The 72,089-nt window shown below is 45.4% G+C and overlaps 1 protein-coding gene across 2 annotated transcripts; it reads right to left on the bottom strand.

The window, feature by feature from the left end:
• Positions 1-38,269: 38,269 nt before the first annotated feature.
• Positions 38,270-68,987, bottom strand: LOC135543296 (sentrin-specific protease 7-like). Of its 2 annotated transcripts, none has more exons than XM_064970451.1 (22): positions 68,800-68,987; positions 68,419-68,526; positions 67,016-67,104; positions 66,101-66,331; positions 65,608-65,708; positions 62,767-62,939; positions 61,473-62,184; positions 57,163-57,284; positions 56,132-56,278; positions 54,559-54,592; positions 53,070-53,294; positions 52,291-52,529; positions 45,449-45,525; positions 44,726-44,842; positions 44,263-44,382; positions 43,885-43,977; positions 41,714-41,886; positions 40,967-41,019; positions 40,826-40,869; positions 40,669-40,737; positions 40,409-40,559; positions 38,270-40,223 (listed from the first exon to the last, which is right to left on the bottom strand). In XM_064970451.1, the coding sequence occupies exons 2-22, from the start codon at positions 68,524-68,526 to the stop codon at positions 40,080-40,082; spliced, it is 3,222 nt and encodes a 1,073-aa protein (XP_064826523.1). In that variant the 5' UTR covers positions 68,800-68,987; the 3' UTR covers positions 38,270-40,079. The 2 variants fall into 2 exon arrangements, with proteins under 2 accessions (XP_064826523.1, XP_064826524.1); XM_064970452.1 differs by having other exon boundaries at positions 68,805-68,987.
• Between the last annotated feature and the right edge of the window lie 3,102 nt (positions 68,988-72,089).

Genomic DNA, 72,089 nt, shown 5'->3' with positions numbered 1-72,089 from the left:
ACACACAAACACACACACACACACACACACATATACTGTTGATCCTGCAACTCGGGGCTTCTAAATACAATCAGCACTGTTTTGATACTTCTCAATAAACATGTCCTGATTGGTTAATCAAAAACAACATGGCTGCCAAGGAAGTCTGAGACGCTAATCATGCTCTCATAGTTCTTTCTCTCGGACAGATTCTCGGTCAAGCACCCCGTTAACAATGCACAAAGCTTCACTTAACCAAAACATTTTAGGACAACCATCTACATTTATTGTCTGTCTACACACCAGTATAGTATTTCTTAACCCAATTAAGTACTTCTACATAGAGTACCAGTGAACATTTTGGACAAACCTACTCATTCAAGGGTTTTTCTTTATTTGTACTATTTTCTACATGTAGTAACCAAAACAGTTTTAAATAAGTCAAAATATATTTTATATTTGAGGTTCTTCAAAGTAGCCACCCTTTGAATTGATGATAGCTTTTCACACCATGAAGCATAGAGGATGAGGTGTGATGGTGCTTTGCTGGTGACACTGTCAGTGATTTATTTAGAATTCAAGGCACACTTAACCAGCATGACTACCACAGCATTCTGCAGTGATACGCCATCCCATCTGGTTTGCACTTAGTGGGACTGACCAAGAAGGAGAGTGATGGAGTGCAGCATCAGATGACCTGGCCTCCACAATAACCGGCCTCAAACCCAATTGAGATGGTTTGGGATGAGTTGGACCGCAGAGTGAAGGAAAAGCAGTCAACAAGTGCTCAGCATATGTGGTGAACTCCTTCAAGGCTGTTGGAAAAGCATTCCAGGTGAAGCTGGTTGAGACCATGCCAAGAGTGTGCAAAGCTGTCATCAAGGCAAAGGGTGGCTATTTGAAGAATCTCAATATAAAACATATTTTGATTTGTTTAACATTTTTGATTACTACATGATTCCATATGTGTTATTTCATAGTGTTCATGTCTTCACTACTATTTTTCAATGTAGAAAATAGTAAAAATAAAGAAAAACTCTTAAATAAGTAGGTGTGTCCAAACTTTTGAATGCTACTGCAGTTATTAGGCAAGAGAAGCCAAAATATTATCAGATAACATTACTCTACAAGCAACACTGCAGTGATATCTTAAATAACCATTACACATCGTAATCCATCTGTAAATACAAGAGGTCAGGTAAATAATCAGATTTACTCCTTCTCCCTCTGGGTTTATGAGTCTGCTGCTTACCGTAGAGGATCCTCTGAATCCTCCTTGTCATAACCGTCCCTCAGAGTCCTGGCCAGGAAGAAGATTGCCCCAGAGGCCACCAATAGGAAGCCAGCCACCGACGCTATGGCGATGCCCACCACCAGAGGTTCTGACACATACTCCTCACAGTGTTCCCCGCGGTACCACCAATTCTCTCCTACACGACATCTAGAACCACAAAGAACAGCATTAGAACCATATGCATCTCAAACACACACATACACATACACACACATAACCCTATAGTGAATTCATCATGTCAGTGTCCTTAACTAAACTCCCACCCACCTGCAGATGGCTCCCTTGCCGGGGATGACATCACACTTCCCATCGTTGAGACAGAAATCATCCTGCAGGTCACAGATACTCTGGCACGGCAGTCCGTCCACGCTGAAGTAACCCGCGTCACACACACACTCCGCCTCCCCGGACCAGCGGTTCACCGTGCACATCGAATACTCATTACACGCTTGGAACTTGCAGGGGTTTGCCTGGTTGCCTGGCAACGACAAAGAAAACATAAACAAACGTGTTTTGTGTGACCTCAGTTCTACCATCTGAGAACCTGGTGACTCAGGGTGGTGGTTTGACTGTGCTGGTGATGGAGGTTAAAGCCCACTAATTCTAAAATAACACATAAATACACCACAGAAAATATATGTTAGAATGTTTCAGACTTTAGTCGTAAATTGGCTGATGATGACGTGCCCAGAGCACTTTAGTTGTCACTATCGGAACATTCTAGAAAAGAGCGAAGTATTCTAACCCTAACTCTGGCTCCAACCTTAACTCTCTAACTCCAACCTTAACCCTTAACAAATACCTTTGTCTTTTTCTAATTCGACGCCCTGTGGAGACCTTACATGATGTGACATGATTAAGCATCAGTGTTACAGTAGATGATTATGATTGGCTCAGACAGATTACAACACAGATTATACTGTAACGACCCAGCCGTGCTTATAGAATAACACCATGGTGACTCATCCTCATTATGACACATACTGTACAGTACTGCTGCTGGTCACATTGTACATCTGCCCAGGCGAGGGTTGCAAAATTCCCAGGTTTTCCAGAAGACCTGGTTGGAGGATTTTGGATTTCCTACTTAATCCCTCCTGATTCCTGGAATCCTCCAACCGGGATTTTGGTAAATCCAGGGAATTTATTGAAAGTTCCTGGAATTTTGCAACCCTAGCCCAAACAGAAGTGTCAACCACATGAGATCACCATCCCCGGGGCCACAGTATCAAAGCCATTGACACATTGAGATCATTATGTTATTTTCGTGGGCTCTTTGAGTTACAAAGTGTTGAGAAAACAACTTGATTCATAACGAGAGAGTCATCTCACTTCAATGACTCAATACAGCAATCTCCTGCTGATGTGTTAATGTGAGAAGTTTGGGTTCGGTCAGCATGCCATTGCTTCTGTTGTCGACTTTCACATCTTTCAAGATCCAATAATGAAACCTCAGCTACAGAAGATCAGCCACCAAACGGACATTACTGTCAGGAAATGCTTCACAACAATGAGTCCTTGTTGACATGATTTCATACATTTCCTACTCTCACTGCAGAATAACATCACTCAAGACTCAAGTATCACTTGTTTGTAGCTGAGGTTTACCTGATTCCACATCCAGTGAGTATTTGTCTATGGAGAGGTTCATGGTTTGGAAGGCTGAGTTAGCGAAGTCCTCTAGGATAAGGTAGACAGTGTTGGTGACCCCCCGAGAGACGGGCTTCCCGAACTTCATCCTGCTGTTCACCACGATGCTGCCGTTACGGAAATTCAGGATCTCCAGGTTCTGGAAGTTGCTGAGGTTGGACTGCAGGTAAGGGATGAGCTACAGACGAGAAAGAGACATTGTTACTTTATGCTTCCCAAAACACCAAGATATACTGTATCCCACAGGTACTGTATGACATGTGACAAATCCAATAACAATGGAAACAGTTCATTAGAAAGTTCTACTACAGAATCCATTATATGCAACATATTACAACATTCACAGCAATGAAAACTGTAAAATGGACTTGAGTAGGCCGTCTCTACGCATACTGAACATTAATTTATGGCCCCCATACCCCAATGTTATTGCAGATAATCCCATATATCCTTTACCAGTTCGAGGAACCTCTGCTCCAGGGCTTTGTACTCTGTGGAACTCTTGTTGAAGAGATCCTCAGAGAACATCATGTTGGTCACCCTCAGGCTGAAGAACACCATCAGATCCTTGCCAGGGCTCTTCGCCATGGCGATGCTGCCCACGTCTGATACGTGGGAGATGCTGGAGTACCCGCTGCTGTCCCCGTCCATGTGACTCGTTCCGTCATACACGTCGAAGGTGAGGTCCATTTCCGACATGGGGGAGTCTGGTGCGGGGTCTCCAACCGCTTGGATTGAAGTGCCGACTTCTAGTTCGTATGTGTTGTGAGCTGGGGAAGGGGGTGCTAGCGCCATGCTAACATCTCCTTCTTCACTGCTAACATCTGACTCTTCTGCTGCCTCAAGCAGGTTTTCTGTGGGTCTGAATGTGGGCTGGAAGAATGGAGGTAGGGTTGTTGGGGCAATTTCAGGTGTCTCAGGGATTTCAATGTCACCATGTGGTGCTATTTCTGTGGTGGCTGGATGGTGTGTGGCTTCCTCCTCTTCTGGTACAGAGTCAGATATACGAGAGAAGGGAGATTCCTTCTCGGGGGATAAGATGCTATGAGACTCTATGACTTCTGGGGCTGCTGTACCTGCAGCCACAACAAAGATTTGATCTTCAGCTAGGTCCTCCTCTGAGATGTCAAGGGCTGGGAGTACTGTGGCCAAGGGCCCTGCGACCTCCGCCCCCTGTTCCTCCAAGATCTCCACCTCTCCATCTTCATCCTCAGGATCGGGCACCAAGAGTAAAGGTCTGTCGGTGAAGGCTTCGATCTCTGCTGGTTCGGAGGTGATCATATCGAAGATGGACTCCTTGACTGTGAACAGCTCCATGTCTATGAAGGTAGGTGACTCAGTGACTGTGGGGAGTTCAACCTCTATTGGACTGGTTGGCTCCGAAAGCTCCTCAACAGAACCATGGGTCTCAGCTGCTGGCCCTTCCAACACCAGGGCCTCAGTGGTGTAAAACTGAGGATAGGGATAATCAGTGACTGGTGCTATGATGGTGAATGGTTCGCTTGGATAATAATTGTCATAAATCCCAGAGGCCTCCAGCATCTGTATGGAGAGCTCCACGGTCAGGGTCTCTGCGGTCCAGAACACAGGGGCTTCAGCTGTGGTCGTGTAGTCAGGTCGGGTACTAATGTCTTGGGTCACAGGCAGTCTGTCCAAGAAAGGCCATTGTGGCTCTTCTTCAACTGGGGCAGATTCTGGATGGGACTCAAAAGGACCCATATCCTCTGGAGATTCAGTCAGGACAGATTCGGTGATCTCTTCCCCCTTCTCCTCCTCCTTCTTCTCTTCCTCCTTCAGTTCCACTTCTGGATCTGGTAAATGCACCTCCCACACCACAGAATCCTCCTCCTCCTCTATGTAGTCTGTCTCCTCAGTTGTCACGGGAAACCGTGGGACGACGTCAGCCCCTTGGTCATCCCCAGAGAAGCCGGAGCCAGAGCCAGCATCCAAATCTGGGTCTACTCTGGGAGGTGCCGGGACCGGGGCCTCTGTGGTCTGTGGTTGTGAAGGGGAGGAGGTAGGGGAGCCTCCAGCACCGACCACACCATCCCCATCGGGAGTATCAGAGTCTTGCTGAGTGTTGCTGAGAAGAAATCCCTCTTCTTCAATATTTCCATTATCTAGAAAAACAGGAAAACACATGCTTTGTTACTGGAACATGGGAATCTCCCTTCTCTTCAGTGAAGGGAAACAGATTGAAAACAGAATAGAGGACAATCCATGATATTATTAACAATGGATAAATGGTTTCAAAACTCTATTAAATCAGATTTGAATGTGTTTTTTTGTGTTGTCTGTTACTGTGTGGTTGACAGTATAAAAGGTGATGTGAATGTGGTCTCGTGATTTAGGAAGTAGAAACAGGACTGCTTACTCTCTGCAGGGACAGCAGTGGTGCTGGGTGGCAAGGTGGTTTCATCCAGAACGAACACATCATTTTCACTGGCCACAACGCTCCCGGAGCCTTTCAAAGGGTCCACAGGAAACAGGAAATCATCCTTCTTCAGGAAGATGTCGCTGACATCCAAGTCTTGGCCAGGAGCATCTGGTGGTTTCTCAGCAGCCAGAACATTGTCCTGACACACCAGGAAGAAAAGACAAAGGTTGATAACATTCTACTAACGTTAGAGAAATGTACGTCTAGTAACTCACACTTAAATGAACGTCCGTGTGTATTGTTGTCTACCTTTAGTCCAAATGGGAGGCTGGCAGACATAGAAAATGTCAACAATATACCTAGATTAGGCTGGCTAGAGGAAAGATAATCCTAAATCTATACGGGAATTGCCCAGATGATACACCTGGGCTGGTCATGCCCCAAGGATGGACACATGCAACTACAGTACATAGAACTACATAGACTTACACCACCCATGCATACATAAATGCAAAAATACCTACATTTTCCCATGCACAGATCAAAAAGCACATGCATAGGATGAGAGATATGATCACGTAAACATTCAACAGTCCTTATAGAAGTCAAAGTGGAGAAAAAAAAATTATCCTCAACATCTTCAATGAATTACAGTGGAAATTCATCCTTCGGACTAACTTCAGTGAAAGAAGTTGCACTGGCACGTAGAAGATACATTTGGACACAAAAGCCGGCCCTCTGTGCCTCCCTAGCTGCAGCTGCAGATTAGTTGTGTTTTTCTCTCTCACAAGGTTGAGTTGTAGCAGAGTGTTTCTCTCTCACAAGGTTGAGTTGTAGCAGAGTGTTTCTCTCTCACAAGGTTGAGTTGTAGCAGAGTGTTTCAAGGTTGAGTTGTAGCATGTTTCTCTCTCAGTGTTTCTCTCTCTCACAAGGTTGAGTTGTAGCAGAGTGTTTCTCTCTCACAAGGTTGAGTTGTAGCAGAGTGTTTCTCTCTCACAAGGTTGAGTTGTAGCAGAGTGTTTCTCTCTCACAAGGTTGAGTTGTGGCAGAGTGTTTCTCTCTCACAAGGTTGAGTTGTAACAGATACAGATGTAGCCCTTGATATGTGTGCTTCACAAAGTAAATATTCAGAAACACAAAATACCTCACGATAAACTAAATCTGAGTGAAATTCACATATACATCGCTAGCAACAGATGCCCTATATGAATGAATGCAACAACACAGGCCTTTTAACCTCAACATATGTTCTGTATTAGTATGTCCTGCTCAAGGGACAGACACACACACACACACACACACACACACACACACACACACACACACACACACACACACACACACACACACACACACACACACACACACACACACACACACACACACACACACACACACACACACACACACACACACACTTCATCTTCCACAATGAAAATGGGCTTCCTGCAAACAGCCATGTGACTCAGAGAGGCCATCAAACCAGGTTGTGTTCACACAAATGAGCAGAGCGTCATTGTCTTTCACCACAGGATAAACAAAAAGTTGTGTTATGCCCTAAGGACAACAATAAAGTTCTGTTTGGTCAAAGTGGACCCATTTAATAACGAATGGACTTCAGATGTGCTTATCTTTAACTATCAGTAACTGCCTTGTGCCTGTGTTAGACCCTAGGAAGCTTGCCATTACCTGAGAGAATGAGAGAGAACACATGGTAGTCAAGACAAATTGGACAACGCCATTCAGCCTAAACAAGATTGTAAATCAGTTTAATAAAGGGATGAGAAAAAATAGGAAAAAATTGAGGGAGTAAATTCTGAGATTATTAAGTTTGTTCCCAGTCAAATGTGTCTTTGTAATTACAGTGCCGTCTATGAGAAAAGCGAATCATTCTGCGTAATAAATTCATGTCATATTTCCACTCGAACCAGATTTCTTTCTATATTTCTTAGTGATTGAACACAACTGTTTGCTTAATATGGCATGCTGACTTGCGTCTTGAGAATAGTTTGGTGGAAAATGGACTTGACTATTTTTACAGACTTTTACTGAACTGAGACAGCTGGGTATGAATTCCATTTTCCAAAGCAACTTTAGCAACAAATGACTTTCATTGCATTCATTTTAGTGTAGCCGACACACCAACACACATTGAACTAGCAATGTCATCAACGACATATTCAGGTGACTATATTGCTAAAAGGATGCAATACACAATGTTCCTCAGGACAATGTGGAGCAGTGAACTGACACTCACTCACCATCATGTCATTGGACTCTTCTGGTTTGGTGGTGGGTCTCCCTCCCAGAAACAAGTTATCAACTGGAAAATAAAACAGTCGTACACAAATCAACTGGAGAACCCTTTTACCTTTTCACACAAATTCCAGGACTAAACCCTTATTTAGCAGTGGTCGCCAACCCTGTTCCTGGAGGACTGCTCTCTGAGCAAGCTTTTGTTTCAGCACTAACACACGTAATTGTACTAGATCAACTAATCCTCAATACTATTATTAGTCTGGTTTGGTGTGTAAGTTCTGGGCTGGAATAAAAGCCTTCTCATAATGTACCTCTCTAGGACCAGAGTTCATGACCACCTGTTGTACAGTTTAGCCGGTCTGTAGACCTACCTGGCTCTAGCTGCAGTGAGTCAGGGTCTACATCCAGAGTGGTGTTGCTCATGAAGTTCTCCTTGTGCAGGGCTTCAGTGATGTAGTTTCGGAAGTCTGTTATGGTGTAAACCACAGTGGGGCGTTCAATGGCATCACGGTAAGACTTCTCCACCACGTTGGACTGGAGGTTGATGTAGTCCATGGTCTCCTTACTGATGCCTGCCCCGTCCACTTCCAGAGTCACTGCGTAGTGGACTACCACAGACAACATACCCCTAGAGGAGCAAAATTCATTTGATAGAGAGACATATTGAGGAACAGAGAGACACATTGAGGAACAGAGAGACACATTGAGGAACAGTGAGACACATTGAGGAACAGAGAGACGCATTGAGGAACAGTGAGACACATTGAGGAACAGAGAGCGACATTGAGGAACAGAGAGACACATTGAGGAACAGAGAGACACATTGAGGAACAGAGACAAATTTAGGAACAGAGAGACACATTGAGGAACAGAGACAAATTTAGGAACAGAGAGACACATTGAGGAACAGAGAGACACATTGAGGAACAGAGAAACACAATAAGGAACAGAGAGACACAATAAGGAACAGAGAGATACATTGAGGAACAGAGAGAGAGAGACACATTGAGGATCAGAAAAAAATATTGAGGAACAGAGAGACACAATAAGGAACAGAGAGATACATTGAGGAACAGAGAGACACATTGAGGAACAGAGAGAGAGAGAGACACATTGAGGTTCAGAAAAAAATATTGAGGAACAGAGAGACAATAAGGAACATAGAGAGACACATTGAGGAACAGAGAGCGACACATTGAGGAACAGAGAGACACATTGAAGAACAGAGAGACACAATAAGGAACAGAGAGACACAATAAGGAACAGAGAAACACATTGAGGAACAGAGAGGACACATTGAGGAACAGAGAGACACATGAAGAACAGAGAGACACAATAAGGAACATCTTGAGATAAGGTTGCATGGCTCAAATGTCTCAAGTATAAATTATTGTTACACTTTACTTAGAGCCCACAGGTTATAATGCAGTCATAATGCTCTCATAGGGATCACAAGTGATTCCCAGTTTGTAGATGCCACATAATAAGACATCATTTCATGTTGGACGTAATAAAACATTATAAGAGCTAAACAAATACTTAAAACAAGTCATAAAAATTAGGGAAAGTGCTGTGAAAACATAATTAGTGATTGTGTGAGTTTACCCACAAGGGTTGGTTAAACCGGTCCTAGCTTAAAGAGGTCCTAGCTTAAAGAGGTCCTAGCTTAAAGCGGTCCTAGCTTAAAGAGTTCCTAGCTTAAAGAGTTCCTAGCTTAAAGAGGTCCTAGCTTAAAGTGGTCCTAGCTTAAAGAGTTCCTGGCTTAAAGAGGTCCTGGCTTAAAGAGGTCCTAGCTTAGAGCGGTCCTAGCTTAAAGAGTTCCTAGCTTAAAGAGGTCCTAGCTTAAAGAGTTCCTAGCTTAAAGAGTTCCTAGCTTAAAGAGTTCCTAGCTTAAAGAGTTCCTAGCTTAAAGAGTTCCTAGCTTAAAGAGGTCCTAGCTTAAAGAGTTCCTAGCTTAAAGAGTTCCTAGCTTAAAGAGTTCCTAGCTTAAAGAGGTCCTAGCTTAAAGAGGTCCTAGCTTAAAGCGGTCCTAGCTTAAAGAGTTCCTGACTTAAAGAGGTCCTGGCTTAAAGAGGTCCTAGCTTAGAGCGGTCCTAGCTTAAAGAGTTCCTAGCTTAAAGAGGTCCTAGCTTAAAGAGTTCCTAGCTTAAAGAGTTCCTAGCTTAAAGAGTTCCTAGCTTAAAGAGTTCCTAGCTTAAAGAGTTCCTAGCTTAAAGAGTTCCTAGCTTAAAGAGGTCCTAGCTTAAAGAGTTCCTAGCTTAAAGAGTTCCTAGCTTAAAGAGTTCCTAGCTTAAAGAGGTCCTAGCTTAAAGAGGTCCTAGCTTAATTATTACAGAGGTCCTAGCTTAAAGAGGTCCTAGTTTAGGCACAGTGCAGTCAAAAACGTGATTTTCCTGTGTTTTATGGATATTTCCACACATTGAGGTTGGAATTTTACTGTGGAATTGTGAAAATTATGATAATTATGCCCTTTAAGTATAAGAGCTGTTTAAAAAGACTGCCTGAAATTTCTGCCTGTTTTGGTGGTATGGAGCTTATGCCTTTCCATGGTTACATCACCATGCGGTCAGTTATTTAATAGAACAATTAGAAAGAGAGTTTCAAACCTCTCTGCCAATACCAGCTAGTTTTCCCCTCCTCACTCAGACCACTCCCAGACAGTCTGAGGGAAATTCTCGCTTGAGAAAGTGTTAATTGCTGAGAAGATATTTCTGTTTCTTTTTGACTATTTTAACTGAAATCGATCACAGTAAGATACTTAATTGTTACCCAGAAATGATTTGATATTGAGATAAAAATGGCTGCATTGGAACTTTAAAGTGGTCCTAGCTTGGAGAAGCTATATCCTAATCTAGATACTGAGTTCTGAGGCATAATATTTCCCCTTCATGTGGGAGAACCTGGTCAGTTTATGACCATCTTCCCTTTCTCCCCCCAGACAGCTCAATTCTCCTTCAGCTCTAATTCCCTGGCAGCTCCGTTTAAAGGTTGCATGCTAACAGGGCTTTATATGACCTGCAGAACAAACTGTGAAGAGCCGAAGGTGGTTTAAAGGCCTCACTGTGCTCGCAACGTTTAGTTTTCCACGATGCCAGTTCATAGGGGAAACCAGTGAGGGGCTAAACCCGCGGGGCAATCTGGCCTGGAGCCTCCGTACTGGTTGACAGTCAGGAGGAAAGTGATCTTGTCATAAAGCTCTGCCTTTAATCTCATCATCATGACTGGCAGGGGGCCTGCGGGGTGAGCGATGGGGCTTACCCCACTTTGGGGGTGATTGACCATTGCAAGACCATTAACTGTAAACTGGAGCATTGCAGAACTCGTGTAATATAAAGACGCCAACTAACAGAAAACACATAGAAGTTCAATGTGACATGTAGCCAAAAGGAATCACATGTTTTAGCTTCGGTTTTTGTGCTTTTCGTGTCTGCAATGCTGCCGGTGCACTGAGCTATAATGATTGACAGGCATTGGAAGTATGCTTGTAATGCTGGTAAACATAGTGTGGAACAACTGATCTGAAGACTGTGGCAAGTAAGCAGAAAACATCTAACCATGCAGTAGGTACGGTAAAGACTTGGTTCTTTGGCTCAGCCAGACACAGATGCACATGCATATCCCATTAGTAGAGATACATGTGAGATAGACTCAGTGGGATTTGGGTTAGCTCAACTGTGCAGTCATAATGGTTGAACTGGGAGTGATAGCATTGCAATGAGATGGATTTATCACGCTCCAGTGCACTTTCACACAGGTATCTAGCCTGTTATTACAGCACTCTCCAGGACGTCATCAACTGTAATGAGTGTGTCAGTGGTCGTTGTCATGGATTTAGGAGCCATAAATCCTGACATGTGAATGCATTTTAACAGTAACCAGGTTTCCAGCCATCCTTTTAATGCGAGTAAAGTACATGTTGGATAAAAAATGTCACGACAGGCCTGATGGGAACAGCAAATCTGTCAGTAAATCTGTCGAAAAAACAAATCCGCTAGACAAGGTGGGAGTTAATTATGCGAGATATGGCGGTGGAAACGCCTCTATGTGCATACATTGATAAATATTGAGGGTCTTATTCTGGTGACATGATGATCGATGCTTGGCTGGCTGCCGTTTGACAAATCAAAATGATTATCCATAACAATCTCATCGTTAAAGTAGCCTGCTGTATATGCTATCTGTTGGCTAGAGTGCACGTGCCAAAGTCATAGTGGGCACATTCACTATATAATGCAACATTTGTGGTGAAAAAAAACATCATTAGAGTTGTGAGGGAAACCCATTTAATTTGGATTTATTATTCAGTACATGGGAATTTAAATGCAAAAGTGATTTCCATGTGCACTACATCATCACACACACCGTTTTATCCGCAACAAGCATGTGGTTTTTATGCAGATTTTAGAATATTCACATGAACATCTGTAGCCAACTGGATGTAAACCTTGTGAGACAGTTATTTGGGTCAGAAGAAAGAAAACATGCTTACCTTTGGAGGTCCTTCTGAGGCCTGGACACATTTGGAAAAGACAAAGAAATATTAGAACTTGATATTGAAATAGCATATTGCCTGTTCAATTAAATATGATGCTTTATAGGTAGTAGATCAATGGATTTATAGCTGTTAATGACGCTTACCTGAATTCAACTACAAAGACCTTCTTGAACCCTGGTAACCTTTCAAATGCATCTTCAATCTAGATGAGAACGATGAAAAGAAAACACACTTAGTTAATTAGCAGGTCAAGTTGGAGTTTTTGTCAGGAGAATGAAAAAGACCCACCCTGTTCGCCAGACAGGCCTGCGTCTACACCAGTACTGTGAATCCTTTACGCCACCAGTTAGCGATATCATTCTCAGTCCAGGACCACATAGTATGATCAGTTACTGCAGTATAGACAAACATCAAGTCAGTCCCCTCTCCAAGTCTGTGTAGTGGCTGTCTGTGTGCTAAAGCTGTCCTCTGGGATCTGTGTCACCTCCCTTCTTTCCCCTCTTGGCCAGCAGCAGTAAGGCTCTGTCCTGTTGTTTACTTATTCATTCTCTCTGTATGTCTGCATCTCAAATGACACCCTATTCCCTATTTAGTGCACTAATTTTGACCCGAACCCCATGGGGCTCTGATCAGGCCCTGGTCAAAAGCACTGCACTATATTGGGAAATAGGCGGCCATTTGGGACACGTCTATAACTAATGGCCTCTGCTCTGACATAAAAGGACAAAATGTGAGGTGGCAACATCCAGCGATGGGACTACACCGTCCGTCACTGTGGGTTCCCAGCAGAGGACATGTTTCCAGAGCTGTCACACTGACTGGTGGACCTCTGATTTTTCCAGGCAGGTTTCTTCCTGTTCTTTAGTGAATACAGTATATAGCTGGCAAGCCCGGACAACCAGTACAACATTCGAAAGCTGTTTACAGTAAATAGATACAGTAGAATATATATAGATATCGTTCAACCTCTTCCGAACTTTCTGTTTCTACTCTGTACACGCAAGAGTTAATCATGTAAAATACACTGTGCAAAACATTAGGAACACCTGCTTTCCATGACAGATGGATCCCTTATTGATGTCACCTGTTAAATCCACTTCAGACAGTGTAGATGAAGGGGAGACGATGGGTTAAAGAAGGATTTTTAAGCCCGGAGACAATTGAGACATGGATTGGGTATTTGTGCCATTCAGAAGGTGAATTGGCAAGACAAATGATTTGAGTGCCTTTGAACTGGGTATGATAGCAGGTGCCAGGCACACCGGTTAGAGTGTTTCAAACTGCAACGCAACAGTGTATCTAGAATGGTCCACCACCCAAAGGACATACAGCCAACTTGACACAACAGGAAAGTATTGGAGTCAACATGGGCCAGCATCCCTGTGGAACGCTTTCGACACCTTGTAGAGTCCATGCCCTGACGAATTGAGGCTGTTCTGAGGGCAAACGGGGTGCAACTCAATATTAGGAAGGTGTTCCTAATGTTCTGTACACTCAGTGTACATCCTGTATGTGAAAACAAAAACAAAAGCAGGTGTCAAAAAGGATGGGAGCAAACAATTGTTTTTACCAAGAGCCTGCATGGGGACAGCAGTATACCAACTCTACTGTACCTTATGGGTGAAATGTTTGGCCACGCGCTGGTAGTAGAAGCTAGAGGGGTCTCTCAGGGCGTCGTTGTAGTTCTCTCCCTTCAGCTGGATGCTGAGTTCTACCACCTGCTCCTTCATGGGTGTGGACGGCCTCGTCATGATGTCCTCGATCTCATTGGCCAGCTAAACACAGGACACAAAAACAGATCACATCATTACAATATCACTTCACTCTCATTCATTTCGGTAGACAGTGTCTTTAGTCTATAGCTGATGCACCTCTCTTATTGTGTGTTTAAGAAGGCTTCTAATCCTTTATGAAGGAACAATTTGATTATTGATTCTGTATTTCATTGATTGCAATAATAATAACCTCATCATTGCTTACCGTGTTTTCCACCTCTGTTATGATATCTTGGATCCCCAGGAAGTCATCATTTGTTTCTTCTGGTTCTTCTGTGACCCTATAACGACCACCATTATTGTTCTCCTCTGCATCCCTATAACGATCGCCATTATTGTTCTCCTCTGTGTCCGTCAAAATTCCAGTTTCAGTGGTGACCTCATGAGTAATCTCCACAGCAGCCTCCTGTGTCGCTTCTGGAGTGGACTCACCTGCAGCCTCTGTGGTTATCTCTGCTGCAGCTTCTGAAGGTTCTAGAATGATCTCTTCGGAAGCCTCTTCTGTAGTTTCTGTCATTATCTTTTTGGAAGCCTCTTCTGTAGCTTCTGGAATGATCTCATCTACTGCCTCAGTTGGGACCCCTTCTGAAACCTCTGGAGTTTCCTCCTCTGATGGTTCTAGAATTTCCTCCTCTGAAGTTTCTGGAATTTCTTCGTCTGAAGGTTCTGGTGTCATCTCTTCTGGAGTAACTGAATCTATTTCTTCTACAGTTTCTGTTGAGTCTTCTTCAGCAGCTGCCAGCGTTATCTCTACAGTCTCTGGGGGAATTTCTTCTACAGCCTCTGGAGTGTCTTCCACTGCAGTCTCCATAGGGACCTCTTCTGCTTCCTCAGGAAATTCTTCAGTAGACTCTGGAGTTACATCTATCTCCACCTCGGGATTGTCCTCTACTGCAGTTTCTTCTGTAATCTCCTCAGCCTCTGGAGGTTCCTCCACTACATATTCTGGAGTTACCTCTACTTCAACCTCAGCAGTGACCTCCAAAGTGGCTTCAGAGGTGACCTCCACCGTAACTTCCTTCATCTCTTCTTCAGTCTCAGGAGTGACTTCAGCCTTAATTGTTGCTTCTTCAGTGATCCCTGTTACATCCTCTTGAACGGCATTTCCGGAAGTTTCTGGAGTGACTTCTTCCTCAGGACCAATCTCTATTACCACTTCATTAGTAGTAGTGGCCAAAGTAACCTCTAGTACAGTCTCTGGAGTGATCTCCTCAGTAGCCTCGAGAATCAAATGCATTGTGTCGTCTGAGATAACTTCCTCTAAAATCTCAGGGGTCTCCTCTTCAGTGTCTTCTGGGGCAACATTTACGGTAGCCTCTGAGGTGACCTCCACAGGGGGCTCATGAACGTCTCCATCTGAATCCTCTGAGGTGACCTCCACAGGGGGCTCATGAACGTCTCCATCTGAATCCTCTGAGGTGACCTCCACAGGGGGCTCCTGAACGTCTCCATCTGAATCCTCTGAGGTGACCTCCACAGGGGGCTCATGAACGTCTCCATCTGAATCCTCTGAGGTGACCTCCACAGGGAGCTCCTGAACGTCTCCATCTGAATCCTCTGAGGTGAACTCCACAGGGGGCTCATGAACGTCTCCATCTGAATCCTCTGAGGTGACCTCCACAGGGAGCTCCTGAACGTCTCCATCTGAATCCTCTGAGGTGAACTCCACAGGGGGCTCATGAACGTCTCCATCTGAATCCTCTGAGGTGACCTCCACAGGGAGCTCCTGAACGTCTCCATCTGAATCCTCTGAGGTGACCTCCACAGGGGGCTCATGAACGTCTCCATCTGAATCCTCTGAGGTGACCTCCACAGGGAGCTCATGAACGTCTCCATCTGAACCCTCTGAAGGGATCTCCATGGCAGCTTCAGGCTCTGAAGTGTCCTCTGGAGAAGCTTTTGGAATCAACTCTGCTGCAGCTTCCTCATCTGTAGTCTCAGAAGTGTCCTCTGGAGAAATGTCTGGAGTTAATTCTGCTGCATCCTCTGGAATATCCTCATCTGTAGTATCTTCTGACGTTGCTTTGGTAGCAATGTCTGAAGTGGTCTCCAAAGTGATGTTTTCTTCTACCGCAGCCTCTGTGATCTCCTCATCTGTGGTATCTGAAGTGACCTCTATGGCAGCCTCTTTAATCTCCTCATCTATGGTGTCTGAAGTGATTTCTGTGGCACCCTCTGTGATCTCCTTGTCTATGGTATCTGAAGTGATTTCTGTAGTACCCTCTGTGATCTCCTTGTCTATGGTGTCTGAAGTGATTTCTGTGTCACCCTCTGTGATCTCCTTGTCTATGGTATCTGAAGTGATTTCTGTGGCACCCTCTGTGATCTCCTTGTCTATGGTATCTGAAGTGATTTCTGTAGTACCCTCTGTGATCTCCTTGTCTATGGTGTCTGAAGTGATTTCTGTGTCACCCTCTGTGATCTCCTTGTCTATGGTATCTGAATTGATTTCTGTGGCACCCTCTGTGATCTCCTTGTCTATGGTGTCTGAAGTGATTTCTGTAGTACCCTCTGTGATCTCCTTATCTATGGTATCTGAAGTGATTTCTGTGGCAGCCTCCGAAGGCGCTTCAGAAGTGGTTTCAGAAATGTCCTCCAAAAAAGTTTCTGGAATAAATGTTATTTCAGGTTTTGGGATATCCTTGTCTGTGGACCCAACAGGCATATCGATGGCAGGGACCTCTGCAGGGATCTCAACAGCAGCCTCTGATGGGACCTCTGCAGGGATCTCAATGGCAGCCTCTGATGGGACCTCTATAGGGATCACAATGGCAGCTTCTGGTGGGACCTCTGCAGCGGCCTCTTCTGCCTCCTCCACTGTATTGTGTGTGGTATCTGAGATTACTTCCTCATACATTTTCCCAATTACCTCATTAATGGGCTTGTGGATGACAGTGACAATAGATTCAGGTGTGATCTCCACAGTGTCATCTGAGGTAGCATCGGATGTTTCCTCAACAGCAGCCACATTAACCTCCTGGACAGCCTCATCGCTAGTCTCAGCAATGACTTCAACTGCTGTTTCGGGGATGACGTCAAAGGCAGCTTCGGTAGTGGCGTCCTCTCCTATCTCCTGTATTGTCTCGTCGGTCTCTGAGGTGACGTCGATGTCAGCATCTTCAGTCACAGAGTCAGTAGTTTCTGGCGGGACAATCTCTGTGACCTCCTCAACTGGCTCTGCAGTAATTACAGGAATGACGTCAACATCTCCTCGCAAGGTTGGGAAGGTGTCTGTCTGTACGACAATGACTTCATTGTCTACAGAAGAAAACAAGAAGGGACCCAGAAACAAAGAATATATAAGTATGAATAAAAAGAGAGTTTATTATACGTGACACAGAATACAATTACAGTGGGGCAAAAAAGTATTTAGTCAGCCATCAATTGTGCAAGTTCTCCCACTTAAAAAGATGAGAGGCCTGTAATTTTCATCTTAGGTACACTTCAACTATGGCAGACAAAATGAGGAGAAAGAATCCAGAAAATCACATTGTAGGATTTTTAATTAATTTGTTTGCAAATTATGGTGGAAAATAAGTATTTGGTCACCTACAAACAAGAAAGCATTCTGGCTCTCACAGACCTGTAACTTCTTCTTTAAGAGGCTGCGCTGTCCTCCACTCGTTACCTGTATTAATGGCACCTGTTTGAACTTGTTATCAGTATAAAAGACACCTGTCCACAACCTCAAACAGTCACACTCCAAACTCCACTATGGCCAAGACCAAAGAGCTGTCAAAGGATACCAGAAACAAAATTGTAGACCTGCACCAGGCTGGGAAGACTGAATATGCAATAGGTAAGCAGCTTGGTTTGAAGAAATCAACTGTGGGAGCAATTATTAGGAAATGGAAGACATACAAGACCACTGATAATCTCCCTCGATCTGGGGCTCCACGCAAGATCTCACCCCGTGGGGTCAAAATGATCACAAGAACGGTGAGCAAAAATCCCAGAACCACACGGGGGGACCTAGTGAATGACCTGCAGAGAGCTGTGACCAAAGTAACAAAGCCTACCATCAGTAACACACTACGCCACCAGGGAATCAAATCCTGCAGTGCCAGACGTGTCCCCCTGCTTAAGCCAGTACATGTCCAGGCCCGTCTGAAGTTTGCTAGAGAGCATTTGGATGATCCAGAAGAAGATTGGGAGAATGTCATATGGTCAGATGAAACCAAAATATAACTTTTTGGTAAAAACTGCAAAAAACTGTTTGGAGGACAAAGAATGCTGAGTTGCATCCAAAGAACACCATACCTACTGTGAAGCATTGGGGTGGAAACATCATGCTTTGGGGCTGTTTTTCTGCAAAGGGATCAGGACGACTGATCCGTGTAAAGGAAAGAATGAATGGGGCCATGTATCGTGAGATTTTGAGTGAAAACCTCCCTCCATCAGCAAGGGCATTGAAGTTGAAATGTGGCTGGGTCTTTCAGCATGACAATGATCCCGAACACACCACCCGGGCAACGAAGGAGTGGCTTCGTAAGAAGCATTTCAAGGTCCTGGAGTGGCTTAGCCAGTCTCCAGATCTCAACCCCATAGAAAATCTTTGGAGGGAGTTGAAAGTCCGTGTTGCCCAGCAACAGCCCCAAAACATCACTGCTCTAGAGGAGATCTGCATGGAGGAATGGGCCAAAATAACAGCAACCGTGTGTAACGGCGTTCTTTTGTTGTTGAAGGAAAGTCGGACCGAAATGCAGCGTGTAAGTTACTCATGTTTATTTAAAGAAGACAAAACGAACGAACTAACACGAATAACTAAATGAATACAAAAAAACAACAAACAGAATGAAACCAAATACAGCCTGACTGGTGCAACCTACACAGAGACAGGGACAATCACCCACGAAATGCAAAGCGAAATCAGGCTACCTAAATATGGTTCCCAATCAGCGACAACGAGAAGCACCTGACTCCGATTGAGAACCGCCTCAGGCAGCCAACCTAATTAACACACACACACACACCTAATCAACTACAAACCCAAACACTACAAACCCCAAAACGAAAATACAATACATAATGACCCCATGTCACACCCTGGTCTGACTAACTAATAAACTAAAACACACAATACTAAGACCAAGGCGTGACAGAACCCCCCCCTAAGGTGCGGACTCCCGAACGCACCTCAAAACCATAGGGAGGGTCGGGGTGGGCGTCTGTCCATGGTGGCGGTTCCGGCTCCGGACGTGGACCCCACTTCAAAAATGTCAATGTTTCTCCCCTTCGCGTCCATAGATAATCCACCCTAACCGCCGACCATGGCCGAATAGTCCTCACCCAGAACCCTACATAATAGAAAAGCAGCTCGTGACTGAGGGGCAGCTCGGGACTGAGGCAGCTCGGGACTGAGGGACAGCTCGGGACTGAGGGACAGCTCGGGACAGAGGGGAAGCTCGGGACAGAGGGGCAGCTCAGCACTGAGATGCAGCCCAGCACTGAGAAAAAGCCCAGTACTGAGAAAAAGCCCAGCCAGGAAGTAGAATCCGGCAGATCCAGGCTGACTGGCGGATCCTGGCTGACTGGCGGATCCTGGCTGACTGGCGGATCCTGGCTGACTGGCGGATCCTGGCTGACTGGCGGATCCTGGCCGACTGGCGGATCCTGGCCGACTGGCGGATCCTGGCCGACTGGCGGATCCTGGCTGACTAGCAGATCTGGCAGATCCTGGCTGACTGGCGGATCCTGGCTGACAGGCAGATCTGGCAGATCCTGGCTGACTGGCAGATCCTGGCTGACTGGCGGATCCTGGCCGACTGGCGGATCCTGGCTGACTAGCAGATCTGGAAGAGTCTGGTTGACTGGCAGATCTGGAAGAATCTGGTTGACTGGCAGATCTGGAAGAGTCTGGTTGACTGGCAGATCTGGAAGAGTCTGGTTGACTGGCAGATCTGGAAGAGTCTGGTTGACTGGCAGATCTAGAAGAGTCTGGCTGACTGGAATGGTCTGGCTGACTGGCAGATCTGGAAGAGTCTGGCTGACTGGCAGATCTTGCTGCTTCATGCTGACTGACGGCTCTGGCTGCTCCATGCAGATTGACAGCTCTGGCGGCTTCTTGCAGATTGGCAGCTCCATGCAGACTGGCAACTCCATGCAGACTAGCAGCTCAGGCTGCTGTATACAGACAGGAGGCTCCGGCAGCGCTGTAGAGGAGGAAGGCTCTAGAACCGCTGAACAGACGGGAGACTCCGACAGCGCAGGAGAGGGAGAAAGCGCTGGCTGCGCTGAACAGGCGAGGCGCACTGTAGGCCTGATGCGTGGTGCTGGCACTGGTGGTATTGGGCCGAGGACACGCACAGGAAGCCTAGTGCGGGGAGCTGCTACTGGAGGGCTGGGGTGTGGAGGTGGTTCTAGATAAAGGACAGGCACGGGAAGCCTGGTGTGAGGAGCTACTACCGGAGGACTGGTGTGTGAAGGTGGCACAGGATGGACTGGACCGTGAAGGTGTACTGGAGAGCCTGAATGCAGGACTCGCACAGGACGTGCAAGGCTAGGTAGGTACTCAGGAGGCTTAGTGCGTGAGGCTGGCACACTTTCCACCAGCCGACTAACACGCACCTCAGGACTAGTATGGAGTGCTGACCCAGGTGCCATCAAATCCCCGACACGCTCCGTCGGCCGAATATTATATCTAAAGCACCAAACTAGCAACTCCCTCATTAAACTTTCCTCCAATTTTCCCATTAACTCCTTCACAGTCTCTGCTTCGCTCACCTCCAACACTGGTTCAGACCTCCTCCTTGGCTCTTCACAATAAACAGGGAGAGTTGACTCAGGTCTGTCTCCTGACTCAGCCACTCCCCCTGATAGCCCCCCCCCCAAAAAATTTTGGGGCTGTTTTTCGGGCTTCCATCCACATCGCCGTGCTGCCTCCTCATATTTGCGCCTCTCCGCTTTAGCCGCTTCTAATTCCTCCTTGGGGAGGCGATAATCACCAGGCTGAGCCCAGGGTCCTTTTCCGTCCAGTTCCTCCTCCCATGTCCAATTCTCCAAATGGTGTAGCCTCTCCCACTGAAGCTGCTTCTGTTGTTTCTCGTGTAGCTCCTGTTTGCGCTGCTCCTGCCTGTAGACACGCTGCTCCTGTTTACTCTTCGCCTGCTGCGCTTTAGGTCGGCTACACTCTTCTGGTTTAGCCCAGGGTCCTCTTCCGTCCAGGATTTCCTCCCATGTCCAGAAATCCTTAAAACGAGGCTCCTCTTTGCGCGGCTCCTCTATGCGCTGCACCTGCCTGTTGACACGCTGCTCGGTCCGTGTTTGGTGGGTGATTCTGTAACGGCGTTCTTTTGTTGTTGAAGGAGAGTCGGACCGAAATGCAGCGTGTAAGTTACTCATGTTTATTTAAAGAAGACAAAACGAACGAACTAACACGAATAACTAAATAAATACAACAAAAAAACAACAAACAGAACGAAACCAAATACAGCCTGACTGGTGCAACCTACACAGAGACAGGGACAATCACCCACGAAATGCAAAGCGAAATCAGGCTACCTAAATACGGTTCCCAATCAGCGACAACGAGAAGCACCTGACTCCGATTGAGAACCGCCTCAGGGAGCCAACCTAATTAACACACACACACACCCCTAATCAACTACAAACCCAAACATTACAAACCCCAAAACGAAAATACAATACATAATGACCCCATGTCACACCCTGGTCTGACTAACTAATAAACTAAAACACACAATACTAAGACCAAGGCGTGACACCGTGTGTGAAAACCTTGTGAAGACTTACAGAAAACGTTTGACCTCTGTCATTGCCAACAAAGGGTATATAACAAAGTATTGAGATAAACTTTTGTTATTGACCAAATACTTATTTTTCACCATCATTTTCAAATAAATTCATTAAAAATCCTACAATGTGATTTTCTGGATTTTTTTTCTCATTTTGTCTGTCATAGTTGAAATGTACCTATGATGAAAATTACAGGCCTCTCTCATCTTTTTAAGTGGGAGAACTTGACCAATTGGTGGCTGACTAAATACTTTTTTGCCCCACTGTATATAAGAAAACATTCTACATGACATCAATGAATTGCTACTGAACATGTCTGGCACTGAACTTGAAAAGCAGTGAGTTCAGACAAGTGGTTCAGACAATCTCTTAGGAAAGTCTAGCGGTCCCTCTATCCACTGTCCATTGACAACGTGGTGTGTCATTAGGAAGGATTAAAGGCCTATTCCGGGAGCAACGCGTGTCTTGATCAGGCTACAGTAGTCCTATGCAGCACCCACAATAACCTAAAGACAGTACTACACTACAGACAGGGGCTAATAGTCTAGCTATACTGTCACTGATCAACAGATGGCATAAAAGAAAGATGCATTTTGCCCAGACACTGAATTGAGGTTAAGAGGTCAACCTTTTTGGGTGGTGGCCAATTCTGGTGGAGTTGCCGCGGTTGGACTGTGTGAAAGAGAAACAATCAATCAGTAACTTCAACATGTTGGACTGTGTGAAAGAGAGACAATCAATCAGTAACTTCAACATGTTGGACTGTGTGAAAGAGAAACAATCAATCAGTAACTTCAACATGTTGGACTGTGTGAAAGAGAGACAATCAATCAGTAACTTTGACATGTTGGACTGTGTGAAAGAGAGACAATTAATCAGTAATTTCAACATGTTGGACTGTGTGAAAGAGAAACAATCAATCAGTAACTTCAACATGTTGGACTGTGTGAAAGATAGACAATCAATCAGTAACTTCAACATGTTGGACTGTGTGAAAGAGAGACAATCAATCAGTAACTTCAACATGTTGGAAAAGAGAGACAATTAATCAGTAACTTTGAGACTGTGTGACAATTAATCAGTAATCAACATGTTGGACTGTGTGAAAGAGAGACAATCAATCAGTAACTTCAACATGTTGGACTGTGTGAAAGAGAGACAATCAATCAGTAACTTTGACATGTTGGACTGTGTGAAAGAGAGACAATTAATCAGTAATTTCAACATGTTGGACTGTGTGAAAGAGAAACAATCAATCAGTAACTTCAACATGTTGGACTGTGTGAAAGATAGACAATCAATCAGTAACTTTAACATGGTGGACTGTGTGAAAGAGAGACAATCAATCAGTAACTTCAACATGTTGGACTGTGTGAAAGAGAGACAATCAATCAGTAACTTCAACATGTTGGACTGTGTGAAAGAGAGACAATCAATCAGTAACTTTAACCTGTTGGACTGTGTGAAAGAGAGACAATCAATCAAACTTTAACATGTTGGACTGTGTGAAAGAGACAATCAATCAGTAACAATCAATCAGTAACTTCAACATGTTGGACTGTGTGAAAGAGAGACAATCAATCAGTAACTTCAACATGTTGGACTGTGTGAAAGAGAGACAATCAATCAGTAACTTCAACATGTTGGACTGTGTGAAAGAGAGACAATCAATCAGTAACTTCAACATGTTGGACTGTGTGAAAGAGAGACAATCAATCAGTAACTTTAACCTGTTGGACTGTGTGAAAGAGAGACAATCAATCAGTAACTTCAACATGTTGGACTGTGTGAAAGAACAATCAATCAGTAACAAACATGTTGGACTGTGTGAAAGAGAGACAATCAATCAGTAACTTTAACCTGTTGGACTGTGTGAAAGAGAACAATCAATCAGTAACTTCAACATGTTGGACTGTGAAAGAGAGACAATCAATCAGTAACTTTAACCTGAAAGACAATCAATCAGTAACTTCAACATGTTGGACTGTTGGACTAACTTTAACCTGTTGGACTGTGTGAAAGATAGACAATCAACCAGTAACTTCAACATGTTGGACTGTGTGAAAGGGAGACAATCAATCAGTAACTTCCACATGTTGGACTGTGTGAAAGAGAGACAATCAATCAGTAACTTCCACATATTGGACTGTGTGAAAGAGAGACAATCAATCAGTAACTTCCACATGTGATACAAAAGATTCTAGGTTGTAAAGCTCCCACTTTACAAGAAGGACCCCTCATACCTGTGTAATAAAATGGCAGTTACGCAGGAATGTACAGCGTCATTACAATAATTACATAGTACTTCAAACTGGTATACCTGTTCAAATGGCTTTCATGCTATTGTGATGTCATTTGCAAATCTTAAACATTTTGTAAATCAAAACCAGGTATTACATGTTGTTACACTGTAGCCCTGTATGTAACTACCAGGTATTACACTGTAGCCCTGTATGTAACTACCAGGTATTACATGTTGTTATACTGTAGCCCTGTATGTAACTACCAGGTATTACACTGTAGCCCTGTATGTAACTACCAGGTATTACATGTTGTTATACTGTAGCCCTGTATGTAACTACCAGGTATTACACTGTAGCCCTGTATGTAACTACCAGGATTACACTGTAGCCCTGTATGTAACTACCAGGTATTACACTGTAGCCCTGTATGTAACTACCAGGTATTACATGTTGTTATACTGTAGCCCTGTATGTAACTACCAGGTATTACACTGTAGCCCTGTATGTAACTACCAGGTATTACATGTTGTTATACTGTAGCCCTGTATGTAACTACCAGGTATTACACTGTAGCCCTGTATGTAACTACCAGGTATTACACTGTAGCCCTGTATGTAACTACCAGGTATTACACTGTAGCCCTGTATGTAACTACCAGGTATTACACTGTACCCCTGTATGGAACTACCAGGTATTACATGTTGTTACACTGTACCCCTGTATGTAACTATCAGGTATTACAAAAGTAGACCTGCTATAATACTTTGCTGTTACTGTCTACATGCGTGTAGCTTACAGGCACAGCAAGCTGTCTACAGCAGTGGCTATGATCATACAACAATGTAGTAGTTGTATGAATCTGGTTGAAGCGAGGGGGGAAAGGTTGAGCAGGCTGCAGAGCTGTGTGGTGCACGGAGCCTGCCGTGATGTCACATTTACATCTTACATCTTCTTCATTTAGCAGACTCATATCCAGAGCGACTTATATACATTTTCATACTTTTTTCATACTAGTCCCCGTGGGAATCAAACCCACAACCCTGGTGTTGCAAGCGCCATGCTCTACCAACTGATCTACATGGGACTACATCACTGTTATGGATAGCATACAACACAGCAGTGTTTCTATAGAGCTGTGTGGGCACCAAGACAGCAGGCTTTAGTGTTGGGAACAGACCTACCTGCACACTTTGGACCCTGAGCTTGTGGGCTCGCTGACGTGGATGGGACGTGGATGGGACATGGATGGGACGTGGATGGGACGGGGATGGGACGGGGATGGGACGTGGATGGAACGGGGATGGGACGTGGATGGGACGGGGATGGGACGTGGATGGGTCGTGGATGGGACGGGGATGGGACGTGGATGGGTCGTGGATGGGACGTGGATGGGACGTGGATGGGACGGGGATGGGACGGGGATGGGACGTGGATGGGTCGTGGATGGGACGGGGATGGGACGGGGATGGGACGTGGATGGGACGGGATGGGACGGGGATGGGACGTGGATGGGACGGGGATGGGACGGGGATGGGACGGGGATGGGGCGTGGATGGGGACGGGGATGGGACGGGGATGGGACGGGGATGGGTCGTGGATGGGACGGGGATGGGACGGGGATGGGACGTGGATTGGACGGGGATGGGACGGGGATGGGACGTGGATGGGACGTGGATGGGACGGGGATGGGACGTTGATGGGACGGGGATGGGACGTGGATGGGACGTGGATGGGACGTGGATGGGACAGGGATGGGACGGGGATGGGACGTGGATGGGACGTGGATGGGACGTAGATGGGTCGTGGATGGGACGGGGATGTGACGGGGATGGGACGGGGATGGGACGGGGATGAGGAGAACATGGAAGTGGTGTAAATACAATGTGGTTGATGAGGAGTTGAGGTTGAGTAATGTGAGTGACGTTCAGCGGGGTGCAACATTCTGTACGTCTGCTCTAAGTGACCCGAACGTTCTGTATTGTTGCCACCTGCTGAGCGTAACCCAGGCATGTACAGTGCCTTGCAAAAGTATTCGGCCCCCTTGAACTTTGCGACCTTTTGCCACATTTCAGGCTTCAAAACATAAAGATATAAAACTGTATTTTTTGTGAAGAATCAACAACAAGTGGGACACAATCATGAAGTGGAACGACATTTATTGGATATTTCAAACTTTTTTAACAAATCAAAAACTGAAAAATTGGGCGTGCAAAATTATTCAGCCCTCTTAAGTTAATACTTTGTAGCGCCACCTTTTGCTGCGATTACAGCTGTAAGTCGCTTGGGGTATGTCTCTATCAGTTTTGCACATCGAGAGACTGAAATTTTTTCCCATTCCTCTTTGCAAAACAGCTCGAGCTCAGTGAGGTTGGATGGAGAGCATTTGTGAACAACAGTTTTCAGTTCTTTCCACAGATTCTCGATTGGATTCAGGTCTGGACTTTGACTTGGCCATTCTAACACCTGGATATGTTTATTTTTGAACCATTCCATTGTAGATTTTGCTTTATGTTTTGGATCATTGTCTTGTTGGAAGACAAATCTCCGTCCCAGTCTCAGGTCTTTTGCAAACTCCATCAGGTTTTCTTCCAGAATGGTCCTGTATTTGGCTCGATCCATCTTCCCATCAATTTTAACCATCTTCCCTGTCCCTGCTGAAGAAAAGCAGGCCCAAACCATGATGCTGCCACCACCATGTTTGACAGTGGGTATGGTGTGTTCAGGGTGATGAGCTGTGTTGCTTTTATGCCAAACATAACGTTTTGCATTGTTGCCAAAAAGTTCAATTTTGGTTTCATCTGACCAGAGCACCTTCTTCCACGTTTGGTGTGTCTCCCAGGTGGCTTGTGGCAAACTTTAAACAACACTTTTTATGGATATCTTTAAGAAATGGCTTTCTTCTTGCCACTCTTCCATAAAGGCCAGATTTGTGCAATATACGACTGATTGTTGTCCTATGGACAGAGTCTCCCACCTCAGCTGTAGATCTCTGCAGTTCATCCAGAGTGATCATGGGCCTCTTGGCTGCATCTCTGATCAGTCTTCTCCTTGTATGAGCTGAAAGTAAAGGGGCTGAATAATTTTGCACGCCCAATTTTTCAGTTTTTGTTTTGTTAAAAAAGTTTGAAATATCCAATAAATGTCGTTCCACTTCATGATTGTGTCCCAGTTGTTGTTGATTCTTCACAAAAAAATACAGTTTTATATCTTTATGTTTGAAGCCTGAAATGTGGCAAAAGGTCGCAAAGTTCAAGGGGGCCAAATACTTTCGCAAGGCACTGTACTTATTTTGCGTTGTGACAGAATGCAAGTGCTGGTATCTCACAGAGACATTGGAACGTTTGGAACTCACCTATTCGGAGCAGCAGTCATCACCACTCTCTGAAATAAAAACAGAATCCATTGATAATTAAAGCTTCTCAATCGCATACCAATAAACTTCACACACTTGTACACACACACACGCATACTCACACACATCAATATCCGTAACGTTATACACATCAAATTGTACAAAATTCTCACTCACAGCCCTAACAAGAGAGACGTGCTCGTCTGATCGGCTGAAGTTGCTGCCAATCTCCATCACGCTGACAGTTCCATCCTGACATAAATTAACCCAGGCCTGGTACTCATCTCTCTCAGGTAGACGGTCCCAGAAGATCTTGAACGCCTCCCACACCGTCTCCTGACACACTGGGCAGCACACAGACACAGGACTGGGTCAGAGACTAGCTTTCACACCTGTAATTTTGTGTGTACTTCCTGATTGGACAGAATTGAAATGGAATTGACCCCAACTCTGATTGACACAGAGACATGTGACACAGAGGTCACACTCTGTGACACAGATGGATGTATAGGAAGACCCGCTTAACGTATATGAATATTCAATCTAGATTTAAATAACACTGTGTAGTACACGGACATGGAAACCAAAACAAACATTGCCATTTAGCTGACATTTAGCCAGCGATCCTGACAGGAAAAATCTCTCCACTGGACAGCTATGAAAAATGAAGGCAATCAGGGAAATGTGAGGTCAATTTGTGATCCATACACACATATACTCCCACATTCCAGACAGCATCACCATTTCCCCACCACTGCTGACATTGAAATTACTTCTCAGCTCAAGACATGTGGTTTTCACAATGTACCAGTACCTCTGCTTTGGAACAAAAAAAGCAGGCAAAAAACGTTAACCCCCTTTCTTTTTCTCTCAATCTGCAGCCACATCTGTAGGCTACATTTCAGGTTTGGAGGCTGAGGACAACCAGAAAGGCCTTGGTAGAGGAGCTAGCGGGAGCAGGCCTGAGGGCTCTCATATTTTCCTGGCAGCATGGCTCATCTGATCAATGTCTAGAGGACTACTATTTCGGTAGCGAGGCAGGGTTCAGACCGAGGACTGGGGCTTTCTCTCTAAGCTTCCCCAGGTGGAGCACCACGTGTTCGTATTGAACTGACAGAAGGGCACCCTGGTGCAAGGCTGTCTGGTGCCAGGCTCTCTGCCTGGCCTCACCTGAAATCTGGCCCTTACCCGTATCAATCAGTCTGTACCAAAATGAGGTTGGACGTTTGACTTTGACCTTAAACGTGGAGCGTTTCTCAGCCTCCATGACTGACTACCATAACTATAGCCCTTGAATCATGATGGATTAGTTACTGTCGTTGATTGACTTCTAGTCATTTCCCTTGAGTTCCAACAAGGTTCTGAACCATTGTTCCAAACAAACGACTGATAGAGAATGGTAACACCGGGCTGTATTTCAACGGCTGAAGCCATGCACGTGGATGACCATAGGGCTTTAATAAAGAGGCTGGAAAAGTACTGCTTACTGCATGGTTCATGTTGGAGGTGATTAAAGAGCACACATTTACATGACAAACATCTATTTATCTTCCCCACCTGTCCATTCCCAATTAAATATAAGATCATCACAGAAAGTTGTACTCATTTTGATGGTATATAATGTTTTTGTTAGCCTTCTGTCACATACACTCTTAGAAAAAAAGGCACTATCTAGAATCTAAAAGGGTTCTTCGGCTGTCCCCATAGGAGAACCTTTTGAGGAACCCTTGTTGGTTGCAGGTAGACCCCTTTTGTTTCCAGGTAGAACCCTTTTGGCTTCCACGTAAAACCCTTTCCACAAAGGGTTCTACATGGAACCCAAAAGGGTTTTACCTGGAACCAAAAGGGTTATTCTATGGGGACAGCTGAAGAACCCTTTTGAAAAGCTTTTGCATAAGAGTGCATGCACCACAGGAATTCAATGAATCTGGCTGAACAACAAAGATTGTAGATTTGTAAGTCGCTCTGGATAAGAGCGTCTGCTAAATGACTTAAATGTTAAATGTTAATAGACTCCAGGTCATAATGAATCCCCAGGGCCCATGAGATACAGTAGTGAAAAAGCCTACCTCGCTGGTGAAAGTACTTCAGATGGTTTTCTATCGCCTGGTCTACAGTCTCTTGAGAGCAAAGCTTCACTCCACTGGGGAAAAGAATATTCCGCTTTCTTCTAGAAATAGCACCCTTTCCTTTGTATGTCTTGTGGGTCAAGGCCTCCAGACCTTCATCTGACTCCAGTTGTCTTGAAATCCCAGAGGGGTCTTGAGATATCAAGTGTTTCACTACCAAACCTCTATCCATAGCAACCCCATGTGAAGCATCTGTAAAAGTACATGAGACAGTTATACATGTGACCAGAAGTCAAACAGTCGTCATTAAATCCTCTACTGTACCTACCTGTGTCAAAGTATCCTGTCAGAAGGATGGCCGACACAACCCAAAAAACACAGTTCCTCGTTAGCCTCGGCATTTCTCAAAGAGCCAAGATCCAAGATGCAGCCCCAGTCTAGAGTAAATCTTCTCAATCCTTCTCAGTTCATCAACATTAGGGTTTTGTGTGCTGTCCATCCACTTGATAGCATTGTGTAAAAATAGGGCTATTCCTCTGGTTATTCCTCGTGGGCTAGGCTGTCCCCCCAGTGTAACGGGATGTGGTTACAGTGCTGAAGACAGCTCCCCAGCCTTACTCAGGTAAGCAGATGGGACTTTGGCAAGAGATTTCTTTCTGCTTCCTAATCCTATTTGATAAGCTTTAGTGGTGCCTCAGCAAGACTCTAACTCTAACTCCAAGACTCTAACCGTGCATGGTTGTTTAACTTGTGAATAATCTGTGTAGGCCAATGTTGGGAATAGGGATAGTGATGGTCATTTTATTTTTTATATAATTGCATATTTTCACAGATGCAAAACATGCAAAAACAACTTATCCTACTTGGACACACTTTATATCCTATAAGTTGCTAATTTAAGTGATATGATTGGCTTGGTCTGCTTATTAAATGATTTAAACATTATTTCATTACTTACTCATTCCTTTTATATTTACAGTACTGCAGAGATTCACAATGTGAAATGTGATTCTCACGGTGACACTATCAACAGATGTGAAATGCATTCAAAATCCCACAAATTGATTGTGGCCTTCATTTAAGCTAGAGAGAGCATGTGAATGTGTCCTTTGTCTCTGTCTTTCAGGGCAATCTTGAAACCTCTCTGCCCAATGCCATTACACACAGCAGTAAGTATAAGTAGGTCAGTATAAATTCATGTGAGTACAGATGTAGGATCTTAATTTGATCACTCTTTTGTCGCTGAGAATTTTCCCGCACAGCAGGAAATGCAAACTTGTAGTGTATTCAAGTTTTAAAAAGGCTTCTAAAGTTTGTAATTTCCACTTTAAAATGTATCAAACCCTACAAGAAATGTCCATTCATAATAATCCACATAATTAAAATGTCCTGTTTCTCCAGGATTATTTTCCTGCTGTAGCAAACTGGCTCAAATTAAGATATTACAGCTGTATGTGTAGGTGAGTCAGTAGAGGTCAGTGTTTGTGGAACCTGCTGTACCACAACACAGACATGCAATCTTTCCGGGAGGCTGATTTGGTGGTGAGTAATGAACATTGCTGCCAATAAGCTCACCTGACCTGTAGCAGGACAGTGCAGCTCAAGGGGGTAGACCAGGTGACTAGATGCTACTTATCCTTTCTGACAGGAAAGGTGCTTATTCCCTTCAGGACAGAGGAAATCAGAACAGAACAGCAAACGGAATTGTCCGTCTGTCTATTGTATTCACAACGTCTAACATTGTTGTGGCAGACAATTGACATCTGTAAATAGGACATTAAATAAGGGCAAGTGTTTGGTATAGAGCATTGGATTCATTCCAGTATCAATCAAATTTATTTATAAAGTCCTTCTTACATCAGCTGATGTCACAAAGTGCTGCACAGAAACCCAGCCTAAAACCACAAACAGCAAGCAATGCAGGTGTAGACGCACAGTGGCTAAGAAAAACTCCCTAGAAAGGCCAGAACCTAGGAAGAAACCTAGAGAGGAACCAGGCTATGAGGGGTGGCTAGTCCTCTTCTGGCTGGGCTGGGTGGAGATTATAACAGAACATGAGTTATAGATCCATCATTCTCATTGAAAGAAAGTCTAAGAAGTGGTAGATCTGTTTTGTTCATGCTATTTCTATGCGTCCTATTCTTAAATGTAGGTTTTGCATCTTTTACTTTCGGTTTTGCACACCAGCTTCAAACAGCTGAAAATACAATATTTTTGGTTATGGAAAATATATTTCAACAGTGGTTTAGATGGTACAATGATTTTCTACGCTATACTTGCTTGTTTTGTCACATACACTGAAATTAGGCAAACTATTAGAACTTTAGCAACCAGGAAATGGTGGAGCGATTTCTGCATAGTGCAACTTTAAGCTAACACTTATTTATTATAAAGAACTCTAGTCACTCCACTATGTCTTCCTGTGTTTCAAAACACAAGGAGAAGAAAACAGGAAGTGATCTGGCCCATCTGGACCATCAAAGGGATGATTCACTTTTCTATTGGCGTCATGGCATTCACATCATTGGAGAAGTACTACATGATCAGATTTGAGCTACACCCGATGACCTTTCCATTAGAACTGAATCCCAAGCAAATGCACAGCTGGTTGATAAATCTCCTCTTTGCATGGTAACACAACTGACGTGCATGTAGTTCAGTGACTCGACTGTGTCCCAACTGGGACCCCTTAGTAAGTCTTGATAGCACTGTTTTCTATCTGTGCTATGGATACTTAGAGACTATGCATGGGGGAGAGCTGTTATTAAAGCCATTGTGGTTTTGGAAGTAGAATGGCATAGCTAGCATATCAACCAGTGGAAATCATTTTCTATGTCTTTTGGGAGTCTGTTGAATATGCCGTAATTTTCCAGTCCACGCATGGGTTCACTTGTTTGAAGGTTCCATAAATTATCTAGACAAGAAGTTGACACCCAATAGTGGAGTTGTACAGAGAAGAAGAAGAAATCAGAGGGTTATCCTTGTTTCCAGGGGGGTGAAGTAAAACCACTGAAACATCTCAGAGGGGATATGGGTGTTCCATGCAAGGGTTAGGGTTGGGCTAGGGTTAGGGTTATGGGTATGGTTGAGGCTAGGTTTGAACAGGATGTGGACATGAAGGTAGGGTTAGGGTTGAACAGGATGTGGACATGAAGCTATGGTTAGGGTTGAACAGGATGTGGACATGAAGCTAGCGTTAGGGTTGAACCAGAATGTGGAAATGAAGCTATGGTTAGGGTTAGAGGTAGAGGTAGGGGTAGGGGTAGAGGTAGGGGTAGAGGTAGGGTTAGAGGTAGGGTTAGAGGTAGGTTTAGAGGTAGGGTTAGAAGTAGGGTTAGAAGTAGGGTTAGAGGTAGGGTTAGAGGTAGGGTTAAAGGTAGAGGTAGGGTTAGAGGTAGGGTTAAAGGTAGAGGTAGGGTTAGAAGTAGGGTTAGAGGTAGGGTTAAAGGTAAAGGTAGGGTTAAAGGTAGAGGTAGAGTTAGAGGTAGATGTAGGGTTAGAGGTAGAAGTAGGGTTGGAGGTAGGGTTAGAGGTAGGGTTCAATCAATCAATGATGACCAGCAGGGTCAAATAATAATAGTCACAGTGGTTGTCGAGGGTGCAACAGGTCAGCACCTCAGGAGTAAATGTCAGTTGGCTTTTCATAGCCGATCATTCAGAGTATCTCTACCGCTCCTGCTGTCTCTAGAGAGTTGAAAACAGCATGTCTAGGACAGGTAGCACATCTGGTGAACAGGTCAGTAAGGATGTGCATGTCGCTGGGCTTGGGATCGGGTCAAGACCTGTCACACGTCCGGTCATTAGTGGATAACTGCCTTGCATGCCTTCTCAGAGAGCAGAGTAGGTGGTTTCTGAGGTGAGATGGCTGAGACTAGGGCAAAGCAGCCAGGTGGTCTCTCTCTCTGGTGAGGCCTGATTGACAGACTGAGGCTTGTTTGGAAGTTAGCGCTAGAAGGGTAGATGGAGTCTTAAAAGGACAAAGGCTCAGAGGGCTGCCTTTATGACCTCACCATCTACTCACTCTCAACTCAAAACTCTCTGGACTGCTTATGTTGCCAGCTTTAGTCATTTCTGCTGATTCAGTTGTCTATAATAGGGCTTGGGTTCAATTCAATCTCAACTCAATAGATTTCAGATATTGAAATGAATCACTGTTTTTGAATTGACTTGTCTTTCTCCAAGTACCTTTATACAGCTGATCTCTCTGTGTCAAATGGCTAAACTTTGTTGTTTTCACATTATAGTCAGGTGACATATTATCAACAGATCCGGGAATAGGAAATACAATTAAAAACAGAGGAAGGTAGGTAGCCAACAAACTAATTATACTTGAACAGTATACACAGAATATACATTATAATTAAATAATCTGTTGCTTTTCGTTGTCTTGCCATTAGTCTCTTGCCAGACTACAGTTGGACACTCACTCAGCTGATGACGGTGACGTTACGGCAACGGTGAATCAACAATGGTAACATGGTTTATTGGATAATGTGATCAGCAGATGGGCCAGTGTCTTCGTTAGGTCTGGCTCCTGTCCAGGTATCAAGATGATACCACTGTCCTGCAAGGCAAAGAAAAACAACACCCTCTGATTAGACCTGTAATACTAACCTCACAATGAGATATTCACACCGGTCAATGAGTTAATGGAAACCAATAAGGACAGAGTCAAACATAAACATACAGGATTACAACACACCATGGCACATATTATTGGAGTGCTGATCTAGGATCAGTTTTGCCTTGTAGATTATAATGAATGGACAGGGTAGACCTAATCAAAAGGTGTCTCTCACCGTGTGAATACTGTATTACCAGCAGCCTTTGACAAATACTGTAACGTAGCCTGTGGAATGATAAAGTTGCCTAAGGTCAACAAGTCTGGACCCCTGCAGAAATGCTGTGTTTGGAAGCTGGTTTTCTATGAAGAGACTACAGAAGGGGAGGGGGCTCTAGAGAGCCATCGTGTCCAAAGAACTAGCTAAATCTGTCTAATCCAGCAGTCCGGCTCAGATGAGCTTTCCTGTGGCCCCTTGTGGAGCAGTTGCCTCATCATGGCCTAGCCTACTGTCTACAAGACAGAGGATGCATCCCAAATGGCACCCTATTCCCTATATAGTGCTTTGGTCAAAAGTAGTGTACTATATAGGAAATAGGGTGCCATTTGGAACGTAACAAGACAGACAAGGCCAAGCCCAGAGAACTGGCCTAATACACGTCAACAGTGATTAACGGAAATGCGCCCAATCCTACCTGTGGCTTTTGGCCCCAGACCCAACCTCCACTCCATTCAGTCTGTGACTATGGTGACCCACAGTAAGCAAGGACACAGTTGAGAGTGTGAGGCATGCTCATCCTAACAATGCTGTTGTATTGACGTTGTAGTTCATGTGACGACTGTTGTTCATCGAATGATTAAAAGTTTCTAATTGCGTGATTATCTGAATCAAGCAATTATTAACTCATTAACCTGGGTCACCATGGGAAAACTAATTTTTATTGAGTTTCTATTTCCCAAATTAACTCAAAGAATATCAGAATATCGATTTTACAACAGCCGCTAATTAACCAGTTACCTCTACAATCTTGTTCTGAACGTCGTATAGCCCGTGAATCTGCAAGGACCCGAGTCTCACCAATGAGTACATACCACACCAATCTTAGTTTAATATTTATTTATTAGAAAGCTAAAATGATGATAAAAGATACACATAGACAAAACACATTATAGGCTATTGATTAAAACTTAGTATAACGGGCCAACACACTATGGCGCGTGTTACCCAAAATGGGGGTTTCAAAGAGAGAGAGGAAAAAGAAAGTACACGAGAGAAATATACATTTGGGTGAATTTGTCAGCTATGCTATTCTAACCCTAGCCTTGCCCCAAACTACCGCTCTTATGGGTCAGAATATAATGATGTAATTACGTGGGGAAGTCTCAGAGGATTCTCTGCGTGGACCGTTCAGGGGACCGTTCAGGCTGCTCGATGACGCACTTCTCCGGCGCATCTTTCTGGTCATCCTCAAGATGTCAGTGTCCTTTTGGCTTAGGAGTCTGTTCCCTCACCCTTTGCTCTGGATGGGGTCTTCTGAGGACAGACAGCTCTGTAGCTCAGAGCTCACAGCATAGGACTGAAACATTTTAGATACCACGATTCGCTGGGATTGGATGCTAAGGGGGTCCGGCTTGAATTCACCCACTTAGACACAGCTACTCATCTGTAGCTTGGGTAGAAAATTATTTCTTTGTCTTCAAACTTTTGTTGTGTTCTGGGTTCATTGACTTTTTAGACTTGGGTCATGTAGTCTACTCTGTAAATTCTTTACTCACAGGTTTTATACCCTCGTGTCATTCTCTGGGCATACCAAGTTAAGAGCAAGGTCTAGGTTTTCTCAAATCCAATTTTAGACAACTAAATTCACATTTCATCTTTACCAAAACATTCCCTTTGATTTGGACATTTTCCAAACAACGTATAATGTATAAACATCAAACATATACTAGGAAATCTCTTCACATTACAATGTTTTTGTAATAACGTCATCTATTAGACTAATAACAAAACAAAAATGACATACATTTTCATATTCCATCTATCGTCATGACCACCATTGTCCCTTTATTTAATGTTTAATGTTCTGAGGCTGGTTCTCCATAGTAACAGGACAAAATAATTTGCCTGTGGCCTGAAATTTACCAGGGGCGCGAGTGGTCATAAAACCCCCCACATCTTCAGACCCCTAGATCTCTCCTCCTGTGTTGGAGTTGAGAGATAATCTGTAGGGTTGTGGTCTCCTGTAACCTGACCTGATCAGGACAGTCATGTCATTAATACTAAATAACAGCAGCTCAAGTCAAATGAATACTTATCTATCAAATTAACGTCATTGATGCCGACAAGGCGCCACAAGTCATTTGAAAATTAAAGTTAAATTGTGCTTCAATTCTTTTAAACATAGGCTACAATTTACTGTACAAAATCCTCTTAACTGCTTTAGGACTGGGGGCAGGATTGAGTAGCTTGGATAAAAAGGTGCCCAGAGTAAACTGCCTGCTACTCAGATTTGGATAGAAAACACTGAAGTTTCTAAAACTGTTTGAATGATGTCTGTGAGTATAACATAACTCATATGGCAGGCAAAAACCTGAGAAAAAATCCAACCAGGAAGTGGGAAATCTGAGATTTGTAGTTTTTCAAGTCATTGCCTATCTAATATACAGTGTCTATGGAGTCATATTGCACTTCCTAAGGCTTCTACTAGATGTCAACAGTCTTTAGAACCTTGTTTGATGATTCTAATGTGAAGGAGGGGAGAATGAGAGCTGAAGGAGTCATGGGTCTGCTGCCAGAGTGGCATGAGCTGATCACGCGCGATCACGTGAGAGCGACCTGCGTTCCATCGCATTTCTACAGGCAAAGGAATTCTCCGGGTTAAACATTATTGAAGATTTATGTTAAAAACATCCTAAAGATTGATTCTATACTTCGTTTGACATGTTTCTACGACCTGTAATATGACTTTTCGTCTGAACTTTCGCCTGGACTTGCCCGCGTGTCGTGAGTTTGGATTGTGTACTAAACATGTGAACAAAAAGGAGGTATTTGGATGATGGACATTATTGAACAAATCAAACATTTATTGTGGAACTGGGATTCCTGGGAGTGCATTCTGATGAAGATCATCAAATGAAAGTGAATATTTACACTGCTATTACTGACTTCTGTTGTCTCCACAACATGGAGGATATCTGTATGGCTATGGTCTGAGCACTGTACTCAGATTATTGCATGGTGTGCTTTTTCGGGAAAAGCTTTTTTGAAATCTTGCATTAAGGAGAAGTGGATCTAAAATTCCATGCATAACACTTGTATCTTTTAGCAATGTTCATTATGAGTATTTCTGTAAATTGACGTGGCTCTCTGCACAATCTCAGGAGGTTTTGGAACTACTGAAAGTAATGCCCCAATGTAAACTGAGATTTTTAGATATAAATATGAACTTTATCAAACAAAACATACATGTATTGTGTAACATCAAGTCCTATGAGTGTCATCTGATGAAGATCATCAAAGGTTAGGGATTAATTTTATCTCTATTTCTGCTTTTTGTGACTCCTCTCTTTGGCTGGAAAAATGGCTGTGTTTTTCTGTGACTAGGTACTGACCTAACAATCGTTTGGTGTGCTTTCGTCGTAAAGCCTTTTTGAAATCGGACACTGTGGCTGGATTTACAACAAGTTAATTTTTAAAATAGTGTGAAATACTTGTATGTTTGAGGAATTTTAATTATGGGATTGCTGTTGTTTTGAATTTGGCACCCTGCACTTTCACTGGCTGTTGTGGTACGCTACCGACCCACATATCCCAGAGGTTAATGAACACTTCCTTTCAGCAAGCGACCCCCACTGACCCACCATCTAATGAAATGAGTAGCATTCTTATACAGGCAATGACCTGTAATCCTGCTTGGCCCCAGCAGGGACCCTGCTAAATACCTAGGGATGACCTCTCCCTCAGCCAACGCATTTCAGCAGACGCCCTCCAGGTGTGTGTTCTAAATGGCACCATATTCCCTTGATAGTGCACTACTTTTAACCAGGGCACATAGGGCTCTGGTCAAGAGTAGTGCACTGCATAGGGAATAGGGTGCCATTTAGGAAGCAGACCAAATGAATGAAGGCCAGAGCCAACTGCAGAGCTCCTCAGTCCCCAAATCCTCTCGCCATCTCGCCATATGCTCGGTGTTTCCCGTCTTTGTTGACATGGTTGGTAGGTTCCCAGCTGTTCGCCCCACATGGTCGCACCCCCCGATGTCCTGACCTCGGGGAAAATAACAGCAGCAGGTGACCAACCCCCTTTCAGAGATATCTGGGGTTAAAAGCCTTCTACAGTAACCTGCTGAGGTGGCCAAGATGACAAGATACATGGTTCTTTTGTCCAACACGTCATTGTGTTTTCATCTAAACATGCCAGTTAACAATTATCGCTCACAATGAAGACTTTCACTCAGTCACTTAATGGAGTTTCTTTATTGTCATTATAAAGTAGATTTGATGTTAGCCCATTTAAATGGGTTAAACTATCTGTAAATTAAAACAAAACTTCAAACTGCTTTAACACGGTTCTCTATAAAACACGTCTCCAGACTACCTGTTGACTATCTGGACCGGTCTATTGGAAGGACATTGATCTCAGTCCTGATCTCCAGACCCTAAACCAATGCATTAGTAGTTGTAAGCTGGAAGGTTAAGACGAGTTAAGCAGTATGGATGTCCTTGGTTCATTCTATGGAACCCTTGAACCCCGTAAAGCCCATCCATAGTGAACCAGTCGACCTATGGCCTTACCTTAACAGCACAACTTAGACCTTCAAACCCGCTACTGCATTTGACTATACAGCTTTTACTGAACTATAAGACAGAATTAAAGCCAACATAATTATATAGTATTAGAATAACAATATGGAAGAATTGATAAACACTCATTTATATACTGTAGTAGTGGGGCCATTTTCTGACAGTAGCTAAATCAATGGGGTAGAGATTTGGATGGGGCGAATAGGAAAAGGGTAGGCCAACTCATTTTGGAGGTGTGGGGGGTGACTTTTACCCTTCCAACAGCAGTAGGGGGAGGGGGGGCTCTGTCCTGTCTAAGAGGGCTCTGTCTGGGGCCCACATGCTGTGAGAGGCTACACCAAGGACTCCAATTATCCAAAAACGCTCATTGTACCAACTTAACCCAATTAAGTACATATGGTTAAGCACATATCCTATCAGACTTAGTGTTAACGACCCAAACTGAAAAACCTATTAACTGTACCCATGTGAAAAACACACAATAACTTAAAAGGTCATATCTGGGATTCTCGCTCTACAATATTATTGTGATGGTGACAGAAGAGAGTTCTGTCCAGCCGTTGCTAGGTAGACTTTGGGGGCATCTTTAATCCAGGAATATACCACATTATAAATACATCATTGTAAATACATCATTATGAACATGCCATTAACAAATCAATGTTTACACCTTGAAAACAAACAGAAACTCAAATGGAAACCCTTACTGTGTGGAGAGAATGTTATTTCTGTTTCTTATGACAGAGTGAGTCAGGTCCATAGACTTTCATACAGCACAAACACAAAGGGGAATTGAGTTCTGCCTGTAAACAGAACAGGGGAGAGGTGCTGTTCTAATCATCATATTACAAGTGGTCATTGTGTAAGCTTACTCAGTGTTCCCCACTGGAACACAGGCTTTTCCTTACAAACTAAGCAGCTACAACATGAGGAGCCAAAACTAAAACACTGCCAACGTGTTGACTTGTCTGTAGTGATAACACTATTGTTTAGCAGCTGCAAACAATCATGTGCATATTGAGTCCTTTATGACTGATGGTCAGAAACAACAGCCTGACACACTGAACAGGAATAACTGAGTAATATTGACTTTAATATTTATAGTGGTCTTATGTGTGAGTCATAAGGACATTTGAAAAAGAAACCTGTTCTGGATACATGAGTTACACTTTTGCTCAGTGAACTAGATTTGAGCGCTCACTCATATGTCCATTCCAAATGCTCTCTTCTATAACATAACATAAAAACTAAACATTACATGAACAATTTTATTCCATTTTACGATCCTATTATTTTGTACATGCACATTACATACAAGTGAGAAACAAACATCCTGTGACATTTTATTAAAAAAATAGTAATACAAAAATAGTATAAATATTACATGTATTGTACATTTAAAAAGTATAAGTCCTTCACAGTTTAGGGGTATTGTAGTAGTAGTGCATTGCTGATCAGGTACCTTGGCTACCTGCAGCTGCTCCCGCCGTTGCCTTGGCGACCGTGCAGCTCCATCACCAGGCTCCGGATCTCCTCCCTCTTCCTCCACACCTGTTGCCGTAGAAACCAGCGCTCCAAACGCAGTGGGAGGTCAAAGTGCACCACTGGGTTCTGGAGAAAGTCAGTGAGTCAACCAGAGGTTTGGAATAAGGTGTGATGTCATACATGGGACGGGCAGTTATCATTTCAGATCAAGTGTTTTAGACAGTGTAGTGAAGACAGAAAAGTGCCCATGAAATGGATGGTTGATGTCAGCTTGTTGTTAAGCGTGGGAGGCTACAGGGAGAGGGCCGTACCTGCAGAAAGCTCTCCACGTACTGCAGGAGGTAGAGGCCACAGTCGCTGCTGTTGTCCTGTACAGGGACTGTGCAGTGGGAAGCCTTCATACTGTCTACAGTGAAGTCTCTGCGTGTTCCTCTACGTACCTCCCACTCTACATGTAGGTAACTGGAGAGGACAGACAGGAGAGATTGAAACTAGTGTACACACACATATATGAACCACACACACACACAAAACAATGCAAGCGCGACAGACACACACACAGAGTACTCACTCCCTCAAGAGCTTATAGATGCTCTCATGGTAAGAGATCTTCAGGGAGTCCATGATGAGAATGCAGGGTCTACAGAGAGAAGACAACCCCGTGATATTACACACACTGTTATAGATGGAGGAAGTACAGCCAATTCATTCACAGTTAATGCACTCACTTCTTAATGATGGTCTCCCTCTGACAACCATCTTGGGTACACGCCTTCAAAATTGGGATAATGTAATTTAGAATGTTGCACACATGCTCAAAACGTTAATATTTTTGTAATTTTTGTTTTACAAAATAGGGTGATATTTACTGGTGGGTTGTGGGTCCTCGATGTAGGTTTCCCACTGTCTCCCCCTGTTCCACCTGAAGGAAGTACACACACACACACACACACACACACACACACACACACACACACACACACACACACACACACACACACACACACACACACACACACACACACACACACACACACACACACACACACACACACACACACACACACACACCTTTTAAATCAGCAGCAAATGTTTAGTTCCTTTGATTTTGTTCTGTGGTGTTATGGCCAAATGTGCATGCTCTGTTTCTCAGTGCTTCTTGGCTGGGTATGGAGGACACGCTAGACCTGCCACCAGGCCAACCAAATAATTCCATCTGCAGTTAGAATTCAATTACACACATGCATGAACATGCACACATAACACACATCACATCCAGGTATGGCTAGAACACCCCCTAACCGTCAGTTTTTTTTAGAGAGACCTCATTTTCAGAGGGCTTATGTTGTATACAACATAAGCCTTAAAATAGGGTTATAAAGGGTAGTTAAGGACTGACATCGCAGCCTAAAAAGCCCCCTAGCTGCCTTCCAACAATATTGAGGAAAAATAAAAACGATCTAACCCAACGTTAATTTGATCATTAAAGTTAAACAAAGCGTGTGAACGCAACCCGGGTTGATTAGACACATTATTACAGGGCCCTGGTGAGAGAAGTGAGATTCTGCCAAGGTAAATATCACAAACACACAATGCATCGGCGCTGTCCAACGCACCTGCTCCATTCTGCAGTTTGGGGTTGCTGGCTTCTGGAGAAGGCCCAGTTGAAGCCTGGGGCTGGCATTTCCTCTTCCCCCCGTTGGCCTCCACTCCAGCTGGGCTGGACCACTCCTCATGCTGGGCCTGCTCCAGGCCAGGGAAACAGATCACCACAAGGTACCAGTGGGCTCTGGGGAATCAGACACAAGGGATTAAGACACAAGGGAAAGTGCAATGTATCATGTATGTGGCTATATGAGGAGTGTTCGATGTGTATGATAAGGGTAATGTATACATTATGTACAGTGTGTAATGTACAGTGTCTATTTTGTATACAGCAGTACTGTGTGTCTAAGACAATCTGGGACATTATAGTTCATCGTATCCTATCCTAGGAGAGAAAGTGTAATGGACTGGGGATACAGAGATCTGTGTTACCGCATCTACATTCTCATCTAGACATATAGATGGATTTGATCATGGAAATACAGAGCAACGGGCAGCATGTGTTGTTTCAATGTGTAAAAAGAGAAACAAGTCAGTCTAGTGGAGTAAATGGCATTCACAAGACACTATAGGGAACTGCTGTGTCCCCTGTCCTAGCCTGGCTGTGCCCCCTGTCCTAGCCTGGCTGTGTCCCCTGTCCTAGCCTGGCTGTGTCCCCTGTCCTAGCATGGCTGTGTCCCCTGTCCTAGCCTGGCTGTGTCCCCTGTCCTAGCCTGGCTGTGTCCCCTGTCCTAGCCTGGCTGTGGCCCCTGTCCTAGCCTGGCTGTGGCCCTTGTCCTAGCCTGGCTGTGCCACCTGTCCTAGCCTGGCTGTGTCCCCTGTCCTAGCCTGGCTGTGACCCCTGTCCTGGCCTGGCTGTGGCCCCTGTCCTAGCCTGGCTGTGCCCCCTGTCCTAGCTTGATTCTCTTGTATAGGAACATACTGGAACATACCGTGTCAGAATATAAATCTGTATCTGGAGCGTAGCCCATTTTCCAGCTACACGTCAGTCGGAGGTATTGTCACTGATGCTTTTTTATTGAAAACCCATTAAGATACGTAGAATAGGTCTACAGTTGTATATAATAATATATGTCATCTAGCAGACAATGCTATCCAAAGTGACTCAGTGTCATGCCTGCAGACATTTCCCCTATGGGTGGAATTGAACCTACAGCACTTGGCATTGCAAGAGCCATGCTCCACGGACTGAGCCAGGGTTCTAAACCATTGTGCCGTGGACAGAAGACCGTGTTGACAAAGGTACAGTATGTAGACTAAAACCCTTCTCCTGTGGTCCTAAAGTGAAGTGGGGAGTCGAGGGAACAGGGAACGCTGTGCAGCAGTCCATCCAGACCGTCATCATTCACAGACATATGAATGAAGGTACGCTCATCCGGCCCCGTCTCTGTCAGGCGTGACAGAGGCTGTTTCAACACCAGTGCAGCCTTGAGACTAGTACACACACCCACAGACAGATAGAGACTACAGCTCAGGCCACATCCATTCATCTCCACTATGCTGGAGCCCTGCCCTGCCTGGACACTGCCTCCACTCCAGTTTAATGTCCCTGTTTTCATGTCTCCTTGTCAGAGCCATGACAGCTAGCGGGAAGGATGAAGAAAAGAGCACTGTCTTCCCCAATCAATGGAGTGTGGTGTCATGTCATGACATGTAGTGTACAGCAGAGTAGTGTAGAGTAGAGCAGTGTAGAGTAGTGTAATGTAGTGTACAGTAGTGTAGTGTTGAGTAGTGTAAAGTAGCATAGTATAGTGTAGTATAGGGTAGTGTACAGTAGAGTAAAGCAGTGTAGAGTAGAGCAGTGTAGAGTAGAGCAGTGTAGAGTAGTGAAGTGTAGAGTAATGTAGTGTAGCATAGTGTAGTGTAGTGTAGTGTAGGGAAAGGCAGTGTAGTGCAGGGCAGGGCAGTGTAGTATAGTGTAGGGTTGTATAGTATAGTGTAGGGTAGAGTAGAGTAGAGTATTCTGTAGAGTAGAAGTATTCAGTTCTGCTTTGCGAGGTCGACAGAAATTATGTCGTTATTGGTCCAAGTCTTGGCTCTACCCTCTGTGTGTGTGTGTGTGTGTGTGTGTGTGTGTGTGTGTGTGTGTGTGTGTGTGTGTGTGTGTGTGTGTGTGTGTGTGTGTGTGTGTGTGTGTGTGTGAGTGTGTGTGAGTGCATGCATGTCTATGATTCCCACTCACTTGTGATTGACCGGCACAAACAGGAAGTCCTTGTTGAAGATGTCCACATGGCGGGTCCACGTCCTCACCCTCTGGTGTCTCCTGTCCCTGGCCCTGAGAGGAAGGAGAGGGGACACACTTCACAGCAACGCATACTACTCCTTCCATCACAATCCAGGAAGAACATCTCTTAACAATACTCTTAACAAGAGTAAAATGCTCCTTAACTTCTGTCAATACCATCATTAACATCGTTAGCATGTGACTAAGCCACCAGCCTACGTAGAGCACGCCGCCAGGAGCCTAAGGCCAAACATGAGCCCCCCGCGGGGCGCCATGTGACGCGCGGCCGAGCCGCCCACTAAGCCGTTAAAAGACACTGAGTGCTGATCTCCTTACGGGATGGCAGCCTCCTCCTCCAGGGACGTGTCCCGGCGGGTCAGCTGCTTGTAGAAGAAGCTGCTGAAGACATGACATCTCTCTGCCAGGGGCCCCGGGGCCCGCTCCAGGAGAAGATACCTGAGGGGACAGGAAGATGCTGAGGTTTTGCTGTACTGTCACATGCTGTGTGGCTGAGCTACACTATGGGGACATGGCTGATTTCCATATATGTTAAATGAAGCTAATGTTTGGGTTTGGTTATGATAATGGTCAGTTTTAGGTGTTGGCTGGTCAGCCTGTCAAAGGGATGCTGGTCAGAAAAGTCCCTTTAGTCCTGCTTTATTGTATTTAGTTGTGGTTTGAACCAATCAGCATTCAGGATTAGATCCACCCGTTGTATAATCATAGGTTACACAGGTGGCTAAGATGTTCACATGACAGGAGAAAAACATTGGTCCACAGGCAGATCACTAGAACTCACTTAAGGTAGAAGTCGATGATGACATCATTGAGGAACTGGCCGCTGTCCAGACAGTCTAGGTCCTCTGTTGTCACGGTGATTCCTCCTTTAGAAGGGAGTGGTGGGTACTGGATCAACCTGATGATGAAGAGATCCAATAGTTAATGTGTTAACAACAACAACTAATACTAACAGGTAGTATATTCTACATTGAAAACCATCCATGACAATAAACAGGTGAGCAGCAAGATATACTGCCCTCACCTGGTGGGCAGCAAGATATACTGCCCTCACCTGGTGGGCAGCAAGATATACTGCCCTCACCTGGTGAGCAGCAAGATATACTGCCCTCACCTGGTGGGCAGCAAGATATACTGCCCTCACCTGGTGGGCAGCAAGATATACTGCCTTCACCTGGTGGGCAGCAAGATATACTGCCCTCACCTGGTGGGCAGCAAGATATACTGCCCTCACCTGGTGGGCAGCAAGATATACTGCCCTCACCTGGTGGGCTGCAAGATATACTGCCCTCACCTGGTGGGCAGCAAGATATACTGCCCTCACCTGGTGGGCTGCAAGATATACTGCCCTCACCTGGTGGGCTGCAAGATATACTGCCCTCACCTGGTGGGCAGCAAGATATACTGCCCTCACCTGGTGGGCAGCAAGATATACTGCCCTCACCTGGTGGGCTGCAAGATATACTGCCCTCACCTGGTGGGCAGCAAGATATACTGCCCTCACCTGGTGGGCAGCAGGCCCTTGAGTCTGGAGTAAGGCTCTCTGCTTCTGTGGTTCCCTCTGGTCCGACTGGGGCTCCCCTGATCAGAACAAGAACAGAACAGAAAAACATTACAGAATCACCCGCCAGAAGTCATCACCCCAGTCAAACACCTCAGACTCTACAGATTCATCTGACTGCATGGGGGATTGTCCTCCAATGTATTTTGGACAAGGGGAACAGGTGATCAAATTCAACGTTTTGGTGAGTGATGAGAATGAGGGGGATCGAGATGATAAAGTCAAGGTCTGCTCTGATGATGAATAGCAGAGAGGAAGAGGATGACGCCACTCACTGTGTGTGTGTTGGCCAGACATGCTGCAGACCTGCCAACCCTGTCCAACTTGTTAGAGTACCAGACGCTTTGGCAAATTGGAGATTCAACTCGCGGCATAGCACGCGCAGAATTGGGGGTTTCTTTCACCCGCACGCGCGCTGTGTGTGAGTCTGATCGCAATTATAGAATTGTACCAAATCAAGTCTATAAAAAGGTTGGAATACTTTCTTCACAGCATTGCATTTACACATATGGTAAAAGTCACTAACACTATCTAATTAGAAAGAACACACAAAGGGTCTTTATTCTTGGAGTGTAATAAGTTATTTGTTTAGGTACAAAATGAACAGTCCTATCAACGATAAAACATTTGTATCTATAACGTTTTTCTAAGCACATGCGCCCAAGTTTAGTCGCTATAGTATAGGAACGCTTGTCACCTCTCAAACAGGCCCAATCACTAGGGCCAGCTCACAAGTAGTGGCTTTTTAGACACGGATCAAATCAAATCAAATTTTATTTGTCACATACACATGGTTAGCAGATGTTAATGCGAGTGTAGCGAAATGCTTGTGCTTCTAGTTCCGACAATGCAGTAATAACCAACAAGTAATCTAACTAACAATTCCTAAACTACTGTCTTATACACAGTGTAAGGGGATAAAGAATATGTACATAAGGATATATGAATGAGTGATGGTACAGAGCTGCATAGGCAAGATACAGTAGATGGTATCGAGTACAGTATATACATATGAGATGAGTATGTAAACAAAGTGGCATAGTTAAAGTGGCTAGTGATACATGTATTACATAAGGATGCAGTCGATGATATAGAGTACAGTATATACGTATGCATATGAGATGAATAATGTAGGGTAAGTAACATTATATAAGGTAGCATTGTTTAAAGTGGCTAGTGATATATTTACATAATTTCCCATCAATTCCCATTATTAAAGTGGCTGGAGTTGAGTCAGTGTCAGTGTGTTGGCAGCAGCCACTCAATGTTAGTGGTGGCTGTTTAACAGTCTGATGGCCTTGAGATAGAAGCTGTTTTTCAGTCTCTCGGTCCCAGCTTTGATGCACCTGTACTGACCTCGCCTTCTGGATGATAGCGGGGTGAACAGGCAGTGGCTCGGGTGGTTGATGTCCTTGATGATCTTTATGGCCTTCCTGTAACATCGGGTGGTGTAGATGTCCTGGAGGGCAGGTAGTTTGCCCCCGGTGATGCGTTGTGCAGACCTCACTATCCTCTGGAGAGCCTTACGGTTGAGGGCGGAGCAGTTGCCGTACCAGGCGGTGATACAGCCCGCCAGGATGCTCTCGATTGTGCATCTGTAGAAGTTTGTGAGTGCTTTTGGTGACAAGCCGAATTTCTTCAGCCTCCTGAGGTTGAAGAGGCGCTGCTGCGCCTTCTTCACGATGCTGTCTGTGTGAGTGGACCAATTCAGTTTGTCTGTGATGTGTATGCCGAGGAACTTAAAACTTGCTACCCTCTCCACTACTGTTCCATCGATGTGGATAGGGGGTGTTCCCTCTGCTGTTTCCTGAAGTCCACAATCATCTCCTTAGTTTTGTTGACGTTGAGTGTGAGGTTATTTTCCTGACACCACACTCCGAGGGCCCTCACCTCCTCCCTGTAGGCCGTCTCGTCGTTGTTGGTAATCAAGCCTACCACTGTTGTGTCGTCCGCAAACTTGATGATTGAGTTGGAGGCGTGCGTGGCCACGCAGTCGTGGGTGAACAGGGAGTACAGGAGAGGGCTCAGAACGCACCCTTGTGGGGCCCCAGTGTTGAGGATCAGCGGGGAGGAGATGTTGTTACCTACCCTCACCACCTGGGGGCGGCCCGTCAGGAAGTCCAGTACCCAGTTGCACAGGGCGGGGTCGAGACCCAGGGTCTCGAGCTTGATGACGAGTTTGGAGGGTACTATGGTGTTGAATGCCGAGCTGTAGTCGATGAACAGCATTCTCACATAGGTATTCCTCTTGTCCAGATGGGTTAGGGCAGTGTGCAGTGTGGTTGAGATTGCATCGTCTGTGGACCTATTTGGGCGGTAAGTAAATTGGAGTGGGTCAGGTAGGGTGGAGGTGATATGGTCCTTGACTAGTCTCTCAAAGCACTTCATGATGACGGAAGTGAGTGCTACGGGGCGGTAGTCGTTTAGCTCAGTTACCTTAGCTTTCTTGGGAACAGGAACAATGGTGGCCCTCTTGAAGCATGTGGGAACATCAGACTGGTATAGGGATTGATTGAATATGTCCGTAAACACACCAGCCAGCTGGTCTGCGCATGCTCTGAGGGCGCGGCTGGGGATGCCGTCTGGGCCTGCAGCCTTGCGAGGGTTAACACGTTTAAATGTTTTACTCACCTCGGCTGCAGTGAAGGAGAGACCGCATGTTTCCGTTGCAGGCCGTGTCAGTGGCACTGTATTGTCCTCAAAGCGGGCAAAAAAGTTATTTAGTCTGCCTGGGAGCAAGACATCCTGGTCCGTGACTGGGGTGGATTTCTTCCTGTAGTCTGTGATTGACTGTAGACCCTGCCACATACCTCTTGTGTCTGAGCCGTTGAATTGAGATTCTACTTTGTCTCTGTACTGACGCTTAGCTTGTTTGATAGCCTTGCGGAGGGAATAGCTGCACTGTTTGTATTCGGTCATGTTACCAGACACCTTGCCCTGATTAAAAGCAGTGGTTCGCGCTTTCAGTTTCATGCGAATGCTGCCATCAATCCACGGTTTCTGGTTAGGGAATGTTTTAATCGTTGCTATGGGAACGACATCTTCAACGCACGTTCTAATGAACTCGCACACCGAATCAGCGTATTCGTCAATGTTGTTATCTGACGCAATACGAAACATGTCCCAGTCCACGTGATGGAAGCAGTCTTGGAGTGTGGAGTCAGCTTGGTTGGACCAGCGTTGGACAGACCTCAGCGTGGGAGCTTCTTGTTTCAGTTTCTGTCTGTAGGCAGGGATCAGCAAAATGGAGTCGTGGTCAGCTTTTCCGAAAGGGGGGCGGGGCAGGGCCTTATATGTGTCGCGGAAGTTAGAGTAACAGTGATCCAAGGTTTTTCCACCCCTGGTTGCGCAATCGATATGCTGATAAAATTTAGGGAGTCTTGTTTTCAGATTAGCCTTGTTAAAATCCCCAGCTACAATGAATGCAGCCTCCGGATAAATGGTTTCCAGTTTGCAAAGAGTTAAATAAAGTTCGTTCAGAGCCATCGATGTGTCTGCTTGGGGGGGGGGATATATACGGCTGTGATTATAATCAAAGAGAATTCTCTTGGTAGATAATGCGGTCTACATTTGATTGTGAGGAATTCTAAATCAGGTGAACAGAAGGATTTGAGTTCCTGTATGTTTCTTTCATCGCACCATGTCTCGTTAGCCATAAGGCAAACGGCCCCACCCCTCTTCTTACCAGAAAGGTGTTTGTTTCTGTCGGCGCGATGCATGGAGAAACTGCACCGCTTCGGATAGCGTCTCTCCAGTGAGCCATGTTTCCGTGAAGCACAGAACGTTACAGTCTCTGATGTCCCTCTGGAATGCTACCCTTGCTCGGATTTCATCAACCTTGTTGTCAAGAGACTGGACATTGGCAAGAAGAATGCTAGGGAGTGGTGCACGGTGTGCCCGTCTCCGGAGTCTGACCAGAAGACCGCCTCGTTTCGCTCTTTTTCGGAGTCGTTTTTTTGGGTCGCTGCATGCGATCCATTCCGTTGTCCTGTTTGTAAGGCAGAACACAGGATCCGCGTTGCGAAAAACATATTCTTGGTCGTACTGATGGTGAGTTGACGCTGATCTTATATTCAGCAGTTCTTCTCGACTGTATGTAATGAAACCTAAGATGACCTGGGGTACTAATGTAAGAAATAACACGTAAAAAAACTAAAAACTGCATAGTTTCCTAGGAACGCGAAGCGAGGCGGCCATCTCTGTCGGCGCCGGAAGTGGTTCCTAATCAACACTAAAAGCAAAATCCTTTTGAAAATATTAAAACAAAAACAAATGATCGCATCGACACAGACCGCAAACTGGCTACACAAAGCTTGACTAGGCTACCGCAAAGAGAATCGGAACGCTGTTCAGTAGGCTACCGCAAAGAGAATCGGAACGCTGTTCAGTAGGCTACTGCAAAGAGAATCTGAACGCTGTTCAGTAGGCTACCGCAAAGAGAATCTGAACGCTGTTCAGTAGGCTACCGCAAAGAGAATCTGAACGCTGTTCAGTAGGCTACCGCAAAGAGAATCTGAACGCTGTTCAGTAGGCTACCGCAAAGAGAATCTGAACGCTGTTCAGTAGGCTACCGCAAAGAGAATCTGAATGCTGTTCAGTAGGCTACCGCAAAGAGAATCGGAACGCTGTTCAGTAGGCTACCGCAAAGAGAATCTGAACGCTGTTCAGTAGGCTACCGCAAAGAGAATCTGAACGCTGTTCAGTAGGCTACCGCAAAGAGAATCGGAACGCTGTTCAGTAGGCTACCGCAAAGAGAATCGGAACGCTGTTCAGTAGGCTACCGCAGAGAGAATCTGAACGCTGTTCAGTAGGCTACCGCAAAGAGAATCTGAACGCTGTTCAGTAGGCTACCGCAAAGAGAATCGGAACGCTGTTCAGTAGGCTACCGCAAAGAGAATCTGAACGCTGTTCAGTAGGCTACCGCAAAGAGAATCTGAACGCTGTTCAGTAGGCTACTGCAAAGAGAATCTGAACGCTGTGCAGTAGGCTACTGCAAAGAGAATCTGAACGCTGTTCAGTAGGCTACCGCAAAGAGAATATGAACGCGGTTCTCTAGTCCGCTTGCCCATTATATTTCTTTGCAGCGCATACATCATTTCAGATTTTTGATATTTATAAATTAGTGCAAAGTGCAAAGGTATTTTAGAAGCATTGCCTCTTTAGCTAATACTGGACACTCATTCATTCTTCATCGCACAGTTTTTCTAAACTCCCGACTCCATTTAATACCAAGACGTTAATATTGATTTTTTTATTATACTTTTGTAATGCTTTTTGTGACGTGGATCATAATTAAAGTTGCAGTCTATCAGGTTGGGTGATCCTCGTAATGTTACGTGGATCATAATTATAGTTAGTCTATCAGGTTGCGAGATCCTCGTAATGTTACGTGGATCATAATTATAGTTAGTCTATCAGGTTGCGTGATCCTCGTAATGTTACGTGGATCATAATTATAGTTAGTCTATCAGGGTGCGTGATCCTCGTAATGTTACGTGGATCATAATTATAGTTAGTCTATCAGGTTGCGTGATCCTCGTAATGTTACGTGGATCATAATTATAGTTAGTCTATCAGGTTGCGTGATCCTCGTAATGTTACGTGGAAAATACAACTCATGGGACGCGGAATTAATTAAAACCTCTTGAAACTAGGGGGCACTACTTTATTTTTGGAAAATAACGTTCCCAAAGTAAACCGCCTATTTCTCAGGACCAGATGCTAGAATATGCAAATAATTGACAGCCTATGATAGAAAACACAAAGTTTCCAAAACTGTCAAAATATTGTCTGCGAGTATAACAGAACTGATATTGCAGGCAAAAGCCTAAGACAAATCCAATCAGGAAGTGACTCATGTTTTGAAACGATTGTGTTCCTATGCACCCCTATTGGCCACTGAAAGGGATATGAACTAAATTCCTTTTTCTAGGTATTCCCTAAGGTGTCTACAGCATTGTGACGTAGTTTTACGCCTTTATGTTGAAGAATGAGCGTAAAAGACTATATTGTGTAAGTGGCCAGCTGAGGGCTCTCAGAGTGATTCTTGCGTAAAAGACAGAGGTAGTCATTGGGAGTCTCGTCAGTGAAAACATCCGAAGATCATCAAAAGGTAAACGGTTAATTTGATTGCTTTTCTGACTTTAGTGACCAAGCTTCCTGCTGCTAGCTGGACATAATGCTATGCTAGGCTATCGATAAACTTACACAAATGCTTGTCTTGCTTTGGATGTAAAGCATAATTTCAAAATCTGAGATGACAGGGTGATTAACAAAAGGCTAATCTGCGTTTCACTATATTTCACTTGTGATTTCATGAATATGAATATTTTCTAGTAATATTTTTGGACCGTTGCGCTATGCTAATTAGTGTGGTTGATGACAATTCTCCCGGATCCGGGATGGGTAGTTCCAAGAGGTCACAATCGCACAAATGCGACCAGTTATTTTTCGTATTTGCATTTAATTTCTTTCACTAGCAAATGCGAGTGAACTGCTAGCACTTAAGATGGACATTCAGTGGGCTCTAGTGTTCGTTAACGTTAGCTTGAACCTGCTGTTATGTTGAGCACCCAGACTTCACAGTAGATTGAATAACACAGACATTATTATAACAGGTTTATCAATTTATACCTCTGAGGCTGAGCCTGCATCTTAAGGCAGAGGGATGGAGAGTTGGGGGGGACAGGGGACGAAAGAGCACAGAGGTATATACACACTGTCAAGCATATAGACACAGACAGACACACAGACACAGTTCTGAGCTCCTGAATGACTATACTGACCTTTGCTGTCCCCAGGCCGGGGTCTGCCACCAGGCTCTGCCCCAGCAGGGTGAGGAGGTGGGCGTCCTGGGGACAGCTGTGTATCAGTGCCAGGCCGTCTGCCCAGGACAGGGGGCTCTTCAGGTCGTAGGAGTGGCCCTGACGGAAGGCCTCTACATCCAGCATGGAGGCTAGCAGAGCAGCCTGCAGATCACCCAGCTGTTCTCTTAGGACCAGGAGGAGGAATGGACAGGCCTGACCTATATATCCACAATAGGAGAGAACACACACATTAACACACGGACAGATGCACACACAGAGACACACACTGTTCCACACTTTGGCAGTTGATGACTTTTTCCTCTAGAAAGTGTGGTTGAGTCATGGCGGTGTGCTGCGTTGTAACTGGCCCACATTAAAGACAACGTACCACTTCTACACTTCCTTGTCTTTCTTTAGGTTTTGGGGGCAGAATCTTGAGAAGTTTGTTTTCCTATTGACACAGCTTCACAGCTTGATTGAACCTTTAACTCAATTAATCCACCTCTGGATCGGATGGAACACCAGTCCCAAATTATCCCGCCTCATGCATCAAATTCTCTGCATCGGGTGAAAATATGTTGACCCACTATTCATATTACTAGATTTATTTATCCTCCATTTAACCAGGGAAGTCACATTGAGATTGACATGTATTTTTCAAGGCTGCTCTTTTAAAGCTAACATGGACTCTCAAGTCTCAACTAACATTGTAATGAATCTCTCTGTCTTCTTTCTCCCAGTTGGTAGAGTAGTCTTACCAGGCAGTGTAACGGGGTGGAGGGCTGAGAGCTCTGTCTGTACCAGGTTGGCCTGAGCCTCAGACACCCAGAGGAAGAGCAGGGAGGGGGCCGCTCGTCCGGGACAACCCTGGAAGAGACTCCCGTCTTGGGCTAGACCCCCGTCCCACACCGCGTACCCTCTGAGCTGGGACGCCACCAGGCTCACCGACACCCCCCCCTCCTCCTCGGATGACACCCTGGAATCTGTTGGAGAAGGGGGGGGGTGTAATAATTCTGTTTTGATCATACTGGATATCTGATGACAGGGAAGTCTTTTTTGTTAGATTATTTATATCATTTATTTAAAGGTCTTCTACAGTATTTTGGAGACGGCAGAAAGACTGTCTAATACACTGACTATCGGGGGTTAAGAATCCAAGACCCTGGAGTTACTAGCACCATGCTCTCACTAACTGACCACCTCCTGCTCAACATAAGCGTCTTAGGACACTATCTGAGATCCACAGATGCACCCGGAGTCAAGTGGGGTGAAAAGGTCATGCAGACCAGTATGGCCTACCGTTGCCAAACATAAATAGAACCCTAAGCTGAGCTTCTTAACCCTAACCCAGTCCAGAGAAAAACAGGTACGTGTGTAGAGGTGTGTGTGTGTTCAGGTGCAAGTGTGTGTATGAGGGTGTCTCCCTCCTCATCTGAATACCTTGACCGAAGTCTCATCAGGCCGCAGTCTATGACGGCAGCAGGAAGAGGGTGTCTCAGGGAGGCTATGGAGCCCATATGATCCCCCTGGGGAACGGAAGGACCCTGCATGTGTTGCAGTAAAGGCTAAAACACACAGTCTATGACGGCAGCGGGAAGAGGGTGTCTCAGGGAGGCTATGGAGCCCATATGATCCCCCTGGGGAACGGAAGGACCCTGCATGTGTTGCAGTAAAGGCTAAAACACACAGTCTATGACGGCAGCAGGAAGAGGGTGTCTCAGGGAGGCTATGGAGCCCATATGATCCCCCTGGGGAACGGAAGGACCCTGCATGTGTTGCAGTAAAGGCTAAAACACACAGTCTATGACGGCAGCAGGAAGAGGGTGTCTCAGGGAGGCTATGGAGCCCATATGATCCCCCTGGGGAACGGAAGGACCCTGCATGTGTTGCAGTAAAGGCTAAAACACACAGTCTATGACGGCAGCAGGAAGAGGGTGTCTCAGGGAGGCTATGGAGCCCATATGATCCCCCTGGGGAACGGAAGGACCCTGCATGTGTTGCAGTAAAGGCTAAAACACACAGTCTATGACGGCAGCAGGAAGAGGGTGTCTCAGGGAGGCTATGGAGCCCATATGATCCCCCTGGGGAACGGAAGGGCCCTGCATGTGTTGCAGTAAAGGCTAAAACACACAGTGACTTCACCCTCTGAGGCTTTTTGAGAGCTTTATCATCTTTCCCCATCTGATCATTAGACTAGGTCATAGTCCACCACACACACAGCTGCAATGTCAAGCTGTCAGTGATTACCTTTCAGCGGTAGAGTAATGCCATCATCTGTTACCTACAAAAAAAGGAGGGAGATGAAATATATTAGCAGGAGGAAAATGCTGACATGTTGTCATTACGGTATGAAATAAGAGGGAGGATGGATAAAATAGCTGATTAGAGAAGAGGTAAAGGAGGAGAAGAGATTGAAGACCGGTGGAGGGATATTATAAAGCATCCTGTTGGGTTTATATACTAAGGAGGGTAGACTGACCCCTGACCCTGATGCTCAGTCTTGACCAACCTTTAGAACCTTATTCCCCTCGACCCGTATTCCCCTAGCCCAGACCAGATGCACTTGTGTAGATCTGAAAGAATTGAATAGGTAGTCACAATGGACATATTTAGCATGGTTGCTATGGAAACAATACCAATCATAACAGAATAAAACATATTCTGTTTAAAAGGGTCGTCAACAAAAAAAAGACCTTGTTCAACAACAGAAGGAACGTTTCCAGACATGACAAAAGCAGCTAAATAAATAAATGAGGCAAAACCTCAGGAGGAGGTGGTCCTCATAGCTCCTGCTGTCAACACTAGATAAATATGGAGTATGAATCTGAGATTGAGTTATGTGTTGGGTTTGGTAGTTATGATGACCTAGAAAGATGGGAGCTCCTCTTCGACAAACCAATGTGTGGAATTTCAGATAGACCCGAGATGGCATTGAATAGAATAGATTAAATATGGACTTCCCTGTTGTTTTGCTGACCTCACAGTGGAAAACAACAACAGTTTGACACAGTACTCTATTGACCACAAGGCAACTGCTCCGGACTCACTGACCACGGTTTAATTCACCGCGGGACTCTGTCATTAGCACCACGCTATTTCTTAATTGCTTGTTAAAGGATTTTTATGGCCCTTGAATAGACTTGATGGGAGTTTGGAGAACACCTGGTGAGTTATGGTCTTGAGTTGCTTATCATGTTATTGTTCCAGTAAGAGACTGGCATGTGGGTTTTTGAGACTGCCAGTGAAGGTTGTGTTCCAAGTGTTCAAAGTAGCGACATATTTGATCTTCTATTTTATTACAGCTCTCTCCATCCGTCCCATCAGTGTAATATGTAAGCCCTATTTTGTGAGGACTGGCCCATTAAGACGTTGGACAACACATGTCCTTTATTAAAATATAAACCAGGAACAAAAACTAGTGATGGGCCAATCACATTAAGGGGGAAGCTATCTGGAAGAGAGCATGGAGAGAAAGAGAGAAAGAGAGAAAAGAAAGAGAGAAAGAAAGAGAAAGAGAGAAAGAAAGAAAGAAAGAAAGAAAGAAAGAAAGAAAGAAAGAAAGAAAGAAAGAAAGAAAGAAAGAGAGAGAAAGAGAGAAAGAGAGAAAGAAGCTGGGCAAATATTGATGTGAAATCAGGACAGTGGGGAAAGAACCTGGTTGTTTCTGTCTTACATTCATAAAGGCTTCAACTGAGACACAAATTTGGAACGAACAGGTATTATGCTCAGCTAATTTCTAATGTGGAGCACAAGCACATGCCTATGTGTACACAAAGATAGAGTGACTTACACACACACACCACTAGCCAAAGTGTCTTACCACCAGGTTTCCATTGGCCTGCACTCGGACCACCCCAGCATGCAGTGTAGAGAAGGACAGTTCCATGATAGGAGGCAGTGGCTGTGTGCTGCCAGGTTGGTGCTCTGATACGCTCTGTGACCCCGTGACCTTCTCTCCAACCACAGCCTGCCAATCACAACACAGAGGCACCGGCACACATGGAAATAATTCACAATATTGCATAAAACACCTCATATTTACCTCAGCTGCTTAAATAGATTTCTTCCCAGGCATGAAACAAAGGCTTCCTGGAAACAAATGCTTTAAATCGACAAAGATTTCCTAGAATGTTTTCAATTGGTGATGTCTTGTCTTTTAGGTGCAACAAGTTACAGTGGGTGGAGTTTAAGGTGGAGGCCCTTCAGCTAGGTCCCTCCAGCTACAGTAAAAGAAGAGACACTGCACTGAGCAACACAGAAATCCTAGAACAGAGATGGGAAGCTCTATTCAAGATGCTCAACAACAGGGGTTACATCTGTTCCTCTACAGCATCTCGAAACACAATAACAAACATGTTGGATCTTAACCAGAGTCGCCTGCTTCTTCTAAAACTTCCACTGGGGAGGCTTTCTACTACTAATGATCTCACAGCACCAGACTGTTTTCTTTTATTACTTACACATTCCCAATCCCCACTGTCTGCTCGCTAGCTAAACCTCTACATGTGTTACAGACAGGCAGTTAGCTGACAAGAGCTGGCAAACCTCACCTCAGTCGTGATACAGGCTACAATGTTGTCTTCTCCAAGTCTGACCTCTCAATCCAAGTCTGAAATAGCTGGCTTCTCTGAGTACTGCATATAAAAATGTCCGTCTTGATTTGTTTGCTTGATTTGATGCTCTCTGACTGTCAAAGGCTCTAATATTTTTCAAACCAGACAATATGTTATTTGTCCAGGCAACCATGGAATTAGAACCATATCATTAGAATTCTACTCAAAGGGAATAGGCCTCCAACAAGTGATGATGTACCATGATCATTAGAGACACATGCCGCTGCCCCCCCCCTACCTGTTTGGGTATATGTTCTTCTGGGGTGGGTTGGCCTTGCCTGGGGCTCTGTTGTGGGGTCTTCAGCCTGGGGCACTCTTCTTCATCATCCATGTCCTCCTCATCCTCACTGGAAAGCACAACTGACACACAGAGACACTCGACTTAGTATGGTGATTATACACTGTCGTTAAACAAGCAAGGGGAGCTGATAATATTACAGGCCAGTGGTCTGTTGCAGCAGCTGGGTGTAAAAACATTGGGCTTAAATGATAAGCGGAAGATAGTTACACCCAGAATATACTAGCCTTCCTCTCAAAATGAGAGGAGAGAGAGGAGAGAGAGGAGAGAGAGGAGAGAGAGGAGAGAGAGACACCAGTCTGTAGGTGAGGGGATTGTACTGTATATACTGTACTGTACTGTACTGCACCTTTATTGTACAATACTGCACCTTAAAGTGACACTGACACCATTAGTTAGTGCGTCAATGGGGTGGCTTCACGAAGGAGCTGCTGGCACACTGACTGTCACTGAAGTTGAGAGCAGAAGCTCCTTCCATGCTCTACCGACTGAGACTGTCACTTTCAAGTCAGTGTGTTAATGAGTGTGTCAGTTGCTGGCACACTAACAGTCAGTAAAGGACTTAAGAGGATTGGAGTGGTATCTATTTGTACTCAAGATGACTACTTTGATGAATGATTAGCTAACACACTGAAGGGAGGATGAGCATTGCAATGGGCCATTATCACGATTTTTAAAGCCCCCAAGCAGTCTTTGTAATTTTATTTGTAAATCACTGTATGTCTAATAAATCACTGTCTGTTTATTTAATGAAAATAACTCCAACATATATATTTTTTAATAATTTACACTGAGTATACCAAACATCAGGAACTGAGTGCATTTCTCTGAGCCTCGTTTTGCCCTTGAATCACTCTCTGATCATGTGGGCTTTAGGAAACAAATGTGTAGATATTTACATAGACATCCCTGATTGGCTGATAGGAGGGTCTAGAGCCCATCCCCTTTCCCAGATGAACAGTCATTGGTCTATTATAATCAGATCACATTGTGATGTCATGCTGTGGGCCAAAAGTTCCACCCCACCTGAACAAGCTGAAATTCAAAGCATTGTTTTCTAACATCTCTTACACAAAAAGGGCATTATCATAATTTCAGTGATAGTGTGAAAATAGCATCATTAAAAAAAGAATAATCACGTTTTTAACTGCACCTCCTCTTTTAATATATCACATTGATTATGATGAAGTACACAATATTAGCCTACATCCTGTTGTTCACCAATACCTTTGACATAAATACAGATTAGCCTACATTGTACAGGTCCTGACATAGGATCACGGACCTAGCTGGAGATGGCTGTTAGCTGCTCGCACAAAGTCAATGGGTTCATTTAAAGGGGGACTAGAAGCTCCTGGTAGCAGCGTAAGGACCCAGAGTCGGAGGGGGAAGGGGAGGGGGGAAGGGGATTGGGTCAGTGTGGGTCAAGTGCCAGTAGACAGACACAGGACTAATGGGCTTTATAGAGAGCTTTGGCTATAATCTGGGTGACTACTTGTCTCCCCCCCCTCCTCCCCATAACCCTGGTTTTGCAGTGCCATGCTCTACCAACTGATCCACACGGGACCTACATATTCCTCTCCCTCTTCCTCCCCTCCTGTCTCATCCCTCTTCTCTCCTCCTCCCACTTCCTGCTGTTTCCCTATCCCTGCCCCCTCTCTCTCCCTGCCCCCTCTCTCTCCCTGCCCCCTCTCTCTCTCACTGCCTGCCTGCCTCCTCTCTCTCTCTCTCTCTCTCCCCTGCCTCCTCCTCCTCCTCTCTCTCCCTGCCTGCCTGCCTGCCTCCTCTCTCTCTCTCCCTGCCTGCCTCCTCTCTCTCTCTCCTGCCTGCCTCCTCTCTCTCTCTCCCTGCCTCCTCTCTCTCTCTCTCCCTGCCTGCCTCCTCTCTCTCTCCCTGCCTGCCTCCTCTCTCTCTCTCTCCCTGCCTCTCTCTCTCTCTCTCCCTGCCTGCCTCTCTCTCTCTCTCTCCCTGCCTGCCTCCTCTCTCTCTGCCTGCCTCCTCTCTCTCCCTGCCTGCCTGCCTCCTCTCTCTCTCTCTGCCTGCCTCCTCTCTCTCTCTCTGCCTGCCTCCTCTCTCTCTCTCCCTGCCTGCCTCCTCTCTCTCTCCCTGCCTTCCTCCTCTCTCTCTCTCTCTCCCCTGCCTCCTCTCTCTCTCTCTCTCTCTCTCTCTCTCTCCCTCTCCTCCTCTCTCTCTCTCTCTCCCTGCCTCCTCTCTCTCTCTCTCTCTCTCTCCCCTGCCTCCTCTCTCTCTCTCTCTCTCCCTCCCTGCCTCCTCTCTCTCTCTCTCTCTCTCTCTCTCCCCCTGCCTACCTCCTCTCTCTCCTCCACCATGCATGGTACATTAACACAGAGGGAAAAAGGGGACTGAGAATAACCAAGTCTGCTATGGTCTTTTCCTTGTCAGCACTTTGAGTGCACGTGAAGACACATACACATCTTCAAACACACACACACATATTCAAACACACACACACCTCAAAAAAAGTGAGCCACCCCTGTGCGGTGGAGCCAGGCATTAATCTCTCAGCACCGGTGACAGCTGATGGTTTCCCAGGCCCGCCTCTGGCTACACATCTCTGACCACAAAGAGCTTGTAAAGCTGTAACTAGGACCCATTAGGAGAAGAGAGAACAAATGCAGACCAGATGAGGGTCCTCATCGGATGTTGTGTCCTCATCATTCCCCTGGTGATGCCACAGCCCCATGTTGACAAAAATATATCTTAATGGCAAATATTGTCTGTACCGAAAATTACAAACCCACGCTTGAGTTTCCTCTCTCTTCCAACCGCTTCTTGGCTCCCCAGCTCGTCATCATTATAAAGGCTCCTGTACTCGTTACTACCTAATCACTGTGGATTTGAAGGGCCAAGACTCCACTAGAGAGAGGAAGCCCATGGGTCTCTGCTAGGGCAGGTCCTCGCTAAGGACGCAGCTCACCACAGATCCAATCAGTGGCTATGGGCGTGGCTTAGCTGCATAGAAGTTAAGGTTAGTGTTGGTTATAGGGGTGGAGCTTAGGTCCTTCTAGAGGATCCATTCTAACGCCACGGTGGTGGTGCACCATGCCAACAGAGGGAGTTTCCCTGTACATTGCTTACAGTGTGTCAGAATGTGCTCTGGGTCGTTAGTAAATTCAGAGTGTTTCGCTCTCGGGAGCGTTCAGAGTGTACACTGTGGCTGAGGAGAAAGGTTGATCCGAGCGTTCTGTAGCTGGCTAGCTACTTCCAGAGATAAATGAGAGAACACCTCACTCTGACCATTTTACTCGCCCTAGCAGAGTTGGTTAGGCTGTTTTCATGTTATCTAGACCATTGGTGACTAACTGTGATTCTGGCAACAATTTAGTTATGGTATTTTGCCAACGTTTAATGACACCGGTAATATTCAACAGGTGTTGCGCATTTGTAAATTCATCCGTTTTTAATCTGCTCTAGCCAGAGTGAATTTACGAACGCACCCATAGTCTCCCTCGCCTCCAGACTGGTTTGCATAGCCACAAAGTCAGATTTCACAGCCACATTCTGCCTTGCAAATGACCTCATTACTTTCTTAGAGACACCACACACTTTGATAAAAGATATTGCTTATTCTATGCAAATGTTGATCAGTACAATAAAATAATATGTTCTAACAGTTGCCAATAAAATAAGTCCTAAATGGAAAGGATTGCTTATCATCTGTAGCCCCATAATATCAGCTACAACAAGCTCAATGCACACAATCCTGTTGAATATGATGCATTCACCTGTATTGTGAATAGACCTCGGCTACATCTTGATTCACCCGGTTTATCAATGCAGATTTACCATTCAAATAAATGACCATTATGTTGTTTGGTACTTAGATTAGTAAAAACTAAGTCCAACGTATTGCATAACAGTAGCTGAGTTTCTGTCTGGATCAAGTGCCATTCTGGGAATTTGTCTAATACGCCTTCTTTCTGTTGTTGTTGTGGTATTGTTTTAGTATCGAGTATCGTGATACTAGCCAGCCTGTTATGTAATGGCCCTGAACCCCACTAAGACATACAGCTGAAACCGCTTCCTCGCCTGTTCATCCATTGGTGTCGGATGATATTCTATACTGGCGCCACTGGGTGAGGAGGGCATTTTGCTTCATGTATAATGTTGGTTCAGCGTAACAACACTCATAGTACAGAGTAGTATGTGACGTCAAACCGCCAGTCTATGCGTGATATGGTATGTTCTGATCAATATGCTATGAAGGGTTCAACAGTGGGTCAACTTACTAGGTTCTGTGGAAGTGGGCTTGGGCCTCCTCAGCCTGAGATGGAGGGAGAGACACTTGGTTGGAGGCCTCCTCTCTCTGTCTGTGAGGTTAGCCCGGAGGGGAGGCCTGCTCTCTCTGTCTGTGAGGTTAGCCCGGAGGGGAGGCCTACTCTCTCGGTCTGTGAGTTTGGCCCGGAGGGGAGGCCTGCTCTCTCGGTCTGTGAGGTTAGCCCGGAGGGGAGGCCTGCTCTCTCGGTCTGTGAGGTTAGCCCGGAGGGGAGGCCTGCTCTCTCTGTCTGTGAGGTTAGCCCGGAGGGGAGGCCTGCTCTCTCGGTCTGTGAGTTTGGCCCGGAGGGGAGGCCTGCTCTCTCTGTCTGTGAGATTAGCCCGGAGGGGAGGCCTGCTCTCTCGGTCTGTGAGTTTGGCCCGGAGGGGAGGCCTGCTCTCTCTGTCTGTGAGGTTAGCCCGGAGGGGAGGCCTGCTAAAGGAAAACCGCTTCTCCTGTGTGGCCTGGGTCACTGAAGCCACAGCGGAGAGGGGGTGTCTCGGGGACCCTGTGGATGCACCTCTGGCCCCTGACATCAAGGGGCGGTCGGGAGAGTCGTCACTATCTGGGCTCTGGCTTCGGTGGCCTGCTGGGACAGGGACACTTCCCCTGGGGCCCGTCCCTGGTGAACCACTAGTCCTCTTGATCTGGTTCTGCAGTGATCCTGAACTTCCCTTCCCCTCCTTCTGAAAGCACACCAGGTAGGACTATTAGTCACAGGGGTTAACCTAACAGAAATTCCCCTAGAAGTGATTACAAATCCTAAACGAAAACATATGAGCCTGCAAATGCACCTACAATAACCAGTTAGTTCTCATATAGTTCGCTACAGTTTGTTTTCAACGGCCACACTTTACAAGACTCTATACTATTCTATAGACCAAGCTACCCTGGGGTGTTATCCTGTTGCAAGATATGGAGCTACCAGCTCAGCTGAATCAGGACTATCTGTATAGGGTGGAAGTTAAGCAACTTGGCTGTTCACTGTTGTCATTTCACTGTGAGGAATAGACCTAGCAACACTGAGTTAGCCAACACTAACAATGCTTGAAAAAGCTAGCCAACGCTCAACCAAGCTAGCTAACAAGTATGGTTACGACCAATAACTATGTACCAGACTAGTAAGTATAAGCAATTGTTTCCCACTAGACATATATTTATGTGAGTCATGAGGCCAGTCAACTGTATGTGTCCCAAATGGCATCCTATTAACTATAGTGCACTATCTAGGGAAGAGGGTCCCACTTGAGACACAGCTGTAGTCCTACCTCTGTGTTTTGTGGAGGAGATCCATTCATCCCAGAGTCACGTCTCCTCCATGTTGAGTCTCCCGGGGAGACAGAGAGCCGGTCGTCCGTCTTTGAGGAACTGTCCACCTCTCTTTCTGGAGATGGTTCTGATGCAGAATCCTGCTCCGACTCCACTGGGCTGGATCTCTCTCCTGAGGAAGATGTAAAACAGAACAGGAATAATAATATATGCCGTTCAGCAGACACTTTTATCCAGAGTGACTTTGATAAACGTTTTCGTATGGGTGGCCCCAGCGGGAACCGAAACAACGAAACACAACAGTTCCATTTTGACCCTTGTTGAAGAGACAGTAGCCTGCTTGCCTACATGTATGACATGACAGCGATAGCCACAGGAGTTGGCTAAAGCACACAGCTAAATGTTGCGTCTCCTGAAAGAGAAAGAGTTAAAAGAAAAGCAGTCTGAAGGCAAGAGATTGTTTACTACAGGCATTTTTAACAAGGCCATAAAGTTAAGCATTTGTTTATCCAACCAGGAAAATGGTCAGGCTTGCCAACACAATATAGAAGAAGAGGGAAACGCAGGGGGAGGTTTGCTAGACACAGCAACACCTGCTAAATGGTAACCCCACTGCTCATGCTTCTAGAGGGCCACCATTGTTCCTGTTCCCAATAAAGCTAAGGTAACTGAGCTAAACGGCTATCGCCCCATAGCACTCACTTCCGTCATCATGAAGTGCTTTGAGAGACTAGTGAAGGATCAGATCACCTCCACCCTACCTGACACCCTAGACCCACTCCAATTTGCTTACCGCCCCAACAGGTCCACAGACGACGCAAACGCAACCACACTGCCCACTGCCCTAACCCATCTGGACAAGAGGAATACATATGTGAGAATGCTGTTCATCGAATACAGCTCAGCATTTAACACCATAGTACCCTCCAAACTTGTCATTAATCTCGAGACCCTGGGTCTCGACCCTGCCCTGTGTAACTGCATCCTGGACTTTCTGACGGGCCACCCCCAGGTGGTGAGGGTAGGAAACAACATTGCCACCCCGCTGATCCTCAACACTGGGGCCCCACAAGGGTGCGTTCTCAGCCCTCTCCTGTACTCCCTGTTCACCCATGACTGGGTGGCCATGCACGCCTCCAACTCAATCATCAAGTTTACAGAAAACACTACAGTGGTAGGCTTGATTACCAACAACAACGAGACGGCCTACAGGGAGGAGGTGAGGGCCCTCAGAGTGTGGTGTCAAGAAAATAACCACACACTCAACGTCAACAAAACAAATGAGATGATCGTGGACTTCAGTAAACAGCAGAGGGAGCAGCCCCCTATCCACATGACAGTAGTGGAGAAGGTGGAAAGTTTTAAGCTCCTCGGCGTACAAATAAATTTGGCTTGTCACAAACTTCTACAGATGCATAATTGAGACCATCCTGTCGGGCTGTATCACCGCCTGGTACGGCAACTGCTCCGCCCACAACCGTAAGGCTCTCCAGAGGGTAGTGTGAGGTCTGCACGACGCATCACCGGGGGCAAACTACCTGCCCTCCAGGACACCTACACCACCCGATGTCACAGGAAGGCCAAAATGATCATTAAAGACAACAACCACCCGAGCCACTGCCTGTTCACCCCGATATCATCCAGAAGACGAGGTCAGTACAGGTGCATCAAAGTTGGGACCGAGAGACTGAAAAACAGCTTCTATCTCAAGGCCATCAGACTGTTAAACAGCCATCACTAACATTGAGTGGCTGCTGCCAACATACTGACTCAAATCTCCAGCCACTTTAATAATAAAAAATTGGATATAATAAATGTATCACTAGTCACTTTAAACAATGCCACTTTATATAATGTTTAAATACCCTACATTAATCATCTCATATGTATATACTGTACTCTATACCATCTACTGCATCTTGCCATCTTGATGTAATACATGTATCACTAGCCACTTGAAACAATGCCACTTTTATATGTTTACATACCATACCTTACTCATCTCATATGTATATAATGTACTCTATACCATCTACTGCATCTTGCCATCTTGATGTAATACATGTATCACTAGCCACTTGAAACAATGCCACTTTTATATGTTTACATACCATACCTTACTCATCTCATATGTATATACTTCACCTGATACCATCTACTGCATCTTGCCATCTTGATGTAATACATGTATCACTAGCCACTTGAAACAATGCCACTTTTATATGTTTACATACCATACCTTACTCATCTCATATGTATATACTTCACCTGATACCATCTACTGTATCTTGCCTCTGACGTTTGGGCCATCGTTCATCCATCTATTTATATGTACATATTCTTATTAATTCCTTTACACTTGCGTGTATAAGGTAGATGTGAAATTGTTAGATTACTTGTTAGATACTACTGCACTGTCGGCACTAGAAGCACAAGCATTTCACTACACTCGCATTAACATCTGCTAACCATGTGTATGTAACCAATAAAATTTGATTTGAAACTGCAACAAAACACTTAACGAGGAAAACTCCTGATTACACAAGTATGTTTGACCCTTAATTGGTTAAGCCAATGTAGATATAAGCGGCCTCCAACTGCTGTGGATCTACAGCCTAGACTGAGCACCGAGATTTAAGACAAATGTTTTTAGACAAATAATACATTTTCACAAAAATAGCGTAGCATCCACAAGTGTAGATTTTCTTCCTCAGGCCTCCCTAAGCTGAGCACATTGTCTAGGAATTGTTTTGGACTGTGTGTGAAAGATTAAACGGTAAGCTAGGATTTCACCCCAATGAACTCTCTCTCTCTGTGTGTGGTGTGTGTGTGACACTGACCACTGAACTCTGCACGGCGCGTCTTGAGCAGTGGCGACACACACCCAGTCTCTTGATTCTTGTCCCGGCACAGTGTGTCTGATGCCCTCTTAGGGCGCCATCTAGTGGAGGACAACGGTACAATCAGTTCAAATGATTCCAAGCATAGATTTCTATGGTTGGTGTCATTTCTGGTTCTGACAGAGTGACAGATACCAGAACAAGTGTGAACCGAACAAGCAGAATCAGATGTCAATTCAACATTTAAAAAATAAACTACGTTCTAATTCCTAGACTTAAAGTTATTAGTTTTTCAGTTATCAATCTATTATATTGTAATTTTATTTTACATTTATCCATATCGACTTACAGGAGCAATTAGGGTTAAGTGCCTTGCACAAGGGCACTTTGACACATTTTTCACATAGTCAGCTTTGGGATTCGAAACAGCAACCTTTCAGTTACTGGTCCAACGCTCTTAACCTCTAGGCTACATGCCGCCCTGATGACATACCCATTTTTGAAGCAGGGAGGAGAGGCTGCTGGGAGTCTTTGTTCAGCTTTGTGTGTTGATGATGATGTCACAGGGCTTAATTGGATGTGAGGTGTTCTGGATGGTGGATGATGTTCTGGGGTCTGAGCTGGTCTCTGGAAGCCTGTTGACTGGCTGGAGGTCCATTTGTCTGATTGGCCAGGTCCAAGACGCGCTTCACAGACATCCCTCAGAACTAGCCGGTTAGGAGTGCTGCAAACAAGCAAACAATGATCAAAGTCTCAGTCTATCTAACATCTCAGGAACTACATCAATACCATATACAGTTGAAGTCAGAAGTTTACATACACTTAGGTTGGAGTCATTAAAACTCATTTTTCAACCACTCCAGACATTTGTTAACAAACTATAGTTTTGGCAAGTCGGTAAGAACATCTAATTCGCGACCGGGAGGTCCGTGGGGCGACGCACAATTGGCCTAGCGTCGTCTGGGTTAGGGAGGGGTTGGCGGGTAGGGATGTCCTTGTCTCATCGCGCACCAGCGACTCCTGTGGCAGGCCGGGCGCAGTGCGCGCTAACCAAGGTTGCCAGGTGCACAGTGTTTCCTCCGACACATTGTTGCGGCTGGCTTCCGGGTTGGATGGCGCTGTGTTAAGAAGCAGTGCAGCTTGGTTGGGTTGTGTATCGGAGGACGCATGACTTTCAACCTTCGTCTCTCCCGAGCCCATACGGGAGTTGTAGCGATGAGGCAAGATAGTAGCTACTAAACAATTGGACACCACGAAATTGGGGAGAAAACGGGGTAAAAAAATGTTTTTAAAAATTTAAAAATAAGCTCTGGTCCAGTGTGTCACGTCACTTATTGATGCTGTTCATTAATCTCAGCAGCGTGAACGCTATGGACCAGAGCCATGTACAGATCATGTCTATACATACCTCTGTTTCCCTGCTCTGGGGATGTGTCCATTCAGAGAACCAACCTGTTCAGGCCTTTTTCCATTTGAAGAGCCATTGCACCAGCTTGTCTGAAATGACACACAGTGTTGTTTCAGCATAACTATTAACTCATAGGCTACATAGTACATTGGTCTACAGCTTTTAAAGTGTCTTGAGAGTGATCGGTTTAAATTAGAGAAGAGTCTTGGGTTGGGTCGCAAATGGCATCCTATTCCAGAGGAGGCTGGTAAGAGGCACTATGGGAGGATGGGCTCCTTGCAATGGCTGGAATGGAATTAATAGAACTGAGTCAAATGTGGTTTTCATATGTTTGATACCGTTCCATTAATCCCATTCCAGCCATTAAAATGAGCCCATCCTCCTATAGCTCCTCCCACCAGCCTCCTCTGCCATTGTCCCAGTTGTGCACTAGCCACCCTGTGGGTTTTGGTCCAAAGTATTGCATTGATTATATAGGAAATATATTTGTCACATGCACCGATTACAACAGGTGTAGTAGACCTTACAGTGAAATGCTTACTTACAAGCCCCTAACCAACAATGCAGTTTAAAAAATATGAATAAGAATAAGAAATAAAAAGGAACAAGTAATCAAAGAGCAGCAATAAAATAACAACAGTGAGACTATATACAGGGGGTACCGGTACAGAGTCAATGTGCGGGGGCACCGGTTGGTCAAGGTAATTGAGGTAATATGTACATGAAGGTAGAGTTATTTGGGCGGCACTTTGGGAGGTTTCATTAGCATGACTTATATAGTATTTTATTAGGAACACCTAATATTGAGTTGCACCCTCTTTTGCCCTCAGAACAGCCTCAATTGGTTGAGGCATGGACTCTACAAGGTGTCCAATGTGTTCCACAGGGATGCTGGCCTGTGTTGACTCCAATACCTTCCACAGCTGGGTCAAGTTGGCTGGATGTCCTTTGGGTGGTGGACCATTCTTGATACACACGGGAAACTGTTGGGCTGGAAAAACCCAGCAGCGTTGCAGTTCAACACTCAAACCAGTGCGCCTGGCATCTAGTACCATACCCCATTCAAAGGCACTTAAATCTTCTGTCTTGCCCATTCACCCTCTGAATGGCACACACACAATCCATGTCATAATTGTCTCAAGGCTTAAAAATCCTTCTTTAACCCGTCTCATCTCTTTCATCTACACTGAAGTGGATTTAACAAGTGACATCAATAAGGTATTATAGCTGTCAACTGGATTCACATGTTTTGGACACCCGGTGTATACTTTCTAGCTATGCCGATCTCACTTATCACCATGAGCAAATATAAGCATAACATTCATTCACAAATAATGAGTCACCGTGTGAAAATACAGTTCATTGGGGCTATGTCCACTTCAAATGGAAATGATAAGGGATACCTCGAATGGGCTGGAGGTATCCCGGAGACGTGAGAGAGGGGACTGCATGTGCATGTTGTCAGCTTCTGATGGCTGTTTTCTCTTGGGGATTTTGAAGGGAACTGCCATCTGAAATGAATAATTACTGTATTACGGAGGTGCCACTTAACGCTGACCTGCTTGTAGCTAACTATGTTGTAGCTCTGGTCCAGGCCGTTAGTGCGCATCCGTCCACTAACGTTACTAGACCACAACTAGCTATTTTCCAACACCTCCTAATCGAGTTAACAACAATGCACAGGTTATGTTCAGAAAGATGTGACACTGTTAGCTAGCTACCTGTAATATGAAAAGCCTTGTTAGCCAACATAGCTAGCTAAGTTAGCTAACAAGCCAACTTACTTAACTGTCAAGGGTGCTGAATCAGACGGAAAGATGGCTAACGAACGAAAACAAGAAGCATTGTAAAGACGCCATTACGTTGTAATTTGCAACCAATTAAATGTTATCATATTGGCTAGCAAGCAAGGGATGACTGCTTCTAGTAAAATGATACATCAATCTAGCAGCAAGAAGCCATCAACAACAGAGGCGCCTCTAGCGTTAACAGGAAATTGTTGAAAGCATGTTTACGCGCAACCTGTTTGCACTCTTATTAAAGCGCAAAACATGTCTGGTCGGTTTATTACTAGACCTAAAATTGGTGTGTCATGTGTAGGCAAAGGCAATTAAGCCACAAAATCATTATTTATGGATCCGCTCTGGTGATACATAAGAGGTTTATGAATTGCAAATGTGTACAATGCACAATCAAATACAGTAGTAGTGGGACGGCGTAATGCTACGGTTGCGCAGTGCAAGACTGCCGTATCTAGCTATCTACTGTAAATAACGTTACAACAAATAGCTTTCAATCACATTTAGTAACTACTAGACAATTTAGCATCTAGAATGTGTTGTATACGAAAGGCTAAGAAGAAATTGATAAAATTTGGATTTATTTGTGCAATCGACCGTTGGTGTTGAAATAACCACGTACCATTAGCTATCAGTTAAACAGACGCTGTTGCTAGCAGCTAGCTAGCTTTGTGTTAGATCTTGGCTAGCTAGCTAATTATCAAAATCATTTGGCCTGCTTTTGTTTCCATCTGATATGGACTTGAGAAACTAGCTAACTTCATCAAATTAATATTGTTTTGCTTTCAAATAACTTCAAATATTATTTGGTCTTCTGAGAGGTATTCAAAATATATTCAAATATTATTTGGTTTTCTGAGACCTGTATTTGAATATCAAAGAAAATACTATTTTTTTTAAACTCTAACCTCAAGTGAAAAGTTGGTATTTTCAAATAAACTACAAATACAACTATTTCCTGCCCAGGTCTGGACAGAATGCCAGCTTCCCCTTATCCCACTTTATCCCTCTTCCTACATATTGTAATGACCTAACTAGATCATAAAGGAACAATTGTCCAGACAGAGGCTTGAGTTTGCGAATTGACGGTTTATTAAACCAACTTTACACAGGCTACTGTTTGGGCCGTAGCACACGCCAAAAAGATAACAGATAACCCATAAGCCAATCGTGACCTTCTCTTGGGCAGCCCAGACGTAAGAGAGAGAGAATAAAGGCTGAACCTGGTCTTAACTTCCAATGCTCACCCCCTGCCCAACCCCCTCCACGCCACTCCGCCAACCACCAGGATGCCCGGCATCAGAACATTCCAGGCATTCCCGTGATTGGCAGATAGCAGGTTGACTGACATGTCGGACCCCGCGAACACCGGGTACTGGTCAGTACAACACAACCACATCCTAGCCTAAGACATAACACACAGCTGTCTGTGCGGGTCGCTACACAGCCCCCCCACCACAAAGTCCCTCGTCCCCGAGGGAACAAACAAAGTCTCTGAAGCGACCCGGAGGTCTCCTTTGCCTGCGTGGCCGTGATGGTCGCAGAGTGCCCCCCTGGGAACCAGGGGATGAAGGCAGGGCTATGGGGGACAAGGAAGCGGGAACGGGTAATACAGTCCGTGGCTCTGGGGAACCACGCGGTGACACAGGGGGGGAGACTGGGGGAGTGGGCTGTCTGGAGCCTTGTCTGCGGCACCTGAGGGTGGGTGCCTGGAGAATGTCATTGCCAGAGAGGGGAATTGTGGGGGTTCCTGGGGTTTGGGGAAAAGAGGCCCCTCTGTATGGGGCTAACCTGTCCCGGTGCAGTGCCACCTTTCTCCCCCTGGGAGGAAGCTGCACCCGGTACACAACCTCCCCTACCCTCTCCAGGACACTGCAGGGTCCCACCCAGTGACTGTCCAACTTGGGGCATCTGCCTTTTTTTCTTAGGGGGCTGTAGACCCAGACCAGCTCCCCAGCCACAAAGTGCCTTCCCCGGGTGTGCACGTCATAGTTCCTTTTCTGCCTCACACCTGCATTCACCAGCTGCTCTCTGGCGAAGGTGTGGGCTGTCTCCAGGCGGTCCTGGAGTCTCCGGGCATACTCCGGCCCCGGAGGAACATGAGGGCTATCCAGGGGCCGACCAACGCCATCTCCGCAGGGGTGCGGATCTCTCCCCCAGCATGAGGAGGGCAGGCGTGCAGGAGGTGGAGTCTTGGACAGCGGAGCGGCATGCCATGAGGACCATAGGCAGGTGCTTGTCCCAGTCACGCTGGTGTTTGGAAGAGACGATGGCCAGCTGCTGTCCAAGCGTTTTGTTGAAGCGCTCCACAAGGCCATCACTTTGAGGATGGAGAGGAGTAGTGCGGGTCTTGTGCATACCCAGCCTCTCACACATGGTGGCGAACACACGGGACTCAAAGTTTCTGCCTTGGTCGCTGTGGATGGACTCTGCAGCTCCAAACCTGCTGAACATCCCCGCTGTCAGGGCGTCGACGATGGTCTCTGCCTCCTGGTCAGGCAGAGCATAGGCCTCGGGCCATTTTGTGAAATAGTCCATGGCCGTGAGCACCCAGCGGTTTCCACTGTCTGTGGTGGGGAACGGCCCAACTACATCCACTCCCACCCTCTCCATGGGAGCCCCCACTGGGAACTGTTGGAGCTGAGCATGAGAGCGGCCTGGGGGCCCTTTCTCGCTGTGCAGTTGTCACAGCGGCGACAAAAGTCCTCCACATCCCTCTTGTGCTGCCCCCAGTAGAAGCCCTGACGGAGACGGCGCAGTGTTTTTGTGACCCCAAAGTGTCCAGTCCCCACCCCCATGAGTACTCTGGAGCACAGCCTCCAGCAATGCATTTGGGACCACCACGTGCCACCTCTCCTCTCCCGTAGCAGACTCCTTCCATGCCCACTGGAGCATGCCATCAGCCAGCCGCAGTCTCTCACACTTCGACCACAACCCTTTGGTCGCGAGTGAGAGCGCTGTCACCTCTTCCCATGGTGGCCTCACCTGCGCCTCTACCCACTGTAGCACTGGCTGTAGGTCTGTGTCCCGTCCCTGCTGCTGCCGCCATTCAGCCACGTCGACAGTCTGCAGCTCGCAGCAGACAGGCCCGCTCGCCCGACACACTGTGGCACAGACACCCTCCTCTGCCCGCAGCTCTCTCTCCCGTCCCTCTCTCCGTTCACAGTGGCGGCAGCCGTCTGCAGTACAGGGCCGACGGGACATGGCGTCGGCGTTGGAGTGGCGTGCCCCTGCCCTGTGCACCACCGTGAAGTCATACGGCTGAAGCTCCTCCA

Source organism: Oncorhynchus masou, chromosome 7 (assembly GCF_036934945.1).
Source record: "Oncorhynchus masou masou isolate Uvic2021 chromosome 7, UVic_Omas_1.1, whole genome shotgun sequence".
In the NCBI taxonomy this organism is placed as follows: Eukaryota; Metazoa; Chordata; class Actinopteri; order Salmoniformes; family Salmonidae; genus Oncorhynchus; species Oncorhynchus masou.
The sequence above is the reverse complement of the archived record's forward strand: the minus strand, read 5'-3'. Positions and strand labels throughout refer to the sequence as shown.

Bases quoted from the DNA above. Each gene is read 5' to 3' on its own strand.
- LOC135543296 (XM_064970451.1), bottom strand. From the start codon at position 68,526: ATGGCAGTTCCCTTCAAAATCCCCAAGAGAAAACAGCCATCAGAAGCT. The intron at 57,285-61,472 runs GTAAGTTGACCC...TCTGTGTGTCAG, and splicing joins GCCCACTTCCACAGAACCTA to TTGTGCTTTCCAGTGAGGAT. The intron at 40,224-40,408 runs GTACGGCCCTCT...GACTTTCTCCAG, and splicing joins ACGTGGAGAGCTTTCTGCAG to AACCCAGTGGTGCACTTTGA.